The 72,089-nt window shown below is 37.4% G+C and overlaps 2 protein-coding genes across 2 annotated transcripts; both read left to right on the top strand.

Moving 5' to 3' along the window:
* The first annotated feature begins 15,091 nt into the window (after nt 1-15,091).
* On the top strand, nt 15,092-51,842 carry LOC149843213 (uncharacterized). The gene is made up of 3 exons (XM_089999652.1): nt 15,092-16,675; nt 49,608-50,616; nt 50,780-51,842. Exons 1-3 carry the CDS (start codon nt 16,598-16,600, stop codon nt 51,298-51,300), a joined length of 1,608 nt encoding a protein of 535 aa, XP_089855778.1. The 5' UTR covers nt 15,092-16,597; the 3' UTR covers nt 51,301-51,842.
* Nucleotides 51,843-53,520: 1,678 nt separating this feature from the next.
* LOC149843214 (cyclin-C1-1-like) lies at nt 53,521-63,564 on the top strand. The gene is made up of 9 exons (XM_089999653.1): nt 53,521-53,732; nt 53,903-54,009; nt 55,163-55,202; nt 55,407-55,451; nt 57,137-57,252; nt 57,361-57,475; nt 59,501-59,545; nt 61,774-61,921; nt 63,218-63,564. The coding sequence occupies exons 1-9, from the start codon at nt 53,701-53,703 to the stop codon at nt 63,326-63,328; spliced, it is 759 nt and encodes a 252-aa protein (XP_089855779.1). The 5' UTR covers nt 53,521-53,700; the 3' UTR covers nt 63,329-63,564.
* Nucleotides 63,565-72,089: the final 8,525 nt, after the last annotated feature.

Consider the following 72,089-nt stretch of genomic DNA (forward strand, 5'->3'; position numbering starts at 1 on the left):
TTATTTCATAAACTCACACACAATCATAATGTTGAATATTAACACAGTTCAAAGAATTCTTAGATTACTTTGGAGATTGCATGAGTCAGTTAATCGAGATTTTTTACTGCAAATATATTTGTATTTGCAGTAAAAAATACAAATGCATGTTTAAATATCATGCATAACTTAAATAACATAAAATGCATGCATGAGACATGCAAAAAGGCATGCTTCCATGATAATAAATACATTTAAAGCATGAAAAAATGACAAAAATATGCTCTTATAGGTAATACTCGAGGTCCCCATGCTAGAACTGTTCAAAAAGTACACCAAACATGTCTAAAATGGCTCTGAACTGATCAACTCAAGCCTAAAACCAGTCCTAAAACATTCAAACTAATCCAAAACATGTATAAAAGCCTATAAACCCCTAAAATTAAATGAAAAAATCCATGTTCCTTTATAGAATTATGAAAACAAGGTCTCTACATTTAGGAACCAATGAAAAACTGACAAAAACCGGTCAAAAAGGGCTCTAAACCGATCTTGAAACACCCCATATCGGTTACAGAACTGATTTAGTATTTTAAAAGGTTTAAACAATATATAGACCGTATTTCGGACCTGATCTGATCCAGTTTGGATCTAGATCCTAGGCCAAATCCATGATCCAAATTTGATCCAGATCCATACTCGATCATGACCGGGCCCCGGGTTAGATCCTAAGATACAAACCTGATCCAAAAAGGATTAGGGTCAAATTCAGATCCTTGACCCAATCCAAATCCAGACCCCATCCAAAAAAAGGATCTGGTTAAATCTAGATCCTCGATCTGATCCATCTCTATACCCAATCCAAATAGGATTCAGATCCTCGACCTGATCCAGATCCATACCTGATCCAAAAAGAACCCATGTCAGATCTAGATCCTCGACCCAATCCAACTCCAAACCTGATAAAAAAAGGATTCAGGTCAGATCTGGATCTTTGTCTAATCCGGATCAGGACAAACCCAAACCCTGAACCTCAAATTGTCCAGATCCAGATTGGGTCACTGGGATCGGGTCCCTCTGTGAGACGCATGTCAGGTTTCCACTGTAGCAATATACAGTGGAAACCCGACGACGTTTGGTTTTAAACTGAACTCCTTTATTTTACTCACAAACTCAAACCATGCCCCCTCGTTTCATCAACTTGTGGTCACTGTCGTTGATGGCGATTCACCGGTGGTGACTTCGTTAGCTACAATGCCCCCCCTTGTCGACGGTCTCCCTCTGCACTCCGTCGGCTTGCCACTGGCTAAACTTTAAAGACCCGTGCGGCATTGGGTGAACCTTGACCCAACAAGCCTTAATGAGTTCCAAAAGTGAAAGCAGCAGATCTTTTTGAAAGCAATAAATGCACAGACAATATTGCATGCAAACGCACAATTATAAGGAGACAACAATCACATAGAGTAGAGAGAGAATGAGAGAATAGAGGAGGAGAGAGGAACGTTAAAAAATAATCAATTCATTGAATGCGGGAAATATCCAATAGTGTCACACACCACAAACTCATTAAGGAAAATGCAAAATTACAGGTATGTAACTCTATACAAACATTACAAGGCCAAAAGGCCATTATGAGCCACACAGGGCTTTCGATAGTTTATTACAAGGCAAAAACTGTTTAAAAATTTTGGGCCTAACATTCTACCCCACCTAAGTTGTTGATGTCCTCGATGATAGGGCTCATGCTTCATACTCATCCACTGTTGAAGGAAATTGGTGGGTGTTCTTAACTTTCTCCCAACTGACTTATTATTTTGAAAATCATTTTCACTTGACCCTTTGATCTGTCATTGATAATTGCACAAATAATCCATGAGGTATTCTACTTCTTTGACATCAATTATGCAGAGAGGTGCTAGCACATGTGCTGGTTGGTTGCGGTTGTTGCCTTCTTCATCGGTATGGAATGACTATAGGTTATTAACACGAAAGACTTGATATGCTTAAAAGTGCTAAGGATCTTCAAGCTTGTATGCAAGGTTGCCTACTTGCTTGATGATAGGAAAGAGGCTTTCGTATTTGTAGACTAGTTCCTGATAGAGACCTTGAAAGATCCTGGTTCTCTTAGGGTACAACTTTACCAATACTTGGCCTTTGACTTTGAACTCTGCAGGGGCGGCATTTCTGATCTGTCCACTTCGCCATCGTCATGGCAGCTTTGTGCAGGAACACCTTAGTCAACTCTATTTGATCCTATCATTCTTAAACAAAATGATGGGAAAGTGGCGCCTTGCCCTTATAATTTGCTGCAATTGTGTGTGATGTTTGGGGCTATCTCCTCATTGCCAACTCAAAGAGACTATGGTCAGTTGATTCACACTTCTGTAGGTTGTGAAAAAACTAAGAGACGTCTAGAAGGTCTACCCAGTATTTCTGATTTGAGTCTACAAAGTGCCATAGATATTCTTCAAGGAGTGTGTCGGTTCTCTCCATTTGGCCATTCGTCTGAAGGTGGAAGCACGTTGAGAAGTGAAACTTCATCCCCAACAACCGAAACACTTCCTATCAGAACTTTTCTTTAAAGTGTGGGTCATGATCGCTGACGACGTTCTTCCTAATCCCCCAGTTGGTCACAACATGATTCACGAACAATCATGTGACTCACTCGGTTGTACTGTGGGCAGCATCGGCATAAAGATGACATACTTCAAAAATTGGTCGACCACCACAAATATTGAAATGTAGGTGTTCACCGTTGGTAGTCCCAAAATGAAGTTCATAGAGATGCTTTCGCATAGATGGATTGTAATAGGAAGAGGTTTTAGTAGTCTTGCGGGTTTCTAATTACCTGACTTATCCTACTGGAAAATTAGCCAGGTATGAATGTAACCTTCAATATCTTTCTGCATGAAAGGCCAATAGTAGGCCCGCTCTACTAAGGCGAGCGTTCGATGTTGCCATCGTGACACTCCTTGATCACCAATCTTTGCAATGATCTCCATCGTTGTACAAAAATGTGGCTGCCCTTAGTCACCAGGGGGCTGGCTTGCATCCAGAATCTTCTGGTTTTCCCTTGTTGAACTAGGGTCACCGGGTGTTGAGTTGATGGATCCGACTGGATGCCTTCCTGAATGCAATCGAGGGGGGCACTTTGAGGTTGAGCAAATGAAGCTTTCACTTCTTGTAAAGCCACTAACTTGGCCTTTCTGCTTAGTGTGTCGGCTACTACATTTGTCTTTTCAGGCTTATACTACAAGACCATGTCAAACTCTCCCAGGAACTGTTGCCATCTAGCCTGCTTAGGGCTAAGCTTCTTCTGCGTCTGAAAGTAACCAGTGGTTATATTGTTCGTCTTGACAACGAACTGAGGTCATAAGAGGTAGTGATGCCAAACCCGCAAGCGATGCATGACTATAGTCATTTCTTTCTCGTGCACGCAATACTATCGCTTCACATCCTTTAGTTTGTGGCTCTCAAAAGCAATGGGGTGCCCTTCTTGCATGAGCACTACACGAATTACAAAATCTGAAGCATCTATGTAGACCTCAAACATCTTCGTATGGTCATACAGCCTCAATATTGGATCATTGGTAACAACCCTCTTTAGTTCTTCAAAGGTTGCTTGGCATGTTTTCGACCAATCTCAACTTTGATCCTTCCGAATCAGATCTGTGAGAGGGACACATGCTAAAGAATACCTCTCAATGAACCAACGGTAGTAATTTGTGAGTCTTAAGAATGACCGCAACTCTCACACAGAGGAGGGAGGCTTCCACTCAATAATGGCCTGAACCTTCGGCTAGTCCATCTACAACATGTCGCGTCCAACATCATGGGCCAATAACTCAACTTCTGCTTGCCCGAATAGGCACTTCTCTCGTTTCACATATAAGTTGTTGTCTTTTAACAACTGAAACACAATGCGCAAGTGACCCGTGTGATCCTACAAGTTCTTGTTGTAAAGAATGTTGTCATCCAAGTAAACGACTACAAAGTCATCCAAATATGGGAAGAAGATTTTGTTCATGAGAGTTAAAAAGGTTGCAGGAATGTTCGTTTGATCGAACAACATAACCAAGAACTCGTATACATCATATCTCATCATGCATGTAGTCTTGGGTTCATCTCTTTCTATGATCTTGACCTGTCAATATCTCAGTCATAGGTCTAGCTTCGAAAACACTTGAGCGTTGGTCAGTTGATCGAACGGGTCAGCGATCAATGATAGAGGATACTTATTTTTTACTGTCACCATGTTCAGCGCTCGATAGTCCATGCCCAACCATTAGGACCATCATGTTTTTTCTGAAAAAATATGGGTGCGCTAAACGGTGACCTATCAATATCTTAGTTGCGGGTCTAGCTTCGAAAGCACTCGAGCGTTGGTTAGTTGATAGAACATGCCAGCGATCAGTAATAGAGAATACTTATTTTTTACTATCACCATGTTCAGCACTCGATAGTCTATGCCCAACCATTTGGACCCATCATGTTTCTTTTGAAAAAAGCATGGGTGCACCAAATGGTGACTTTAAGAGACAAATGATGCTTGAGGCCATCATCTCATTGAACTGTCTATGTAACTCTTTTAACTCTGGTGGAGCCATGCAGTATGGCGCCATAGTAGGGAGGTTCATGCTCAACAAAAGTTCAATCTCATGATCTACCTCCAATCGAGGAGGCAATCTCTTCGGGAGCTCATATGACATTACCTCCTTAAACTCCTCCAACACGGGGACAATTTCAGACAAGGTGTCTGCTTTCTTCACAAGTTCTGCTTCTTAGAGGGCTACCAGAAAGGTCTCATCTCCCTGCTTGATGCCTTTCTTCAATTGAAATGCAAAGATCGTCCGCATCTGCGATGTGCCAACAGGATGAGTATGGACCATACATGGGCATCGCTCATCTATAATAAATACCACATTCAAGTGAGGTGTGACAAAGGCTTTGTTTACCCGTAAAAACTCCATGCCGAGGATTACCTTAAAGTCATCGAGTGGGACTACCGAGAAACTGGTTGTGCCTCACCGAGGATTGGCTTCGCTTTCGAGTTTACAACTTTCATGCAACTCACCTTCTTCATAGACTTTAAGCCCAACCACTTTACCTCTTCTCGAGAGATGAAGTTGTGGGTGGTACCTGAATTGATCATGGCCTGTGTGACCATTCCGTTCACGATGATAACCATGTACATGAGTGCCTTGTTGGACGCAAACATGTCAACACTCAATTCCTTGTGCGTTGATACTTTTTATATAGTGCCCATCCTTGGTTGGTCCTCTGGTGGGTCTTCTATCTGAGTTGTATTCACAACCCTATCATCATTTCTGTTATTTTCATAGTAGTTAATGTTTTTGGCATATTATCTTTGATAATTTCAATTTTGGTTGTCTTGATGGTTCTTCCCTTGGGCATTTTGTCTGTTGTCCCAATTGTCATTATGTTTTTTATTCCCATATGTTATCTTCTTTAGTTATGTAACACCTACAATTTTGTTATAGTTTCAACTTTTAAATTCTTGTTAAAATCGATTAGGGTGGTTCAGAGGGGTCACACCCAACCCAATGAGGTGCCAGGTACGGTTAGGATGCCTCACAGAAGTTCATGGATGACACATGGCTATTTTGGATATTGGATGAGTTACGTTTGGATCCAATATGGATTTATATCTTATGTTTAGATATAGATCTTTAAATGGATTTTGGATTTGTATTTTTTTATTTAGTTCCTAGACCCAACTGAAATGAGAATTCGATACGGATTAGACTTTTGGATCTGGATTATTTTGAATTAAGACCCAAGTGAGATTCACTCTGGACTTTAGAGATTTCGTTAGAGCATCTTTTAAATCCTAAATGAACCTAGAGAGGGTGGGATACCCCCCTAGTAGATACATAACAAATTAGATTAATTAAGATTAAAATATAGTTAATTAAGTTAATTACTTAATTAATTAAGATATTAGTTAAAATATCTTTGAAATAGGACTCTTAGGAATCAGCCTATTTAGTGTTACATTAGGGTTGGACTTTAAGGAGGGGATGCCCCCCCCCCCTTTGGTGGACTTTCTAATAAAAAAAAAAGAGGTCTATCTCTTATTCTTATTATTTTCTATTTTTTTCCTTCTTCCTCTCCTTTCTTCCTTCCTTCTTGGAGCTTTTTCATCAGCCATTGAAGCTCCTCTAAGGTTCTAAGATGGAAGATGAAGGTCGATCTACGTTTGAGAACCCAATTAAGGTAGGATTCATCCCACACGTAGCATAAATTAAATGCAAATGAATAAATCGTGATTCTTACCTATTCTATGGGTTGATATATGGTGGATCAGTTCTAGAATAGGTTAGGAAAAGATTTTGAAAGTGTTTTTAATTCATTACCATGCTTTAAAACAGATCTACAAAATCGTTTTTGGTAAATCAATGATCGGGCGACTAAACCGGAAAATCAGATAACCCTAAACGCATAGTTTCGTGTTCCCATATAATTTTCGATTGTTAAATCTTTATTTTCAGCATGAATGGATGTATATTTGCTTTTTTACATGTGTTTATATTATGAATCATGTTTCTACAAATTTATTTTATATATTTTATGGTGTTTTCACATGCTAGCATCTTAAACTAGTTATTTTGTGCAAAAACCATGATTTATTTTGATAGCTTAGATTTTAAAGCATGTATAATGATCATATGACGTCTTTTTATGACTATAGATAATGTTTAGATATTATTCATTGATTGATGCATGATTAAAAATCGATATTCTATGTTTATGCTTGAGCTTTTTTGTTTTTCTCATGATTTATATTATATTTCTCATGTTGTCTTGATTTTCTTGACAGATCCATCGTAGTAAAATAATTAGAATCTCTCAAATTGGATCACCAATAGCCAAACCCTTTTATGGAGATATTTTAGATATCTGGTATATATCTCAAAAAAATATTGGGCCTTATTGGTAGTACGAAAGTGAGGGTTATGGCTGCTGCAACCCAAGACAAAAATTATGTCCTGCGTGCAAAGCGATTCTTGATAGTCGATTTTATAGAAAATTTAATAAGTCATTGATTTCGAGTTAATAATTGATTTTTGAATACATTCACATCATATGAATAATATTAGAAAAATATATTTCATTTTTCATAAATCTTAAAGGCTCGCACAAATTGTGAAAGATTCAAGATTTTGCAAAAAAACTGAATCTGAAATTGTCTCAGGCAAGGTCTGATTCAGAAAACCTAGAAAATTCATATGATAGAGTTTTTCGACACTGAAAGCTAACAAGCATACCTTCCATCAAAAAATTTGAGAGGACGAAATCTCTCTCGGATTGGGCCTAGTGATTGCTTCTTTGGGAAGCAAGATTCTGACAGGTTCTGTCAAGAACAGAAAAAAAAATTTTGGTTCATGAATTTTCACGGGCAAACAAAATCATTTTTTTGAGACTTACCAATTGGAATTGAAAGTTAATATCCTCTGACATGACGGTGAATTTTTATAGAGTTACATTTGTTCATTTTGATGGTTTGTCAGACCCGTGAACAACATGCAAATTCTGATATTATATATTTTTTTATTTTTAGATATCATCTTGACTTGTGAATTATGTTTCTAAAATCATGTGCTTGATTATTATATGAGTTGTTAATCATGTATATATTAATGTGGAATTTGTCATGAATATGTTATATTAATGCATGTAAATTATTTAGGCATGATGGCATATAAGACTGAATGTTAAACATGAGAATTAAGCATGATAATTTGACCAAGTGATATGCATGATTATGCGTGTGTTATTCTATGAAATTTATGGTTCAAGCTAAATTGAAATGAGTCTCACGCATCATGAAGTATGCTATGTGACATGTGATATGTTGTAAGTCATGTAAAACATGTATACATGGGGCTCGAATGCGAGTCAGGTTCGATATAACCCGTGGGGTGCTTGTGAGTATCTGGTTTGTCTTTAATAAACATGCTCAAATACACACACACTCCAACAGAACTCTTGGATACTCCTTAATGTGAGTACGTACCTTGAGATACTCTTGGGTACTCTTTAATGTAAGTGCATACCTTGAGATACTCTTGGGTGCTCCTTAAGTTAAATATGTACCTTGAGTTGGGTTCAAATGAGCTATGTTAGGACATTTCAATGACTGCAAGAGGTGTGGGTTCGTACCTTATGATGACATGGTTTGTTGAGTTGCCCATAGTGGAGCTTGGGGTTATTGAGCCAGGTGTTGAGTGCATCTAGTGTTGTAGTTGGACCCAATTTAAATAACACCTAATAACTTATTTATTCCAGTAGCCTACATTGGAGAGGGTAGGAGGTACATTCACTAACTGACACATTTTGAGGGCATCGATATCTTTTGGGCCCTCAGTCATCGGTGTAGGGGGATGAGGTTATTAATTTATCCTAGGTAGACAGTCAGGCTCTGTAGAGTAGGAATCGATTTCCTGGACTACTGTTAAGTTTCTCTCTCGGTTAAAGACTGCTTCAGTGGATGTTTGGTCTGACTCTTTGAAACGATGAGTTGATTAAAATACATAAGCATAATAAACCCACATATGATTGTTGAGTTAGGATTAGTTCCAAAGTATGTACCATTAAGGAAAGAAAAAAAAAACAATGCATTAGATTAGGTTCACAGTGGTTAAATGATTCATTGAATATTGACATAAATTTTTATACATGTCATGTGTAATTTCTAATTTCTGCATATGTTGGCATACATAAATCCTTTTGATTATTGTATTGATGACTAATGATTGTGCAAGTACTTCACTAGATGGTAAGAATAAATTATTGTGTAATTCTGTATGAAAAAATTATTAGTATTGTGATCTTTAACTGTGTTGGGTTTATATGTTATGACATACTATGATTTGACTGTATTGGGAAAGATGTATTATAAATTTGTATTCTTTTCATGCCTATGTGTAAGGTGTTTTTCTATTGGAACTGTGGCTAACACCCCTATATTTTAAATATTTTAGGTAACGAATAAGCTAAAGGGCGATGATAGGAGGCTCGGGGTGGCGTAAAGAGGGTCACATCTCTTTAGGCTTGTTAGAAGGACTAAATAATTTTATTTACTTTATTATTTGTTTTAGTCTTATGAACTTTGATATTTGAAAGACTCATATTTGATTTATTGCAATTTAATTAATGATTTGATTTAATTATTATAGTCATACAAGTGTGTGTTGGTAACTATAACTCGCCCAAGGTTTGAACCGAATAAAAAAAAGTGTTTCTGCTATGTTCTTAAAAATCGTGTAAAGAGATCTAAAAAAAAGAAAATTTCCTAAAATTTTCAGTTTAAAAAATTGGGGCATTACAAGTTGTCTTCCCTTGAACTTAGGTTTTCGCTAAAATTCTGAGAGTACTTCTGCAACTGCTAAGGTGCTAGCAAAATCCAGAGGTTTCTGCTTCTGCAACTCTTGCTCTGCCCAAGGTTGTAGTCTTATCATGAAATGGAGAAGGCGATGTCTCCTTCATATATATAATCTCAAACATGAGGGCTAAATAGGTCTTGACGTAGTCATGGATAGACCCAGTATACTTTAAACTCGTCATCTTATTGTACGCTAGATAATTGGCATCCATTAGAAGGAAATGACTTCTCAACTATCTTTTGAAGCCATCCCATGTATCAATGACGTGGAGTCATTTCTCTATGTCACTGTGTCTTCTTTGCCACTAGACAATGGTGTCATCACCCAACCACGGTATGGCAACTTGAATCTAGACTGCTTCATCCTCGATATAACTTGCTTAGAGGTGTTCCTCCATCTACCAAAGAAAATTTTCTACTTTCTTGGCATCGTGAGTGGCAATGAATTTATTGGGCTCAGGAACATTCAGACGGGTAGTTGACGTATCGATTGCACCATTACCACCTATCGTTGGTCGACGTTTCAGAGCTAGGATTGCGTACTCCAAAGTCTGGTTCTTCTGCTACATCCTAAACCCTTGATCCCTCACGTTGTACAACTCAACAACGATCGAGTCTATTATATCTTTAAGCAACACGACCCTTCTTTGAAGGTCTTTATTCACAGTCTTGAGCTTGTCATCAAGCTTTTGATAGCTGATAGAGGCTTTAAATACTATAGTCTTCATCTCCTGCATATCTCACATGAGTCTTTCCACCAATCTCTCTAGCTTGGTGGATTCTGCCAAAGGAGTTTTAACATGATTCCTCAGTGTTGGACATCTCAATCCCTTTTTTTTTCTTGCGCTTTGGCTTTGGTGGGATTACCACACCAGAATCTCTAAAATTTGTGATCAACGATTGTCGATTGGTCGAGCAAGACTTAACATACTTCACTTTGCCCAGGGTAAAGTAAGCTTTGATATCACTTGTCACGGGCTAAACTTCAAAAGCACGTGCGGCGTTGGGCGAACCTTGACCCAATAAGCCTTAGTGAGTTCTAAAAGCGAATACAATGGATCTTTTCGAAAACAATAAGTGCATAGGCAGTATTGCATGCAAACACACAATTACAAGGAGACAACAATTACATAAAACAAAGAGAAAGTAAAGAAAGAATGAGAGAATAGAGGAAGAGATAAGAACATTCAACAACAATCAATTCATTGAACATGAGAAATATACAACAATGCCACGCACTACAATCTTATTAAGAGAAATGCAAAACTATAAGTATATAACTCTATAGAAACATTACAAGGCCGAAACGTCGTTGTGAGCCATGTAGGGCTTTTAGTAGAATATTACAAGGCAAAAATTGCATAAAAAGTTTATGCCTAATAGGCTGTCGACTGACAATGACGGCCGATCGATGACGACCAACCACTGTCGTCTGCTGGCGGTTATAGTGAGTGTAGGTAGGGAGCTTTGGTTCCTTGTCACTACAGTGACACCTACCACCACCAACTGTTGCTAGCGACAACCTCCACTTGGTGGTGAGTGGTGGTGGTTGTAAAAAATGGTTTTTATTTTTACTTTTTTTACAGAAGGAGGTTTACATCCTCATCCCAGCAACCTCCATCACCTGCAGTCGCTACAGGTGGGTGACCACTGCAACTGACGGCGACGGTCAGTCAACAACGACCAACCACCATTAGCCACCATCGTCCACTGATGTATGCAACGATAGAGGGCTGCAAGACTGAAAAAAAAACATGAATTTTTTTGTTTATTTGTTTGTTATGTGAACTGACCCTCACCCTCTCATACACCAGCTAAGACGACCTTGATTGTTGGTGGCAACCACCATTGCCTATGCGGCAAGGCAAAAATGGTTGTTGATCCGCAGGTGATGGTGCATCGACCTTATTCTTCCTTGTCACCATCCGATATCTCAAAGACCGAACGAGAATCCGACAAGGAAAAAAGAAAACCAATTTTTTTTTCGATGGACATCCAAAAGAGCGCACCCACACACGCAGTGAATGCAAGGTGTGGGCCCATAACCCAATGTTGACATAAACCATAATGTAATAAACAAAACATATATTGGTAGCCGCCATAGTGAAAATGAACAAAAGGAGTGTTGACACAGGTGCTCATCGTTCTTCTCAACGCATCGACACCCACAATGAGCTCAAGCTATCAAGTCGATGGTTAGCAAGACCCTGATCCCAAATGAGAGAAAGAGAGCACCTTGGTTGCACTCATGAAGCAATCATGCCTCAATGTATATTGAGTGAAGAGTCGTGGGTTACATACATGACATTCATGTATCTGAATCCTTCATATGCCATACCCTTCACATTCACGTAAACCCCTCCCCACTAATGCCTTGTGTCAAGGTCACACAAGGTTGAACCCAATCCAAAATGTCAAACACAACTTGCAAGATTTGGATATAGGCCAATATTCCTTGATAGATAGATTGATATTCTCATTAATGCCTTCCTTTATGCATTGAACTAATATTACAAGAAACCTAAATAATTTATACCTCATGTTAAGATATAGAAAAGGAAAGCAGCTTGGACTTGGAACCCTCCTACTAATACTAGTGATTCCTCAAAAAAGTATGGATTGTCGCAAATTTAAGGCATACGCATGCTAGGCTAGTGGGGAAAACAAATGTTGTCATTATCGGTATCGGGCCCTGTATCGTTTGGCCAATGATTCAAGGTGAATCAACCGATACCGATACTTAAGTCAGCCAAAAAGTAATAAAAAAAACCATTACATGTCAATGAGAACGTGACACATGTTAAAGCCATTAAAAAAATATTATAAATAATTTTAACTATTTTTTACATTTATAAAAAAATTAGCCAATTCAAGAGTGATGCGTGTAGATTTTCTGCCGATACGATACGTGTCAGCCGATAACTGCCGACACTGGGAAAAACATTCGAAGTTTTTTTTTTCATAGGAGGGTAAAGATGCTAAAAGTAGTCTAGTTGGTTAAAGTTTTTCTTTTTTGGCCAAAAACCGAGTTAAATGTATATGAATGAGATGTTTAAATGTATGTGAATGAGATTCAAGGAATCGGGTGATTCTGATTCTGAGCTGAATCGGAAAATTTCTAACCAGCAAATGACGTGTCACAAAAATATTAAAAAAAATTAACCATGTTTTAAAAACAATGAGCCAAATTAGCTTGGTTTCATATAGTGATATGATTGATTTCTGACCCATGTAAAACAAATCAGTCGATTCAGGGCGATTCCTGACCCATATAATACAAATCAATCTATTCAGTTCAGACCGATTAGCAACGATACTGACAATATTGGGTCAAAGTCCAAGCTCTTATCATTAATTTGGCTAAATCCTGTTTTGATCACTTATTAGTTATTTACACAAACAAAACAACCGATTTTAAGATGAACGGTCATTATAGCATCATCAATCTACGCGTGCGTTGCAGGCGTGGATCTTAGTTACTGAGTGGAAAACACAAGTTTTTGATACAGAAACAGGCGATGAGGTGGAAAGCAGCAGGTCACTGTATGGTCCACATGGATAGCCAGATCATCCTACGAGCGGTTAGCGTCCAATCATAAATTGAAACGTGTACCATGCAGCTCGTGGTTTCAACAATGAAACCATTGGTGGGGTAACGCCACGTGGAACACACAAGAAAGTATGGTCGTGGAGAAGGCACGACGGCCATGTGCTCAAGAGTCAAGAGTGTTCCACAGTCTCCTCCTCTCTCAATCCAAGTAAAACAATTTCTTTCTTTCTTTTTTATCATCATATGCATCTGTCCACTGAACCGAGCTGTGGCTGCCAACTTGGGTCTCTCTCTCTCCATGTATATAATTTGAAGTTGAAAATAAAATCACATTATATTTAAATTTTAAAAAGAAAAGTACAAATACATTAATATAAACGTGTTGTACCCATCTATGAGCCCCTGATTGGATCAAATCAATATGCAACACAATGATCCAAATCCAAAGGCATAGCATATATATATATATAATCCCTACAATATGAGAACTGAATCATATATTTTTTTATTCTTTTCTCTTAAATATAACAGTAAGGATGAGTTGATACACCAAAGAGCTCATAGACGGTTCAAAATGTTTACTAGTAGCAAGAATGATTGAAAGTAGAGGAAAAGACCCACTTTTCCACGTCCAATTGGTTGCATCTCATGCGGCATATGATTCCAAACTATGGGGTTGGACAATGATATTTGGAATCACTTATCTAAGTGAGTAAAATGGACTCAAATGTGACTTCGAATTTCATTGTCTTGTTTTCTCGAGTTTGCTTGCATGCAAGAAATGTGAAATTAAAATCATCCTTCTTATAATTGTGAAAGAACCATTATCATTTGGGGGCCAAGCAAACGTGCCTTAAATCTCAATGCTTGTAGGAATTTAGCGTTTTGGTTAGACACCACCAACAGGATGTGAATGGGTCGGGGTTTGATTCAGACTCAAGTGGAATCAGGCTTGGATCAGATTTTCGAGTATGCAATCGGTTTCATACCTGGGTCTAATTGGGTTTACTATAAGAAAAACCATACCTGCCTCGGATAAAAACTACATGAACCAAACTGGGTGAAATCATATTTTTTTTTATCATTTTTACATTGAAAATTGCGGGTCTTAATCGAAACTCGGGTTGGGTCCGGGTTTGATATAAAATTTCTCAAACTATACCCAGGTCCATGTATTAATCGGACCTTTTGGGTTTAAACTCAGGTCTTAATCGGGTCTTATTATTTATCACCATACCCAGACCGTATAGTGTTTGGTTTGGGTCAGGTATGAGTAAACCAGACCGGTTGACACCCCTAAACCAAGTTGTCCAAGCTAATTAGCTACCCAAGTATATATATATATATATATATTTGCTACAATCTGTAGTACTTGCAAACAACCTAGCAAATGAGGCAGAATCTCCTTTTTTATTTGTTTTTATCTTCACATCTAACACCATAAACGTGATCTATAGGTTTTGTTTAGTGGAAACTGACTTTTGGATTATCATAATCTGACCTGTATATAGTTTTTTTTTTTCAGTGATAAAAAAATCAATGGCTAAGAATGCATAAATTTTTTTTTACTCATAAAAACATAATTTTTTTGTTGAAAAAACATATCCAAGAATTGATTCTTACTAATTTGAGCATGCCTACTATAAGGTTAGATTGTGCTTGCATCATGACAGGACAGAATCGGTCTGAATCAAATCGAAACGAATCGATCCTTTAAAAACAACTAAAAAAAAGAAGCAAACATCCATAAAACTTACATATAGCCCAATTCAGGCCCCTATAGACCGATTTTATAGAGGTTTTGAATCGGCCTCGGCCATTTATGACTGGAGAAGGGACCGATTCAATTCGATTCCGCTACCAATGTCTGTGTTCATGCCAAAGTTGTCAAATGATACGTTACTCAAGCACTCGGTTCGACTCGGATTGACTGTTGACAGGACCGGTTCCATCTTTCAACATCAGGGAAATGCAAAAGAATCCGAAACTTACTACTGTTCCAAGCATACCCTAAGAGAGAGAAAGTAGAGAGTGAGAGAGAAAGAGGCAGCAGTGGATTAAATTTTTCGCGTTCAACATCCGAAATAAAATCTCAAAATAAAAAAATCAACACCTTCCACAGCCACAATATAACCCCCACAGGAGTGGGTCTCAGAAGGGAAACCCCAAACCCTCCTTTTCTCTCTCTCTCTCTCTCTCTCTCTGAGATTTACACACGGAGTACAAATCCATAGTCACACACATACAGAGACTCCTCCAATTTGCTCCCAACAATCATAATTTTGTTCACTACTGATCTTGTCCACCTACAATCTCTCTCTCTCTCTCTCTCTCTTTCTTGTAGCGGCGGGCAATATAAAGAAGGAAAATAAGGGAACATATAAGCATCACAAGAACCAGAGAATAAGCCCTCTTTCTCTCTAATCACCGTTCTTCATCAATCACCATCACCATCATCGTTTTTTCCCATATATTCTGTTTCCCCCACTCTGGTGCGCTTGATCTCCTGTTTTCTCTTGTTAGTGATGCGTTTTTAATCAAACTTCCTCACTAACTCCCTCCCCACTTGGCCGTTCCCGCCACCGCTGCTCCGGCGACTCGTCTCCGATCTCTGGGACAGGGAAGCCCTCTCTGTCTTTGTGGTTCCTGGTTTCCCCTTCTGCCGGTTTTTGACTTAGGGGTTCTCTAGGGTTTCTAGGAATTGGGATTTTGAAGAGGCGGATGGTGGTATTTGAAGATTAGGGTTGGGATCAAAATCTTGTGGCGGAAACAGTAAAGAGGGAACAGATTCTAGCCTGTGTTTATTGGTTTCTGTAAATTGTTTTAGGTTTAGAGGTTTTTGAAGATATGAGATTGTTCTGAACGATAAACTTCGGTTGGGATCTTGGCTGAAGCCGGCACCCCGGAGGAGGTAATTTCGGGATCAGGGTTTTGGATGCTGTCACTCGATGACCCACTTATCTGAATCCTTGCTGTGGAACGGAAAATTCTGAATTGGGATATGGGAGAAGGCTGTACATTAGCATCGCCCGTGAAAGTTTTGGTTTGCACCAACTATATACGGTGATTCGATTCTGAAGTGGTTGCCTCCATCTCGAAGAAAAAAAAGTCTGTTTGAGATCAACACTGTGGTTAGAGCTTTGCGTGAGAAATGCTTGACCCGCGATTACTGAAGGTGGGTTTAGTTGGACATGAGCGGTCGATGGCTCTGCGAAGTGCAGAATTCGGAGAAAGGGATCGGGCTTTGGGGTACCACTGTTTTTTAGTACCCCTCTGGGGTTGTTTACATAAACAAATCAGCTCTAATAGAGTGTAGTCCTACAGTAGTAGGCTAGTAGCTTTCATTTGCCTGTGATTGATTCAGTTTTCTGATATTTGCTGATCGCTGCTGAATTAGTTTCTGCCACCGAGGTAGGCGTGCTGCAATTCAGTCAGTGTGTAGTTGGGTTGGAAGTGTTGCGGAAACGGGTTTCAGCTCTCAGGTGGAAGAGAGATAAAAAAATGGAGCTATTTTGAAGTTGGAAATGAAACTGGGGACATGGTGGATGAACAAGAGCACGAGCACAGGTCCGTTCCGGGTTCGGAACAGCATTTTTGGGAATTAACCGGATTTGTTTGCTCGGTGGAAGGAGAGTTCATTGCTGATCCAAGTATTGTGTGCAATGTCTCGTTGCTTTCCGTTCCCACCACCGGGATATGAAAAGAAAACTGGAACTGGCGATTTAGATTTGTTGCTAAAGGTTGGTTTCCGATTTCCTACTTTGCTTCATTTGGTTTAGAACTGTAGATTCTAAGTTAGCACAATTTCAATATGGTTGAAAAAACACTTTTCTATTGAATCTCTATATATGATTTTGGTCATTATTTTATATTAAAAACATTATTCTTTTGTGATATCTCACTATTACTGGCATTGATGCTGGTTTGTTTTGTTAAATGGTGCGCCTGATTTAACACACTATTGTTGTAAATTTCTCCTACATAGGCAGTGTTTTATGTTGTTTAGTTGAAAATGAGTTGTTGGTTACTTGGATCTTGTGTGGAGTTTGTTTCTTCAAACATTTCCTCACAGGATTTGTTTTGGCAGGCAGAGGCTTTTTGCTGGTGAACTGAATTATATGGTTGAGTTGGGCTAAACACCTGAGGACTAGAACAATATTAGCTGCAGATTCCACCTTGCATTTGAATGCATCCAGAATCATAATGTCATAAGTTTGTCCAACAAAGGCCTTGTGACAGTATATATAAACTGATATCTAGAGTCTCACTCAACAGGAAAGAACTACTAAACAAGTGTCAAATGTATTCGTCTTGTTATTCAAATTACTGTTTTGACACTCATGCGTCCATGTTTAGATGAATATGAATACAAAAGAACTGTTGTTCAACTCAAGCGGATCAGCAAGTGGAGAAGGCTAGGACAATCTTTTGAAACATGAGGTGCTTTTATAGAATGGTATAGTGGCTGAACCAATTGAGTTAACAGCCCGTCTATTCTTATTTACTGAGTTGACTTGAACTGATTACGAGGGATGAGCAACTTAGCAGCAGAGTAACTTCTGGGCGATAATTCTCTTGGTCTCTATTATACATTATCCATGCTTCTACAGATCTATATCCATAAACATAAAGTTTCTTATGTGCTGCTTTAACTAGGAAAGCAAGAGCAGACCAATATTGTAACTATTGGTCAACCTGCTCTCAGAAGGATGCAGAGGAACACGTGATAGTGGATGCCCAACTCGTGGACACTTCAAGATTTTTCCACTGTTGGTTCCTAGATACTAGTCTTGGGCTTCTAGTGCCAGCTTATATCATTCATGGCTATGTTAGCATAGATTATTGAGTAGGTTTTATATCCCTGTCAAAAAATGTGGCCAGGGCCATTTTGTAGACTCTAGTTATGGAGGCTATGCAAATACAGTTGCTCATCCTTCTGCTAATCATGATTCAGAAATAGGCGTGCACAATAAAATGTGCAATAGAGTTTTGTAGCTCATTGTGTAGATAAGCTGCTATTGGTTGGTATGTCTTTTGGAAATATATACAGGCAGCACATAATTGTTGAAACATAACAGAAGCTAATTTTCACATTGATGGGTGGTTGGTATCATCAATTTTACCAGTTATCTGAAGCCTAAGAAGGTTAAAAAATGCTATACCAAAAAAATTGGGTCACTCTTCTGGAAATGCTCCCTATGGTGAAATAGTATATTCATCACTTGAACTGGAAACTCTCTATTCTTCCCCCTGTAGGGGCAGCTTGGTTGGTGATGAATGAGAAACTGTCAATTAGCCAAGAAAGTCATCTAGTGGGTATCTGCATCCGCTGAATGAGAGCTGTGTTTGGTGTAATTGCCCCAATTTTCTATTCTCTAAAAGGTTAAACGACCAAGGCAAATGATCTGGCATAATGCATAAACCTTGGGATAAGGAAGAAAGTTCTAAAAACTTGTGAATATCTTCAACTAATGTCAACAATTTATGAAATTCAAAAACATGAACATTATCATAAAAAAGCGAGAAAAGAATATGGTAAAAAACTGCATCAAATACAACTGGAAAGCAAGAAAAGCTGGTTAAGTTGCATGTCCATCACTTCTATTCTTTGTAGGTTGCTCTGTTTCTTTACTCCCAGTTCACCACGTGGAGGATCATCATTCATTGATATACCGGTTTTTCCTAAATGGTATCATGATCATCTCCTTGATGAATCATCCTTTGAATCCTTGTTTGCTGGAGTAGCATCAGCTACATGCCTACATCTGTTACTTTTGCATCCTTGAAATATCAGCCATATTTCCTTCATTACATTGGAACGTGCACTATATCATGAGAGCAGCAAGTTGGTTATGCTTCTTCTGGACCCTTTCCTATATTTGTGCCACAAAAACAAATGTTAGACAATTGGGCTTTATAAGTAGTGATTTACAGTTTTTTTAGGCCAAAATCCTCTTGGTTATGTCGAGCCTGATACCATGCTTTATGTTGCATATATACATATACACACGCACACACACACACACACACACACACACACACGCACACACACACACACACGCACACACGCACACACACACACACACACATATATATATATATGATTTGTGTTGGGATTGTAAGCTATATAGAAATGGGGATGTCAAAATGTGTACACATACACACACACACACACATATATATCTGTGTGTGTACACATTTCCGCATCTCCATTTCTATATAGGTTAGCTTACAATCCCAAAACAAATCATAAATATCTTATCTCCTCTTGTGAGAATTAGAATTAAACAGATCCTTATGAACTTGTAGGTTCTCAGGTCCAATCACTCAAAGTCATAATCTTAAACTAGGTTTTTCATTATTCAACAATATTTGAAATGTTAGATGTTATTAAGACAAATGTACTATCAATCTTGGGCTGTATGAATGAACAGAGTGAGTCATTTCTTTCTTGTGAATGTGTGGTGTGGTAATATGGTAGATTAGGTGGGAACCTCTCCAGTTGCTGAAGTTTCAATTGTCAATGATTCATCCTTCTATGTGTTCCTGTAGTAGGGTGGATGTGTTGTGACAGTATGTTTAGCAGAAAGCTTGAAAATATTTTCCATATTAAATTTTAGATATGATTATGACAGCAGGTTTTTCTGCTGCTTCAATATCTTACACTAGCTTACATGGGATGATGCTAGTTATCATGTAGAAATTTGCTGTCCAGTAGATAATCTACTGGCTTTACATTGTACTGATCGATTATCTACCAAAACCAAAATGTTCTTCAGTGTGATTATGAGAACATATATACATGCTTGAATGCTGATGATTATGCTTGAAAGTAAGAGTTATGGTTTCTTGATCCAGGTGTTGGATTGAAGGAATAAATCTTGATTGCCGTCTGCTGCCACATGCAATGTCTAAAAGTTCCCAAAATGCTTTCATCTCTTCTGTTAAACCAAAGTAACCCTGAATTTTGTGCAACTGGCAGCCTAGGTTGGGTTTGTGTTCTTTCTTGGTCAAGATATCATGTAATCATGTCACTACTATTAAAGGAATATAGTTGTTGTTATGAAATATTTCTTAAATCCAAAAAGGAAAAAGAGATGACACTACATTTACATCTTGCTGAGAAAAAACAAGGGTAGCAAAACATGTAAAACTAAGAGGCACAACCTGGTGTTATTCAAAGTCCTCCTTCCACAGCCCGTGTCAATGGAACAAGGATATATGTGGGTCCTCCATTTACCAAACCATCCTCAATTTTGTATAGGTTCATACCAGAAATTGTGAATATGGTAGACATGACAAACCATTGGCAAGACTTTCAGTTTTACTTAAACAAAATGCTTAACCTTCGTGGGACCATTTACTGTTTGCTGGTGTTGGTAAAGTATGTTGGGCTTTATAATGGCCTTCCACTGTTCAGCAGGTTGTCAGTGGGCTGGCTTTGCCACAAATTTGGGCTTGGATCTGATCTATGTCACATGGATGCTCCATTTTGACTGCCGTTCTGTATCCGCTTGTGTACTAGTTACATTGAAAACTTTATAAAAATGGCTGTACCTCTGTATCTTCAGCCGTATCCATGTGACATAGGATCTGATTAAGGCCTACCAGCTCGGAAAGTAATTGGGCTAGACTTGTTCTCATGTGTGTGCATATCTGCAGCTTGGGGATGGGCAGGCTTGGCCTGGAATTTGGGCTTGGGTCTGATTAAGATCTAGGACCAGATCCAAAACTAATTGGTCTAGACTCGTTCTCATGTGTGTGCATGCATACCTGTTCATGTTTTACTTCTGGATGGGTCTTGACCTGATTGTTTTGTTGGGCTTAATACTGGCACAAGCCTGACAAGATTCAGGCCAAAGTTTGACCTTGTCCTTTTTCCAGTTTGATGGGCCCCAAGGGTTAATCAAGCATGAGTTGAACTGTCCTGATGGCTGTCATTGGGTTTCACCAAAGCCCATCTATTTTAGGCTTTTTGTTAGATTGAATATTGAACCAAGGACTAACTTCTGTATAATGTTTCTTTGGAAGAAAAAAAAATCGTCGACAGTTGTTATTCTTTTGTGCATTTGCATGGAAAAGTTGAAGAACATATGTACATCATGTTATGTGGACTTCATTTTAGTTCCACTAATGATTTATGATGCTATGAGGTTTCTGCTAGATCACTTTTAAAAGGTAGTGGAAGGGCTCTTCTTCTTTAAATGATTTCTAGATGGGAAGTTTCAGCTGGATAGAAAATATCATGCTGGGAGTACCTTAACATCTAGATCCTATCCAGCTTTTCTTATTGCACATAGGCGTCATATATATATATATATATATATATATATATATATATATATATATATATATATATATATATATATGTCTTTTCAGGAGACCTGTGATTGGATATTGATCTTATTCTATGACTGACCAACTTTTTCTAATCATGTGGCAATTCCCAATGTGAACTTTGTAAGGAAATAGGCGGAAGTGTAACCCAAGAATGCGTAAGCATTCACAAAGTCCAATAATGGACAAGCACTACGACAACCAAACAAGAAGTCCACAAAGGAACAATATAAAAGCCTAAAAAGACTACACAATCATGAAAAATATAATGAAATATTTATTGAGATGAGCCTTGAAAAATGCATACAAATACAAGGGGGAATGACCCCTATTTATACAACAAATGGAGTAAAAGGGAGAGCCATTGGGGGCTCCCCATAGAAACGTTGGGGGTCCCAACGACACTATGTGGGACTCCCAATGCGTATTCAAGAAAGGGGATTAAAAAAAATAAAATAAAAATAAAATAAAAATAAAATAAAAATAAAAAAAATAAAATAACCTAATTAATAAATAGTTGTTTCTATAAACAACTATGTAAAAAAACAAAAATGCCCCTATCGAGTATTTTACACACACACATATATATATATATATGTATTTATATATATTTTTAACACTCTCTCTCAAACTTCACGGGAAAAGTTATCCCGAAAGTTCGGAAATACAAAAAGAATCTTGGGAAGAAGTCAAATTCTTCAAGGAAAATTTTCATCTTTATGACATCTCAGAAAATTCTTACAAATATAAGTCTTCAAAACGCCTTTCTTGGTGATTATCCTCAAGCACCTTCATTGGTTATCTCCATGATGTATCGAAGGCATCACATCTTAAAGATCCTGTATAGAAAGAACAAACCAAAAGAAGGCTCCAAGTGCACAAGAAAAATATTCTAGCCTAAGAGTTGCAAATTTTTTAACAACAATATATTGTAAAGCAAGAATAAAATGGTTTAAACAGAATAGTAATAACTTTTCGAATAATTAGATATTAAGAAAGACAAGAGGAGCATCCCTCAAAAATGAAATTAAATTATAATCAACTTATTTTTTAAGGAACCATAACATTGATCATAAAAAGATTTGATTATTTAAAGGACATATGATTCATTAAGAAGAGATAGACAATTATGCATAAAATGATAAAAATTATCTTAAATGAAATGGTAGTCTTCTAAAAAGCATACAAATCTCTCAAAAGAGTGTAATAAAATGGTGGTCTTCCATAAATGCACGAAGAACTCATAAAAAAAGTGTCTATTGGAGACACTATAAGCATCACCCTTGAAAGGATATAAATGGAAGAACACTTGAAAAATAAATAATATTTTATTCATACACAAAATGCTTAAGAAGCATTTATCATGCACCATGTGAAAATGTCTTCAAGACTAAAGCTATGTGCTCAAAGGCACTATATTCTCAATAGACTAAACTGCGCACAAAGGCAAGATAAACACTCTCAAAGGAGTACACATGCACAACGACATGAAAAATAAAGAACAAGTTTATTGAATGAGTAAGAGAACTTTTACAAAATGGATTAGAAAGAGCTAATTAACTTCATGCTAATACACATATATGCATCATATGGTTAAAGCATGTTCAAAACACATGAAACAATAATGAAGAGACAACTAATTTTATCAATAAAAGATGAGTTAATTAAATTTATGCATACCACAATGTGAGCACGATAATCAATTAGAAACATAACTCACACATCTTGGAGTGGTTTTAATTATAGAGGTCCAAATATACATGTATATATATATATATATTATCAATGAAATGTGTGAACTTTTATCAATAAATATTTTTTCATACAAGGAAAAAACAAGTAGTAAAGATTTAAAAAATTCATTATAGAATTAAAAAATCCTACATGATAAAGGGAATGCAAATCAAAACCAATTTGTGGAAGATGAAAAATTTAAAAAGTCCCATAAATATGAAATTTTGTAAATCTCAACAATAGTTATCCACCAACAATTACCTCATTAGACCTGCAAAACCCACAAATCAAGTGTATAAGCGACTAGAACAAGAACATAGATACAATGCCACTAAAGGGCCAAAGACACACACGAAGTGTAATAAGATGAGATCAACGATCGAATCTTCAAATCATACACACAAAAAACCTCTCATAAAAACCATGAATGGTTCATAAACAATATCCACAAGAACCACTAGGGTTCATACAATATACCTGAAAAAAAGGTATGCAAAGCAAAATAGAAAAATAGCCTTTTATTCAAATGGGAAAAAAAACACCCTTAAAATTCATACTTTACAAGGGGGAACAAACCCCATATTTATACTACACAAAAGGAGCTTTTAGAGGGAGTCGTTGGGCTCCCAATGGCTCCAAATAGAGTCGTTGGGAGTCCAACGACTCTCTTAATACAATGCTTTTTGACTTTGGTCAAAAAGCAGTGATGTCTAAAAAGGTCCAAAAACAAAAAATAATGTCTAACCTAATTAGATTCTAACCTAACCTAACTAGAATACATAATTAGACTAAAAGACAAAAAAGATTACATATTTTAACACTCCCCCTCAAACTTACAGTTGGATAACAAAAAGTTTGTTTAAGAGAAAGTGAAATCGAGGAGCAACGAGAGGCTTGGTAAAAAAATCTGCAAATTGGTATTATGAGGAACATAAGGAAGATCAATGGTGTTATGAAGAAATTTCTCTCATACGTAGTGACAATCCATCTAAATATGCTTGGTGCGTTCGTGGAATGTTCGATTGTTGGCAATATAAATAGAACATTTGTTGTCACAACATAGTTTTGTTGCTCCTGTGCTTTCAACACCCATATCATGAAGCAAGTGCCTTAGTCAGACTAATTCCATAGTGGTTGTAGCCATTGCCTTGTATTCAACTTCGGTTGACGAGAGTGAGACTTTTTGTTGCTTCTTGCACCTCCATGAAATCAATGATTCTTCTAAAAACACACAAAAGTCAGTAGTTGAGTGTTTATCATTGAGATCACCTCCCCAATCTGCATCAGTACAAACAATTACTTCTAAGGAGGAAGAAGTATACAAAAAAAGTCCTCTAAAAATAGAGTTTTTAATGTATCGAACAATACGTAAAACAACTCCCATATGTAGGAGCATGCTGAAATTAACTTGCTGTGTGGACCAGAGTTGCCAGTTGAGGAAGCGGGAGCAGGAAGCAAAAGCGGGAAGCGAGGCACTTCTAAAATTTTAGGAAGCGGGAAGCGCGGGACGACTTAGGAGCAAACCAGGAAGCATTTCAGAAGCGACCTAAGAAGCGAAGAAGGAAGCAACATAGGATTCGAGTGAGAAGCGAATAAGAATCGAAAGGGAAGCGAAAATATAATTATATATTTTTATTTTATCAAAAAATAAGATTTATGCCATTATTGACAAAATAAAACATGTATCCAAGACAATAAATAATATAAATTACAATTATCTAACAAATGCATCATATTGCAACTATCAAGCATTTAAAAAATAATACATCAAGAGAATATCATAATTCACATTCTTGTTGCAACCATTTAACAAATGCATGCAAACACTAAATAATGCATTAAGAAAATAAATAAATTTGATTAAAAAGCGTACCTCTTTCAATGAAAGAATTAAATGACTTGTTATTTGATGTTGTGATTGTTGTAAATTTTGTGATCTCTGCAACATAGAAAATGAAAAATCAATAAACTCAAAGATTACATAGAGATATAGTTAAAATTTTAAGCTATAAAGTTCTAAACTGTAAATTATAAGCTATACAGTTCTAAACTATAAACTTAAAATTAACATAATCCACTACTTCACTTCATCATGCAAGGTTCAAAATAAAAGTACGTATCAAACCAACAAAATATTACAAGACCATGACAAAAAAAGTAACATAAAAGTTTCTAAGTTGGATTATTCCAACTACATCATCAAAAGAGTAATTAAGAATTCAAGAGTTCATTAATTTGTCATCTTTCTCTTTCCCTACAAGTCAGAAATAGATCGAGAACTTTCTGCATCATCACGTGCTTGTCCTCCATGACCATGCCTTCTGCTCCTTCTTTTATTTTCTATAATGAATATGTTAAAAAATTAAAATGTTCAAAAACTATAATTTAAAATATAAAAAATACATATATAAAAAAAAGTAAAAATAAAAAACACAAGATCAACATACGTTGTCTAGGTCTCCTGCTAAAGAAACGATCAATCCGACTTTGAGGAATTGATGGTCGCTCTTGTATATCTGCAGTTCTACTAACTTTGTAGGATTGATTTGTATTCTCTTCAACTTCATTTGTACGTATGATTATTGGAGGTAATAGAGCTCTTGGTTATGAATCTTTGGTTTGGATTTGGAAATAATGCTTGATTGTTGTGCACTATCATTCAAATCTCTCCAATGCATGTCCTCTAATCTCAACATATTTTCTTCTACAATAGTAAGTTCTGGATTGATATCCCATTTTCGACTAGGTCCTTCTTTGTAGCGATTGTTGCACTTTTTTATAACAAGAATATAAAATATGAATGCTAATAAACAATCAATGATATAAAAAGAGAAAAAAATACCAAAATAAAAGTACAACACAGTTTAATTATACCTGTCAATCAATCGAAGATTGAAATGAATATACACCAAGGTATCAACACGATCTTCATTGAGCCTATTTCTTTTAACATTGTGAATATAACTGTAGGTGCTCCACACTCTTTCTGAAGAAGATGTGCTAATAGGTTGAGATAAAACCTTAATGGCTAATGCTCTCAATTCAGGTGTATCACCACCATAAAAATGCCACCAATTAAGCACTGACATTGTAGGATTCAATGCATCTATTCTTGCTGCATTTCAGCTAAATCTTCCACTTCTTGATGCCAAAGCCTCAGGTTACCTATAAAGTGTAGAGAGCTCTTCATTTCCAGCAGATATGACTTCAAGTGCGAGCATTGCACCATCTAAGATATCATTATCCTTTTCTGTAAAAAAAATGTTTAATAACTATAAAAAAATGCAAATAAAATAATAAAATAATTAAATCATTAAACTTTAAACTTTATTAAATAGATAGAATAAAATTTTTACTAGGAGAAACTCGTTTGACCCCTCCTATTGTTGGGATCTTGAGATACTCCGACTTGTAATATTTTGAAGCATGTGGGCTAGACTATGGAGAGACACGTGAAAAGATACTGTCATTCAGTATAAGGTCTGGATCTCAAGATCCAGACCCAATTCCTTTCATTTTAAACACATGCTCATTAGTGTTTCATTAATGACATGCTGTAATTTTATCATAACATGTAATGGGTATTTTCGTACCCTAGCTATTGTATCTGTGTGTATTTAATCAGAGAAGCAAAACTAAATACCCTGATTAGGGATTTTTGCTGCAACCACATTCTCTCTCCCCATGCTGTGCTGTTGCTTGTAGATGAAGAAATGAACCCATGATTTCTATCATGGTATCAGAGCAGCAGGTTCAATATTGAAGATCGGTTCCTTCTATGACTGATTTGTCTCCTTCTAAGGTACCTGTTTTCTCATTTTTCCTATCGATTTCTCTTGTATTCAAATCTGCAGTCCGGACTGAAATCTCTTCTTCGTACTCTCCTCTTTCTTTTTTGCTCTTTTGAAATACATCATTAATCTGCTTATTGTCTTCTTCAAGTACCTCCCTTTGATTCCCCTTTTTTTTATTTAAGCCAACGTGTTTCTCTTATTTCCAAAATCCAAAACTGAAATTTGGTCACGTTGGCATATTTCCTCCTCCTTTCATTCCCTCTTGTTCTTCTGTCATATCTACGTCAGATCAGATTGAGATCTGCATGCCCAAATCTGTCTTGTTCATCTTCAAATTCATTTTCATCTCTGTTTTGCCTCTTTTCTCATTATTCTAAAAAGAAAACACGTTATTTTCAAAATAACGTACCTACTACTGATTGAATTTTATTCAGAACAAATTCTTTACTGCGCAGTCCCGTTTTTCTGTCTCGTGTTCATCAGTTAAAAAAAAAAAACTAGTCTGGTCTTTAGATTTCTCTGATATTAAAATTTATGTTCTGAACTATACTAGAATTCAATTGTGGTTGGGTCTTTGTCGTAAGGCCTTTTCTTATTTCTTATTCCTTCTCTTGGTTGGATCATATTCCTTCTTGTTTTTGGCTTCAAAAGAATATGGACTCATTCCCTCATTCTCAGCCTGGTCTTTCCTCAAATTTTCTCAGCCAACTCGTGTCTGAGAAACTGAACAATTCCAATTTCCTAACTTGGAAAAGACAAATCATACCATTCATAAGAAGTCAGGACCTTTCTGGACATCTAGATGGTTCTGTTCCTGTTCCTCCAGAATTCATACCACAAGAAGAAAAGAATGGTGAGGGAGATCTTTCTATTATCTATGTTAGATATCCTGAGTATGTATCCTGGATGAAGCGAGATCAGGCGTTGGTTGCCTATATCACTTCTACATTGTCACAGGAAGTGCTTGTGGCAATTCCAGATGACTGCTCAGTAATGCAATTATGGCATCGACTGGTTCAGACATATTCTCAAGTTTCTCAGGCCAGAGTATTATTTTTAAAGAAAGAGTTTCAAATGCTAAGGAAGGACTCCATGACTATTATGGAGTATTTGAACAAAATGAAGACTATTACAGATCAATTGGCCATTGTGGGATGCCCTGTTAGTGACAAAGATATGGTGCAACAAACTTTGAGTGGGTTGGGGTCGGACTATCATATGATGGTTACTCATTGTGTTTGCCAGATTTACCTACATTTGAAGATCTTCGTGCCAAGCTTTTACAGTATGATATGACGTTGAAAGGATTTTCTGAAAATACTCATGCACATGTTGGAGCACACAATGTTCTTGCCACAAGAGTTGCTTATGGGTGAGGATGTGGTAGGTATGATTTTCGAGACAAAGGGGGTCAGGAAAGAAATGGACAAGGAAGTCGTGGAATACTGCCTACACCCAATGTTCCTCCCAATGGGCAAAGGCAAAGGACAATACCTACCTGCTTTCTCTGCAACAAAAAGGGACACATAAAGGCAAATTGCTGGTTTAACCCGCAAAATAGAGGAAAGCAATTAGAGACAAGAAAGGGAATGGATACATTGAAGAATAGTGGAGAAGTCAAAGAGTTGCTATTATCTGCCTTGGCTGAATTGAATATCAAACAGAATAATCAAGGTACTTGGTATGTTGATTCGGGTGCAACCACTCATGTCACTGGTGATGCTGGTAAACTCCTAAATCTTGTTACTTATGTTGGTAGAAATAGTATAGTCACTGGAGATGGGTCTCACCACCATATTTCGCACATTGGAAATTCTGTAATCCCCATGTCCAACTATTCTCTTGCTCTTTCAAATGTCATTCATGCTCCTAATATCAAGAAAAATATTGTTTCTGTTTCTAAACTTGTAGATGACATTAATGCTTCAGTTGAGTTTACTCCTTTTTCTGTTTGTGAAGCACCTTCAAACGAGGGAAACGTTCGCTGAAGGAAAACGTCAAGGAAATATGTACGTGTTCCAAGAGAATCCTTCCTCTCGTGTTCAACCAGTTGATTCCATCTTGAAGCTCACATCATCATCTTCAGTTTCTCCTGAGAGTGTTTTTAATCTTTCTGAATGTATTGAGTCAAATCTTTGGCATGGTCGTCTGGGTCATTGTAGTAGTCGCTTTATTGATAAGCTTGTTTCAAGTAGTCTTATTCCCAAGCCAAGTCTAGACTTAAGTGTCGATAATAAAAAGTGTTCTAGTTGTCTTCAGTGTAAGAGTCATGTTCTTCCTTTTCATTCCATTAATAAAAGAGCTTCAAAACCATTTGAAATTATATGTTCTGATGTTTGGGGCCCGACTCCAGTTCCTTCCATGTCTGGCACTAGATATTATCTCATATTTGTTGACAGCTATTCTCGATATACATGGATCTTCTTTATGAAAAGCTATGTCACATGGGTGCGGGTGCGACACGGGTGCGGCGCAATTTTAAAAATTTTGGACACGGGGACTCGGCTATATATATATATATATATTTAAAATATATATATATATATATATATATCCAGTGTGTGCATATGTCTATATAAATTTTGGACTCGGCTCGTGACTCTTCCAAGTTGTCTCAGATCCTGAACTAACTGAGTTAAAATAGTAGTATAACTGTGTTAGAACCAAACTAGGCTGAGTTTATCATTGACTCAGCCGAGTCTTAGCTACCATGGGAATAAAACATCATCAAGGTATTAATTAAAAGCATTAACTAAAAGCATGTTCTGGTAAATGCATTAAATATCTTTTGCTAAAATTCATAACATTAATTAAAAGCATTAAAAACTTTTAATTTTTCAAAGCTAGATTTGAAAAAGAGAGAGAGAGAGAGAGATCTCGGTGGATGAGAAAGTGTTGCTACTCGTGGATGAGAATTTATTAGCTTTTATAAGAGAGAGAACTTGGTGGATGAAAAGTGTTGGTACTCGTGGATGAGAATTTATTAGCTTTTAAGATTGAGAGAGAGAATTAAATGATAATATTTAAGAATAATTTTTTTTCTGGGCCTAATGTTTAAGACTCATGCTATATATATATATATATATATTTTTAAAAAATATATAAAAAGATCTTTTTTTTTTTATTTTTTTTATACTAAAAATGGACATTTTTGGACTCGGTCAACGTTGACCGAGTCCAAAATTAAGACAGACTCGGCCTGGACTCATTGACCGAGTCCGACTCGGCGTTGACCGAGTCCAGGCCGTGTCCGAGGCCGCACCCGTGTCCGCACCCGTGTCGGGGCGTGTCGACTCGGGTGCGGCACCTCCCTAGCCGAGTCCGTGTGACATAGATGAAAAGTAAATCTGAAACCTTCAAGTTATTTCAGAATTTTCATTCTTTTGTTCAAAACCAATTCTCTCAGAATATTATTTGTTTCCAATGTGATGGAGGGGGTGAATTCTCTTCAAATGACTTTATAAATTTCCTCCAGACAAATGGAATAAGTAGACAGATGTCTTGCCCTCATACACCTCAACAAAATGGGATTGCTGAACGGAAGCATCGCCATATTGTCGAGAGTGCAATAAGCATGATGCATGATAGTAACCTTCCAGTTACCTTCTAGGCAGAGACTTTTCACACAGCGGTCTATGCCATAAATCGATTGCCTATGAACATCTTAGAGAACAAATCACCCTATTTCTCTTTGCATGGTGTGCATCCAAATTATCACGATTTGCGTGTATTCGGGTGTGTATGTTATGTTCATGTTGACAGTTCAATGCGGCACAAGTTTCAGGATAAGGCCTTAAAGTGCAGATTTGTGGGGTATGCTGATGATTACAAAGGCTACAGATGCTATGATCCCGTGAGCAAGCGCATCAAAATATCCAGAAATGTTGTGTTTGACGAATCAAATTTTGGTCATAATGCTAGCACTCCTCCTGAAATTGAAGTTTATCACCCTTGGTTGAACTCAGATCTCTTTTCTAGTATTGATAATGTATGTTCTTCTGAATGTAATCAAAGAGACGAGGGAAACGTATCTACTGCTGCGCAAAGAACTCAAGAAAGTATAACGTCTGAATCACTATTGCCCCCCGAAAGGTATAAAGGCATTATTTACTCTCGAAGTGAGAAGGAGATACCTCCCAACTTTAATCAGGAGCATAATTCTCCTTATGTTTCCACTCAATCACCTGCTCACAGAAGGTCTACCCGACTTCGGCATCCTATTGATAGGTGGGTCAGTTATGAGAACTTCACGATGGATTTTCAACTTTTCTTAACCTCTTTGGGCAAGGAAGATCAACCAACAACATTTTATCAAGCAATAAATTCTAAGAGATGGATTGAAGCTATGAACGACGAAATGGAGGCTCTTCATGAGTGTGACACTTGGGATATTGTTCCCAGACCACATAATCGGAATGTAGTTGGGTCAAAATGAGTCTATAAGATAAAGTATAAGCCAGATGGTACTATCGAGCGATATAAGGCAAGGCTGGTTGCCAAAGGATTCACACAGGAGCAAGGACAAGACTATGATGAGACCTTTAGTCCAGTTGTGAAAATGTGAACTATCCGCATCATACTATCATTGGCTGTTGAGCACCAGTGGACTCTCAACCAATTAGATGTGAAGAATGCGTTTCTACATGGAACTCTGAAGGAAGAAGTATACATGGAGCAGCCCACTGGGTATGCAGAAGGGAACTCTAAAGAATACGTGTGCAGGTTAAAGAGAGCTATATATGGTCTGAAGCAGGCATCTCGATCTTGGTTTGACAGTTTCTCTCTTGAAGTAGAAAAATATGGGTTTAGTCGGTCTCTTCTTGACCATTCTCTTTTCATATTCAAACGCAAAGATATAGTTACCCTGTTATTGATATATGTTGATGACATTATCATTACAGGTAACTCTAATGAACATATTGAACAGGTTAAAGAACTTTTGAATCATAGATTGAAGATGAAGGATCTTGGTAAACTGCGATACTTTCTTGGAGTAGAAGTTGACAGGACTCCTGAAGGCATGACACTTACTCAACATAAGTATACCATTGATGTTCTTAGCAAGGCAGGTATGACAGATTGCAAGCCCCTCAGCACACCCAGTGTACTTCATCAGAAACTCAGTTGCCAAGATGGAGATTTGTATGAGGATCCTACAGGATATCGCAGGATAGTAGGAATGCTTCAATATCTTACCTTCACTCGGCCGAACATTGTCTATTCTGTCAATCAGGTATCTCAGTTCATGCATGAACCACATATTGAGCATATGGAAGCCGTTAAACGCATTCTTCGATATTTGAAGGGTACTATTGGAGATGGTCTTCTGTACAAAAAGAGTATGCCTGGTCATCACATGCATGAACTCCTTACTTACACAGATGCAGATTGGGCAGGAGATCCAGATGAACGTAGGTCTGTCTCAGGATACTGCGTTTTCATTGGGCTAAATCTTGTCTCCTGGAGCAGTAGAAAACAAAAAGCCATAGCCAGGTCGAGCACAGAAGCTGAATATAGATCAATGGCAACTGCTACAGCCGAAGTAACATGGACCAGACACCTGTTGACAGAAGTAGGAGAATCGATTTCTAAAAGTATTCTCTTGTGTCACAATCAAAGTGCTATCAACATGTCATTCAATCCTATCTACCACAGTCGTGCCAAACATATTGAAATTGATCAACATTTTGTAAGACAAAAGGTTGAAGAGAAGGAAATTGAACCAGAATACGTGCGAACTGCTGATCAAGTTGCTGACTTGTTTACAAAAGGAATTATCAAGGACAAATTTTGGATGTTAAAAGGCAAGTTGTTCATGGTCCAAAACCATGTACAACTTGAGGGTGGGTGAAAAGATACTGTCATTCAGTATAAGGTCTGGATCTCAAGATCTAGACCCAATTCCTTTCATTTTAAACACATGCTCATTAGTGTTTCATTAATGACATGCTGTAATTTTATCATAACATGTAATGGGTATTTTCGCACCCTAGCTATTGTATCTGTGTGTATTTAATCAGAGAAGCAAAACTAAATACCCTGATTAGGGATTTTTGCTGCAGCCACGTTCTCTCTCCCCATGTTGTGCTGTTGCTTGTAGATGAAGAAATGAACCCATGATTTCTATCAACACATTCATTCTATCCCATCTATTTGAGACAATCTTATGAATCTTTTCATATAAATTTGGTTGTCCTTTTAGATTGTCTTTGATTTCTCTCAACATGTTGTCCATGCCTTCATACACTTCACCAATTATACGTCTTTCCTGATCACAAAATTTAATCATCTTATATATGGGTTTTGTAATCGATAATGCTAAACGTACAGTCTCCCAATATTCTTCATCAAGAACAGTTGTTTTTGTTGTAACAACCCTTTTTTTTTCATAATTTGATCCGTGCATGATTGCTTCCACTCGTTCCATCTATCTGAAATTACTGTGAGCCTCAAGCTCTCTCTCACATCAAGCAAGCGCTTCAAAGTAGTATAATGTGAAGCAAACCTTGTTCTTGCAGTCTTTATTAGCTCTAATTTTTCATTGCTTCTAAAGATTGCTAGTGCTTTTGAATGATTTGTGATGTACTTTAGAATTTCTTTACTCTGCAAATATATTTCTCCCAACCAATGAAACTCATGTGCCAAATCCTTAAAGATCAAATTAAGTGTGTGCACAACACAAGGTGACCAAAAAATATACTTATACGTTTGTTTTAATTCTTCACCGGCTAACTTGCAATTTGCTGAATTGTCTGTAATCACGTGCACTACATTAGAAGGCTCCACAAGTTTAAATCCCATCTTAAAAAACTTGGCAATGTTTGCAGTTGACTGTTGCACATTAGAAAAATCGCTTGCATATAAAAACATCGAGCCAAAACAGTTTGATGCAAGTATATTTATCAAGTGTTTGTTCTTAATATTGGTCCAACCGGCTGAGACAATGAAAACTCCAAACTCCTTAAACTTTTCTCGAAATTCATTTAACTCCTTATAAACACACTCTTTCTCACTGTCAAGCAACGTTATTTGCGCTTTTTCATATGATGGGGGTTTATATCCAAGCACTTTACTAACTGCATATATCATCTCTTCCCAATATGGCGATCGAAGCACGTTGAAAGGTATGCCATTTGCACAGAAAAATCTGATAATTTTATGATCTATATCATCTCTTTTTATCTTTTTAAAGGTATCACAAATATCAACTGTTTTCTGGCTTCCACTAGATGATGTAGTCATACTAATAGGCGTCTTCGGTTTATCAATTCTTGATCTCCTCAACTCAAATGTACTTGATGAAACATCCACTCATCGAACTTGCCTCTTAATTTTCCTTGCCAATTCTGCATTTTTTGCAACTATAAGACAAAAGTCCATCTCTACACTTTGTCCCTTTGGGGATCCCATGAGATGTGCAAAAACTCGAGTAATAAATATTTTTTGCAGTGCCTGCACATAAAAACCTGGGTTCCACCTTGCTTTCCTTGCCCACTCTTCTTTTGTTTCAATACATGGCACCATAGCACTGTTGTTTTATGCATGCTAGGCGGTTCATCAGCTTGGTCATCTTCACAATAGTGGTCATCCAAGTTATATTCTTCTTCATCTTCCTCGTCAAAACAATTTTATTTTCTGTCCTCAAACTGATATGGACAATCAGAAGACCTCTTGCCCTTTCTTGCATTGTCATTCCCAACACCACTAGATGATTTGTGCTCCAAATTGCAAAAATAATCATCATTGTCATCATAATTTTCATGATCGTAGTTTGTGATGGTCATTAGTGAAGCAAAGAAGAGGCAAATATACCTGCATCATAAAAGTATAAGAATCAGTCTAAAACACTTAAAAAAAGCTATTATTAACAACAAAGGATAGAGAGTGAAGAACACAAATCATTACTCTCATAATTTACCAGTTACTAAAACAAAAAAATAAACATCATTTAAGGAGGTGAAAGATCTATGATTCTATAATATACTATGATAAAGCAGACAAAATTAAAAAAAGAAAGAAAAAAAAGAAAGGAATGATAAGTTCAATCATGCTTGATAATACATTTTTGTAAAATGTATAAAGATTTTGGACGATTGATTTTTTAAAAGTTTTAAAATCCTGCTCATGTCTCAGAATTCAACATTTCAAGAGCTGATCCCTATAAAATCAAGAATACATATCACATTTATACTATCAGAATTTTAAAATAAAATAAAATAAAATAAACATGAAAAACTCATTGCCCTGTTAAGGCTTTGAAACTGCTTCACAACCTGTTGGCCTGTTAAGGCTTTGAAACCACTTCATGAAGTGGTACAGTCTACAGTACCCGAGACACAAACAAAAGACAAATAAAGAGGAGTAAAAGCAATAGACATAACTCATTTGACCATAAATAAGAAATAACATGTTTATACATTCATAACATGCATATACTAGTCAACAAAGAATAGAAAAAAAATATCATGTTCTCAAATTTCAAAAATTGTATACGAGAACACATGCTCGAAAAGGATCATTTACATGAATATGTTATCATTCCAAAAAGTCATAGATCAATGCTATCCGTAAACCAAGAGCATATTAGGTTAAAAAACAAATACAAGAACACTCTGTCTTATTGTTTCTCTCTCAAACAATACGAAAATGAAGAGGAAAAAAAGGAGGCGACTTACCAAAATCGCTTTCCATGGTCTACATGAGCCTCCTCCCTCACGCTCACTCTGTCTCACCAAGAATGTGGGGAAGAGGGCTACTCACCTGCCTGACTCACCTGGATCAGGTGGGCTCAATCCCACATGACCGACTACTGCTGGTAGGCCAGCAGTGCCATTAGCACGGTGGGAACGAGCTTCACTAACAGGGCTGCAAGGGGAGGGGTGGAGAGGAAGGAGCTCACGACGAGCTCCACTAGCAATTGAAGGGTGGAGGTGGAAAAAAAGCGGAGCGTGACTGGGAGAGAAGATGCACGCTCACAACCGTGAACGGTGAATCTGCATTTCGTGGGCAAGAGAAGGGAGGAGAGAAGAGATGGAGGGAAAATGGATACGCATAGCTGAATATCCTCATCGTCGGTCTGTGGAGGTCGCCGGACGTCGGAAAAGGTCGCCGGAAGCTCTGAAGGTCGTTGGTCGGTGGCCCAAATCCTGAGAGAGAGAGGCAGGAAGAGAGACTCGGAAGAGGTGTGAAAAAACCCCTAAAGCCCTTTTTTAAGTTTTGTTTTCACGATTTTTTTAAAATTTCCATTTTGCCCTTAATAAAAAAACCTTCTTTTAAGAAAAAGGGCAAAATAGTAACATAGGTTATCCGTACCCCTTTAAAGGGGTACACGCTTCTTGATATAAGAGTGCGCTTTTCCGTGCATTTCGGAAGCATCGCGTTTCGTGCTTCTGAAGCGCGTATCGGGGAAGCACGCTTTTGTTAAAATCTTCTCTTGAACCTGCGTTGAGAGAAAGAAAAGATAGGAGAAAGATAACTACGGCTGTGACCTAAAATTGTGCATTTATTTACATTACAGAGGTATGGATCTGGGTCTGGTGTATCCAGACCCGATTAATAAAAAGGGTTACATGGCTCGGTACATGGTTCGGCTCGGTACATGGCTCGGGTCCTCTTGTACATAATCTTTACATGGATCAGGTCGGGTCGAATCCTTTGCACCTTTTTCACCCCCCCTCAAGTTGATCATGGTTTTGGACCATGAACAACTTGCTTTTAAGCATCCAAAAACGATCCTTTGTTAACCCTTTGGTAAATATGTCTGCAACTTGTCTTTCAGTACTGACAAACTCAGACTCAATCTCTTTTTCTTCAACCTTCTGTCTCACAAAGTGTTGGTCGATCTCAATGTGCTTGGCACGATTGTGATGTACTGGATTGAATGACATGTTGATAGCACTTTGGTTGTCACATAACAAGGTAGTGTGAGAGATCTTTTCTCCTACTTCAGTTAGTAGATGTCTGATCCATGTGACTTCGGCAGTAGCAGCAGCCATGGATCTATACTCAGCCTCAGTGCTTGATCCAGCAATAACCTTTTGTTTTCTACTGCTCCAAGGGACTAAATTTCTTCCAATGAAGGCACAATATCCTGATGTAGATCTTCGTTCGTCAGGATCTCCTGCCCAGTCTGCATCACAATATACAGTAAGTTCGTGTTCATCTTTGCCATATGACTGTGGTAAATATATCAATCCATCCCCAACAGTCCCTTTCAGATATCTAAGGATTCTCTTGACCGCTTCCATATGTACAGTACATGGCACATGCATAAATTGAGACACTTGATTGACTGAATAAACAATATCAGGTCTAGTGAATGTGAGGTATTGTAACATTCCTATTATGCTTCGATACCTGGTGGGGTCATCACATAGATCTCCATCATGAGCGCTAAGTTTTTGATGAAGCACACTCGGAGTTCCTAAAGGTTTTCAGTCTTTCATGCCTGCCTTGCTGAGAACATCGACGGTGTACTTGTGCTGAGTGAGTGTCAAGCCATGATTCTGGTTATCAACTTCTACACCAAGGAAATAACGTAGAACTCCAAGATCTTTCATTTTGAACCTCTGACCTAGTAAGTCTTTTACTTCTTAGATGTGGCCCGCAAAGTTTCCTGTGCTGATAATATTATCGACATAAATTAATAATAGAGTGGTCACAAGCTGACTTTTAAAAATAAATAATGAGTGGTCCAGCATGGAACATGAAAATCCATGTTTCTGAATCTCTAGCGAGAAGCTATCAAACCAAGAGCGAGATGCTTGCTTCAGACCGTAGATAGCTCTTTTTAACCTACACACATGGGTTTTACAATTTTGTTCTTGATATCCAGGGGGTTGCTCCATGTATACTTCCTCCAAATCCCCATGCAAGAATGCATTTTTTATATCAAGCTGGCTCAACTTCATCCATGTTCAACAGCCAGAGAAATGATAATTCGAATCGTTCTCATTCTTACAACTGGACTAAAGGTCTTATCATAGTCTTGCCCTGCTTCTTGAGTGAATCCTTTTGCCACAAGCCTTGCCTTATATCGTTCAATGGTTCCATCTTGCTTGTACTCTATTTTGTAGACCCATTTGCATCCGACAACATTTTTGTCAGGTGGTCTGGGAACAACTTCTCAGGTTCCACATTCATGCAAGGCTTGCATTTCATCATTCATGACTTCTACCCATTTCGTAGAAGCGACTTCTGCCTGATAATATATAATGGGCTCATCTTCCTTATTGATAGCAGTTAAAAACAGTTGAAGATCCAAGGAGAAGTTGTTATAGCTAACCCACCTGTCAATAGGATGTCGTATGCGGTTTGATTTTCTGACCTCAAGAGTATGAGAAGGAGTAGGATTGACGACTGAGACATGATCTGAATGGCTTGATGTTGTCAGTCTTTGTCTAGAATAGACAATGTCTTTGTATCTGCCCGGTACTTCCTCTGCATTCTGTGATCCCGACGTCCCAGTGTTCTCAAACATCTCTTCTTCTTGCTGCACGCAATCTGAGGAACATACTTCATTGGAGCCAACAAAAAGTTCTGAGCTCAGCCAAGGATAGTAAACTTCAGTTGACACATTCGTTGCGTTAACTCCGTGATCAAAATTTTGTTCATCAAAGACAACATTTCTTGAGATTCTGATGCGTTTGTTGGTGGAATCATAACACCTATATTCTTTGTAACAAATCTACACTTTTGGGCCTTGTCCTGAAACTTGTTTCTCAGGAACTGATCAATATGCACATAGCAGACATATCAAAAAACACGCAGATCATAATAACTAGGATGAACTCCAAAAAGACAGTGATAAGGAGACTTATTTTTCAGAATAACCATAGACAGTCTATTTATCGCATGCACGGCAGAACCTAAAACTTCTGTCCATAGGTTGATGAGAAGATTGCTGTCACGAAGCATACTCATGACACTTTCAACGATATGCCTATGTTTTCGTTCAACAATTCCATTTTGTTGAGGAGTGTGAGGACATGACACCCTTCTTCCTATTCCGTTATTTTGAAGAAAAGAAATAAAATCATGGGATGAGAATTCTCTACCTCCATCACATTGGAAAAATTGAATGGACTCAGGAAATTGATTTTTGACAAAGGAAAGAAAGTTTTGAAATAAAGAGAAGACTTTCGACTTATTTTTTATGAAATATATCCAAGTGTATTGAGAATAATTATCAACAAAGATTAGATAGTATCTGCTCCCAGATCCAGAGGCAATTGGGGCGGGTCCCCACACATTAGAACAGATTATCTCAAAAGGTTTTGAAGCTCTCTTATTAATATAATGAAAAGGCAATACATGACTCTTGCATGAAAGACAACTGGAACACTTGTGACTGCTCTCATCCCCATTGAGACTTTCTTTTGGAATGAGATTATTAGAGACAAGTTTCTCAATAAAATGACTCCCACAATGTGCTAATCGACTATGCCATAAGAATGTCTTATTACATTCAGAAATACTAAAAACATTAGCAGAAGAGGATGAACACGACTCTAATGAAGGCTTCGAATTCAGATGAACAGGGCGAACAACATGACATGGAGCTTCTTCAAAGACATACATATTGCCTCGTCTCTTTCCTTCAGTGAATGTTTCCCTCGTGCGTAGGTTCTTGACCTGCACCGAGAAGGGAGTGAATTCAACTGAAGCATTATTATCATCAATAAGTTCGGAGACAAACACAATATTTTTCTTAATGTCAGGAGCATGAAGAACGCCAGAAAGAGTAAGAGTGGAATATGACATGAGAATGACAATTTTTCCAACATGAGAAGCAGGATGGTGGGATCCATCTCCAGTGACAATCTTACTTTTTCCAAAATAAGGAATAGGGTTAGAAATCTTACCTGCATCACCTGTCACATGAGTCGCTGCCCCTGAGTCGACAAACCAAGTGCCTTCATCACTCTGCTTCAATTTCAACTCTGACAAGTCAGATATCAACAGATCTTTAATCTCTCCACTGTCTCTGGTATTTGAGAACTTCCTTTTGGTTTATGTCTGTGGACCCTTTCCTTTATTCTCTGGATTATGCCAACAATTCGCCTTGATATGCCCCATTTTATTACAAAGGAAGCAAGTAGGGATGGATCTTGATCCCTGCGCATGAGCTAACATATTTGGAGTGGGAAGCAGACCACGCCCACCGTGTCCACTTCGCCCTTGTCCTCCTCGTCCTCGTCCTCTACCATAAGTCACTTCTGTGGCAAAAACTTCTTGAGAATTTGTGTGAATGTGAGATTCTTCAGAGAATCCTTTGAGAGTCATCTCATACTGAATCAATTTTGCTCGCAACTCATCAAAGGTAGGAAGGGCAGGCAGACACAATAGTGAAGTGACAATCATATTGTAGTCGAATCTCAATCCACTCAGAGTCTGTTGCACCATATCACTGTCACTCACCGCACATCCTATAACTGCAAGTTGGTCTGTGATAGTCTTCATCTTGTTCAGATATTCCATGATGGTCATGGAATCTTTTCTCAGCATCTGAAATTCCCTCTAGAGAAAAACCATTTTCGCCTGCGAAACTTGTGAATATGTTTGGACCAATTTCTCCCAAAGTTGCAAAGCGGTACAATTGTTGGGAATTGCAACAAGGACCTCTTGGGACAGGGTAGAAGTGATATATGCAACCACTGGTTGATCTTTCCTTTCCTAGTTGAGGTACCTTACATTTTTGACATACACAATTGAACTTACTCCTTTGTCATCTTTTTCTTCTCTCGTAACAAATTCGATTGGGACGGGAGTGGTTCCATCCAGATGACCTAAGAGACCTTGACTCCTTATAAAAGGGATGATTTGTCTTTTCCAAATCAAGAAGTTTGAGGTGGTTAACTTTTCAGAAACAAGTTGATTGAGAAAACTTGAAGAAAGATTGGATGGAGAAGAATGAAGATCCATGAAGAAAAGAATTTTAACAAGGAAAGGAATTTTTTTTTACCAGAGTATTCACGAAGTGCTCAGCCTGCAGCCAGAGAGGTTTGCTGATCGCCCCCCCCCCCCCCCCCCCCCCTTTTTTTTTTTTGACGTCTGAGTAACCTCAATGATTGGCGACCAGAGGCTGTCAGAAGAAAAACTGAATTTTCTCTTCTACCTTCTGTAAGGTTTGATATTTAAGCAATGGGATTTTTTACAGACTGTATTTTCAATGTGAATCCCACCTGTGGCAGCCAGAAGGAATATCTCACGAGAAAGGACAAATAAAACAAAAAAAAAGGATGAGAATCGAATCAAATGAATTTTTTTGTCACACAGCAGGCTGAACAACAAAAGAAGTTTAGAATCTCAGATTTAATATCTCAGATCTGACTAAACTTCACGATCAAAATTTGATATCCAGTCCAAGTGAAAAGAAGGGATACACAACAACAACAACAACAACTACGCCTTCATCCCAAAACAATTGGGGTCGGCGATATGGACCAACAAAGAAAATCATTTTGAGTCTTCCACGCGAATCCTTCTCCTCCAATCATTTCTATCCAATGCCATGTCCTCGGTGAGGTTCAAAGCATTCATATCCTTTCCTATCATTTCCCTCCAAGTCTTCCTAGGCCTATCCCGACCTCTTTTAACTAATATATTTTTCCATTTCTCCATCCTTCTAACTGGAGCATCATTAGGCCTTCGCCGAATATGTCCAAACCACCGTAAACGATTCTCTCTCATCTTATTTTCAATGGGTGCAACGCCTACCTTCTTACATATCTCCTCGTTCCGAATCTTATCTCTTCCGGTAACTTTGGTGTGGACAATATGCGCAATGTCAGGTCTTGTAATAGAGAGATAAGACAGTGCCCCCGACAAGTTGTCTGTAAGGTATAGGATTTTCAAGTGGCTCTTTCTTATCATTCTTCATTTTGATGTTCACCACTTTAAGAGTGTCAACCTGTTTTTCATTTGAGATACCAGACTTGTCAACAATATTTAGGGCAAATTTAGACTGAGTTAACAAATAGCCTCTAAAAGAACAAACAACTTCTATACCAAGGAAAAATTTTAAGAAACCCAAATCACTCATTTCAAAATGTGTTTTGAGAATTTTTTTGATGTTGTCAACTCCCTACTTGATCATGTCGTCGACATAGAGAAGAATAATGATAATACCTGTATTAGAATTCTTAACAAACAAAGCTGTGTTAGTAAGACAAGATTGAAACCTAAAGTCAACCATAACTTGACTAAATTTATCATACCAAGCTTTTGGAGCTTTTTTAAGCTCATATAAAGCTTTATTTAATCGAAGAGCTTTTCCTTTTGGAATATTGATGTCACGTGGTGGTTTCATATATACTTTTTTATTTAGATTTCCATTAAGAAATGCATTTTTAACATCCATTTGATATGTATGCCATTTCTTTGATGATGTTAGGGCTATCAGGATCCTAACTGTGGTCATTCTAGCAACAGGGGCAAAGGTCTCTTCCTAGTCTATTTCATATTCTTGGGAATGACCTTTGACAACTAATCAGGCTTTAAATCTTTAAAAAGTGTCGTCACTCTTGGTTTTAACTTTATACACCAATCGATAACCTATAAGCTTTTTACCTAATGGAAGATCTTGAATAATCCAAGTATTTGCTTTTTTCAAAGCTCTTAATTCAGCTGTCATTGCTTCGACCCATTCAGATTGTTCTTTGGCTGCATCATAGTTAGAAGGTTCTACATAGGAGTATATTAAAGCAATATAGGCTTGATATTTTGGTGAAAAAGACTCATATGACACAAATTTTTCGAGAACTTTAGACACTCTAGATGACTTCCTAGTAGACACTTGTTCCTGTCCTTTAGTATATTTTTTGAGAGCACATGGTTTCTCGAAATCACCTCGCCTAGAATATTGAATACAATCTGGATGATCATTAAATGATTCTGTATTTGTCGTATCAAGTTGCTCTTCTTGACTCTTATCTATATCATCTTCATCAATTTTTGGAACTAGGTCCAACAGAAAAGAATATTCATCTATTTCCTTAGAATTCACACTTTCAAAAAAACTTTCTTTTTCCAATGACACATTCCTTAAAACGTATAATTTTTGGTTTTGAGATCAAAACATCTATAGCCTTTTTGATGACTTGCATATCCTAAAAAGGCACACGGAATAACACGAGAGAAAAGTTTATCATTTTTGTTTGAGAAAACAAAACATTTGCACCCAAACACTCTTAATCTAGAGTAATCTGGGATTTGTTTAAAAAGTTTTTCAACAGGAGATATATATTGTTTAATGAAGAAGATGACATCCTGTCAATAAGGTAAACTGCAGTTAGAGTGACATCCTGTAAAGTTGTTGTTTCGATAATATATCTTTGCTTTCTTTCTGCTAAAGCGTTTTGTTGAGGGGTATAAGGGCATGATTTTTTATGCATAAATACTATGTAAGTTCAAATAATCCTTAAATTCTTTTGACAAAAATTCTCCCCCTGAATCAGTGCGAAAAATTGAAATATCATTCTTAAATTGATTTCTAACTAGATTATGAAATAATTGAAAGTGTGAAAAAACTTCAGATTTATGTTTAAGAAAATAGATCCAAGTATGTCTTTTGAAATCATCTACAAAAATTACATAATAAGTAAAGCCACCTTCTGAAATCATAAGTGTGGGTCCTCATACAACCGAATGTATCAACTCAAGTGGTTGTGAAGAGACAAACGTTCTTTCTTGAAAAGGTAATCTTTTCATTTTTTCAAGAATACATTTTTCACATGTAAAAGTTTCAAAATTATAAAAAATTTTCATCTTTGGAAAAAACTGGAGCTTGGATACACTAGAATGTCCAGTTCTCTTGTGCCATAAATCTAAGTCAACTTTTTGAACATTACAACACAATGTATTCTTAGGTATGTCCAAAAAGTCCATGTAGTACAAGCTCCCTTCTCTATGACCTTCCCCAGTCAACTTCCCTGACTGGTGATCCTGCACTCAATATCCACGAGATGAGAAAGAAACATTACTTCTATGGTCCGATAATTGTGAAACAGATAAAATATTTAGGTTAAGTTTAAGAATATATCTAATTTGTGGAATGCAAAACCTTTTTGAGGTTTGAGAATCTTTTTCAAAATTTCCTATTCCTTTAATTTCAAGAGATGTTCCATCAGTGGTAAACACATTTGACCCACTTGAATTATGACATTCAGATAACATATCAATGTTTGGTGCCATATGAAAAGAAGCATCGGAATCAAGAAGCCAAAGAAATTTACCTTGATCGGAGATGCCCACGGAAGAGACGGTGACTCCAATGGATGGAGAAGCTCCTTTGAGCAATGGTTGAAGTGCTTCCACCAATTGTGTTAGGGACATACTTTCGATGGATGGTTCCCTAGATTCTTGAGGAGGTCCAACAGAGGCAACCTTCATTTCATATGGTTTCTTTAATTTTAGACAATAAGTTTTCACGTGTCCTGGTTCTCGACAATAGTAACAAATTACTTTCCTTTTTTCAAACTCATTTCCATGCTTCTCATCATTCGTCCTCCCATAATTTGGAGGTTTGTATGTGCGAACATGGTTTTCCGACGTAGATACGGCTAAAACCGAGTCATCATCACTCTTGATGATTCTATTTTTGAACTTACTCTCCTCCATGCTCAATTCTTCTACAGTGTCTTCTATTGAGGGAACCTCATGAAGATGAATGAATTTGGTCGATTCAAATTCCGATCTTAGTCCATTAATAAATTAAAAAAAGTGCTCCGCATTTATTTGATTTTGACGGAGTTCTATGTCTTATGGGCAATGCCACTTTGGTTTGAGAAGAGCTAACTCTTCCCATAATTCGGACAAGCTATTGTAGTACTCTCTAATGCTTTTATCCCCTTAAAACCATATTCCGAACTTGATTTTGTAGATTGCACACATGTGCAATGTCTTTAAGAGAATACATTATCTTAAGATAGTCCCAAGCATCATTAACATGTTCAAATTTTTCATGACTTGAACACTTCTTGATATCTACGCTACTTATGAGCTAAGATATAATCTTGGCATGTTCCATTCTCCATTCCTTCCACTTTTTCTCGTGAGTGGTAATGACTTTAGTTTTTTCTACCTCCGTAAGAGGTATTTTTTTCACCTTCAATCTTTGTAAGAATTAGCTTAGGTTCCAAATCGATCCCATCAATTAATCCCCACAATTTTTTTTTTATATAAGGTGCTTCATAATTGAAGCCCATGTAACATAGTTTGAATCATTGAATTTAGTGGGTTTAATGATGACATTATCATTGTCATCCATTTTATAAGGTTTGGATAAAGAAATAATAAAGAGGAGAAAGAAGGTGAGTAAAAAGAGAATTAGAGAAGAGAGAATATGTACTCCACTACTACGAATGCTCCTCCAAGATTTTGCACAATCACAATTTCACATATACTTAGAAGAAGAACGTCACTTTTTTTCCAAACTTGAGTGACACACTTCCCAATGCACCAAAAAAATAGCTTGATCACAACCGAGCTTTGATATCATGTAAGAAGATGAGATCAACGATCGAATTTTCAAATCATACACACAAAAGACCTCTCATAAGAACCATGAATGGTTCATAAACAATATCCACGAGAACCACTAGGGTTCATGCAATATACCCGAAAAAGGGTATGCAAAGTAAAATAGAAAAATAACCTTTTATTCAAATGGGAAAATACCCTTAAAATTCATACTTTACAAGGGGGAACAAACCCCATATTTATACTACACAAAAGGAGCTTTTAGAGGGAGTCGTTGGGCTCCCAATGGCTCCAAATAGAGTCGTTGGGAGTCCAACGACTCTCTTAATACAATGCTTTTTGACTTTGGTCAAAAAGCAGTGATGTCTAAAAAGGTCCAAAAACAAAAAATAATGTCTAACCTAATTAGATTCTAACCTAACCTAACTAGAATACATAACTAGACTAAAAGACAAAAAAAATTACATATGAGATTACATATTTTAACACGAAGGTGTGTATAAACACCTCTTGTCTACATATAATGACCCTTAAAACTAGTGTACGAGTGACTAGAACAAGAGCATAATGCTAACAAAAGGCTAAAAATCACATATGAAGGTGTGAATAAACAACTCTTGTCTACATATAATGACACTAAAAATTAAGTGTATCGGCTACTAGAACAAGAGTACAAAGCCAACAATGGGCTAAAAATCACACACGAAGGTGTGAATAAACATTTCTTATCTACATATAATGACACTTAAAAACAAGTGTATCAACGATTAAAACAAGAGTACAAAGCCAACAATAGGCTAAACACACATGAAGGTGTGACCAAACATTTCTTGTCTACATATGATGACACTTAAATAAGAGGCATAAAAAGGAGAAGACACCCGAGGTAAGAAAGCTTGTAATGGAAACATTAATGCAATTTAAAAAATATCAATTTAGATCACTTTTCGAAACACCATGGTTTCAAAAATTAGATATCCATCACAGATACATAATTAAAAACATCCATAAAAATAATGGCAAAAAACAAATGAGTGGTTCAATCCACTCGCAATCAGAGATCATGTAACTGTCAGTTAGAGTCAAACTACAAGTTGACAATTTAAAATGACATAAAACGATGTGCACACAACTCACCCCAACAAACATCTCTGATTCAACAATAATAAGGCCAAGAAGATATATGCATCATATAAAAGTCTGTGATGGACGACACAAATGTCATAGGAGGCAATAAATACTCACGGAAATCATTTTCCAAATAGGTGAGTTCATAAAAGGAACCGATATGAAAAGACAATTTCAAATAAAAAAACCCAATAATGGTAGATGACCAATCTTAGAAAAAGTACAATCATATACATAACAATATGTCTCATGACAACCTTTTGAATAAACAAGAATCATGCTTAACATAATCAATTCTTAAAGATGAAGTCATAAATTCACCGATCAAGGAATAGATGCACTAGGGCACGTTACATACAAAAGATTTAATAATTTTTAAAGAGAAGACAATGACATATTGTCTTAAAAAGAAGTCTGTTAAAAACAAAAGTCTACTATGAGACAAACAAAACATGTAATATTAAGGAAATAATACATATAAAGTTTTTAGGAGAACATTTTACAATCCTAAAAGTAAGCATAATTACTACCAATCATGCAAATAATCTAATAACTCATAGTTATATAGAAGCTATGAAATTATACCAATCATTATTCATAATGCAATCTATTTTGTGTGACTATGACACATTTTTAGAGAAAAACGAGTTAACATTATAAAATGTATTCAAAGCATCCAATGCAAGGTTTATTTTCTATATAAAAGGCGAATAGAGATGAACACAATTATCGAAGATCATTCTCAAACATAATCAATCGAGAATGTTTTTCAAAGAATTGGTTTTGTATAATAAGGAAAACATCTTAAAGTTAACCATTGTAATGAGATATGCAGAAATACAAATTACAAAGGATAACACAAGAGGATTTAATAAAGAACCAAATATCACAAGCACATAAAGTGCAAAATACACAAAAACCCACCAAGAGTTAAATGCCAAAAAGCAAAAGAAGAATATTATTGAAGGGAAAAAGTGAGAGAACTATTGAAATCATATAATTATGCAAAAATATCCACGATATTACCAAAGAGTTAAGGAAAACATGATGACATAAGATGTACATCATACAAGTTTCTAAAATTTTCATAAAATTCATATAATATACCTAAAAATCATATTTTAACATATGCCTAGAACTATCAATTTCGATAAAAATCAAATGCATACAACAAAGGAATTAGCCATATGAGAAGCATAATATTTAAGATTTTTAAAGGAAAATCATCTATTCTTATAAAATATAATTTTTATGATGATATGCAAAATTAAAACAAATATTTTATGGAAATATGCTTACGTACGAGATTTAACAATTACTTAAAAAAACCTATTCATTTTTAACATATTTAACAAGAGGCTACTGTTTAAAATAGAGATACATATACGTAAATGAGATACATAAAGACACAATACATGAGATAAGTAATACAAAAGACACTTTAAGAAAATATGAGATACATATCGGATAAGAACTTTTCTTCAATCCAAGCCACATAATTTTGAGTGACACGTTTTTCAAGACAACCATCGCAACACACGATCTATTCTCCTTGAGATCAAGCTTTGATACCATGTAAGGAAATAGGTGGAAGTGTAACCCAAGAATGCGCAAGCATTCACAAAGTCCAATAATGGACAAACACTACGGCAACCAAACAAGAAGTTCACAAAGGGACAATATAAAAGCCTAAAAAAACTACACAAGCATGAAAAATATAATGGAATATTTATTGAGATGAGCCTTGAAAAAGGCATACAAATACAAGGGGGAATGACCCCTATTTATACAACAACTAGAGCAAAAGGGAGTCATTGGGGGCTCCTCGTAGAGACGTTGGGAGCCCCCAACGACCCTATGTGGGACTCCCAATGTGTGTTCAAAAAGGGGGATTAAAAAAAAATTACAAAAAATAAAAAAGATAAAATAACCTATTTAATAAATAGTTGTTTCTATAAACAACTATGTAAAAAGACAAAAATACCCCTATCAGGTATTTTACACACACACACACACATATATATATATGTATGTATGTATTTATATATATTTTTAACAAACTTTTAGTGTGATCTCTGTTTGATTGTGGTCTCCTCTGTGTTATAAACTTTATCCAGTATGTCTGTCATAGCTCTTTTGAAGAAATCCAATGCATAAAAGGTGAGACATGGAGGGAGTGGATACTTGATCTCGGCATTATTATATGGCGATGTTTTCCCTTCTGGTGGAACACTGAGGTGGTGTTTGGATGTATTTATAATAACTCTATTTTATTTGTATTTAATTTTAAATGTTTTTATGATTGGGTTCTTTTGTTTATATTTTTTAACAAGTTCTTTTAAATAAAAATAAAAACAAACTTCTGTAAACAGGGGGTGAGCTTAGGGGAAGGGAAAGTTGACTTCAGGGCTGTTGTCCCCTTCCCCTTCCTGGCAAGTGAGTGCACTCTTGGGAGCTAAAGAGGTGGAACAAGTAACTACTGGATTCGGTCTTAATCTGCAAATAGCGTGTCTAATTTTCTGTGGATCTGCCTTCACCTGGAAGCTGGTATTCCACCATTAGTCAGCCAGGGTTCTATAAACTATTTCTATTTATTACTTCTAAAGAATAAATATACATGCTGCAAAAAGGTGCCTGAGTGCAGATGATATGAACTTGATAAATTATCTTGACTTTCTTGACTACATGGGTTCATTAGCTGAGATGTATAATATAGGAAATTGAGCAAGTGCTGACATTGTTGAAGAGGTACTTTTGCATGCACATGTTGCTTGACAAGCAAAATCTATATGTTGGCATAGAGAGCTGGGCTTTCTCTGTTGACTTTTGCGAGCTTCAATCATATGCTTGCTGGGAATTGATATAGACAACAAAGACTTTAGAACTTAATCTGTTTAAAAATGGTGAATGCAGTGCTGCAGCAAAGATGCATATCTTGTTTTCACCTGCTCTCATGTAACTTTGTTATCTTTTGTCTCTGTAACAAGGGGCCTCTCTCTCTCCCTCTCTCTCTCTCTCTCAGCGCAGTTGGGCCAAATTTAAACTTCAGTTGTTTTGCGTGAGGCTGTGGCAAAAATGTTTAATATCATGCTTTCTTGATTGCTCATAAGCAGTTATATTTTGATATTCAACTGCCCTTATTTATGTTCATAACCTACTGTTTCATTATGTGAAGAAACCTTGCTGAATACAATTTCAGGAAAAACACAAGGAGCGAAAGCACAAGAAAGAAAAGAAAGAGAAAGAAAAAAGAGAGAGTAAAGAGAAGAGAGAGGACGGAAGTAGGGAAAAGCACAGAGATAAGGATCGGAAGGAAAGACATAAAGACAAGAAGAAAGATAAGGATAGGGAAAAGGACAAACATAGGACAACTAATGATCAGAGAAATGAAGAAAGAAAAACAGATGATACTGTTGGGCAGATTGTGGAAAGAAACCAGGCAACAGAGGATAAAAAATTTGCAGATGACTTCATCAGGAGGATCAGTGATGATGGAAGAAATGCAGAAAGTAGAGATGTTGGGAACTTCAATGGCATGGATGAAAGGCGAATTGAGGGCACAGATAGGGAAAAGAACATTGAGGTTAAAGAGAAGAATAAAAAAAGATGGATTGAGGAGACTGATAGGTCAAAGGGCTTTGAGGTTAAAGAGAAGAATAAAGGATGGATTGAGGGGACTGATAGGCAAAAGGGCATTGAGGTTAAAGACAAGAACAAAGAGCGACAAACTGAGGGAATTGATAGGCCAAGGGAGGACCTTGAAGGTAAAGACAAGTGCAAGGAAAGACAAATTCAGGGGATTGATAGGCCAAAGGAGGATGTTAAGGGTAAAGACAAGAACAAAGAAAGGCGAGTTGAGGGGATTGATAGGCCAAAGGACATTGAGGTTAAACAGAAGAGCAACCAAAAGGAAAGTGACATCCAAAAGAAAGGAAGACACAAAGATGGAGATCAAGCCCAATACGAGAAGAAAAGTAAATCAAAAGACAAGAACAAGGATAAAGAGAAGGAAAAAGAGAAAGAGAAAGTAAAGCAGGGCATTGATCATAAGCAGATAGGGCAAAAGCTAGGAGAAAGTGGCAATAAATCATTGTCAGGTACTTTCAGTGTTGCAGCAGCATACCATGCAAAGTACACTGCTAATAGTGCGGGTGTTGATCCAAATGCCAGAAAGAGAAAGGACTTGGAAATAAATGGGGTTTTGCATGGTGAGTTCTGTTTCCATTTGAGTTGTAATGCTTGCTTTTGAATATTTGTTTGTATGAACCATGCATGTCAAGCTGCTTTGTCCTGGATATTTGTTTTCTAACATTGATTAACTTCTCGGTGCTTTTGTTTGAATAATTTTTTAATTGCAATGCATGTTTACAGACGGACTGCGACCTACTAAACTTCTGAGACCAGCTTCTGGCACCACTTTGCCATTGGAAAATGGTTGTAGATCACAGACTCTTCATATTTCTGTTCAGTGCATTCCTGGCAGACAGGGATGTCCTGATAGCAGAAAGCAGGAAACTGTTGTTGACAGCAGTGTTTGCTCTCCCTCACCATACAATAAAGAACACAAAATCAATGGCAAAATAGAATCTCGGCTGCCTACTGTTAACCTGAAGCCTTCTCCATCTGCTACTGCCACAGACACCAGCATGGCCAGTGCAGAATCTAATAGACCGCCTCACCCCGATTCTCAATATCTAAGTCAAATTCTTACTGTGCCCAAAATGGCCGAATGGTCCGACATTGATGACCAAGAATGGCTGTTCAACATCAATAATTTCCTGACTAAGCCAAGTTTCCAATCAGAGATTGATGGGGCGCCACAAGTATGGGCAGAGGCATTGCACATTGAGGCAGCTGACATGCATGCTTTGCCATATGTGATTCCATATTGATGCTTGAGGAGGTTTTGCCTTATCCAATGGTGAGCCAGAGGTAACCCCTCAAAGGTATGGTGAGATGACAGGCTATGTTTTCGCTCAATTGCATTTTGATGGTTCTGTTCTTTCATGTGTTGATGCCAACCTGTTGCAGTAAGTATGCTTTAGGCTTTGCCCACAGTTGTTGGCATGAGATCAGAGCATTCATTTGCTTGCTTGGCCTGGTAGGTTTGTGCATCTTGCAGAGCTTGGATGAGTTCCCCATTTGGTACCTCATTGATGGAAATGGATTTGAATATAAAGGCCTATTTATGTTGCAAAGCTGTTACGTGCACAGGCTACAATAATGAACTGACCTTGGAAATTTCAGGAGCAAGCTAGCTTGTAACTCTCCTTATTCTTTTTAATCCAATGTTCTGATTTGGAAACTGAAGTGGTCATGATGCATACCACACAATTTTGATTTGTAACATAGAAGTCGGTACATAAGATGTACAATATGAAAAAAAAGGAAATGGCATTGATTTATGGTTTTCTTTGAATGTTTTTTTCTCTAATCACTTTCTTGTATTTGTGATTATCACAATCAGCTCTCCCTCTTTGTGTGTGTGTGTGTGTGCGCCCGCATGCGTACTTGCATTCTATCGCCAATTGGGTTGGGTCCCTTGAGTCCTTAACTACTGAAGTCCTTGTCAGTGGCAAGAAAAGCTTGCAGTTGGGTGTCATGCTGCTCATGCATGTACGCAATCATGTGCATGTGTGAGCGCTTCTCGCTCCTCTCTGCTTGCAGCGATGGCTAAGAAATCTCTCTCTCTCAGATCCCCCCCGCCTCCTGATAGTCTTCCAGAGATAATAAATTCTGAAATTTGGCGGATTCATAACTTAGCAGTCATGAATTCATAGTTCACTTCATTTAGATTTCACATTTACCTAACAAACCTTAAATTCAAATGCACCCCTTCCATATGGTTGGAATCCATTCCAGATGCCATCAAATTCCAACCAAGTGCTATTCTACTTTATTCTTATTGGCACCCTTCCCCGGTAGGAAACTTGTTCCCCATGGAAGAAGCTGGGAAAAAAACTAGTTAGTGTTGGAGTTAGAGAAAAGTCTGGAGCATAGTAACAAATATCTTTTTATATTGGAAATAACAAAATTTTAGTGTGATATTTTCAATGCCCGATAATATGACCAAAATATTATCAAAAAATAACCAATTTTGGAAATAATATGTTTTTGATGCAATATTAATTCGTTGAAAACAACTTTTTTGCAAGTTTTGAATTATTTGCATTTTGCTATATTTTTTTAATATATTTTAAATCTTGTAAATATGTTATTTTATGACGAAAAATCAGAGTTTGGAAAATATTGCAAGAATTTTCCAAGAATAAGATTTGTTGAGTAGGATCCGGAGCTATAAACGGGTCCTGCAGTCAGGTAGGACCCGGACCATGGGGTCCAGTTATGACTTCTTTGCTTTCAGGTGGTCGAGGGGCTATACATCCCACCAAGTCCAAGAATCCAGTTCTAACCCAACACCATTTGCATATAGACCAAAATTCAACATGATTTGTTAAAGATATCGGATTTGGGCTCAACCTTTTTACACTGAACCTACTATATACCCAAACCCAATGACCCATATGACCCTGAATAAATAGTGTACCCGAAACTGAACAAGAAACTTATTCATATTCGTTTTGGATTTGGGTTTCCATTTCTATGTCTGATTGAAAATTGGATCTCATGGAATCCAACCCAGACAGACTCAATCACACATCGAAGACATTGTTTGGATTGCCTCGAAATTCAAATTTCATGCACCTCAGAAGTCCTGTACTTGACTGGAATCCATATCTGAAATTTCTTTCTCAGTGTTGTAACTGCCAATCGGCCGATTCGTGTAGTATCGGCCCAAAATCGATTCGCAACACACTGATTCGACCTTCTGCCGGTTCTTAATATTTTAGTATTCGTAAAATGCTTTAATATTCTAATAATTTAACAATATTTCTTAATTTTTTAATATGTTTATATTAAAAAAATAAAAACGGCCAATTCATCTCGATTCGCTTCAGAATCTGAATCGTTTTGAAAATCAATTCTGGTCCGATACCGATACTGAATATTATTCTTTCCAGCAAGTGCCCGAAAAATGGACAAATTTCAGGTTTCTAAATTCCCAACCAAACTGCCAGGAATTCAAATCATGGACTTTGTAAATCGAACACTGAGGTCAGATAACCAAGTTCAGGAATTCAATAGGTTAGGGAATCCAATCTTAGTGGAATCCCCAAGTCTATATTATCCAAACACTTGTCAATGAAGGCGTATTTGCTTCCTTGACGCAGAGAGAGAGAGAGAGAGAGAGAGAGAGAGAGAGAGAGAGAGAGAGAGAGAGAGAGAAAAGAATGGCGGCGAATTTCTGGACATCGTCTCACAGGTAAACCATCTTCTTCGTTTAAATCTTTCTTGAGTTTTCTTCTGCACTTGATTGCCTCCCGTGGAATTCTGAATCTGTTCCACTATCTGATCGTTTTTCCTCGTTCCCCATCAATTCCCCTCGCCCCCCCCTCCCCCGCCCCAATCTCTTGGGTTGTTGGGTGGTGATAGTAAGCAACTTATGGAGCAAGAAGACGTGGATGTGGTGCACCCATTTGATAAGGAGAAGGGTTTAACCCTCGAGGAATTCAAGCTTATCAAGATGCACATGTCTTCCCGTGAGATCTCTCTCTCTCTCTCTATACAACTAGTGATTCATATTTGTCTCCTTGTTTCGTTTCCAATTTGTCTTGACAATCTTTAGTTAATGTGTAATTTAATGGAATTCCTTTTCTTTATTGTTGTTTTGTGGGGGTTTCTTCCTTTTTTTTTTTTTTTTGTCTCAGTCTTCTATCTCGTGGGCGACCTTATATGAAAGATAATGTGTAAGCAACTTGTTAAAACTGTAGAGCGTGTGGAATTGGGTTTCAAAAGATGGGCTTCATTGAGGATTTGAATTGGCAGTTCTGGCTTGAATCCAATTGCAGGAAATTGGCATGGCTGGTGGGTTTTGATAATTTGGTTTGCTTCTATATGTTTGTGGTGGTCTTGGTCTTGGTCTTGGTCTTGGTGTGGTGATTTATATAGGAGTCTCTTTTTCTTCTTCTTCTTTATTGAGGTCGCAGAGCACATGGAGTCTGTATAGGATAACTATGAGATGAACATTCCTCACTTGGTTCTTTTGTTTTCTTTCATATCATGGACATCAACATTGGTAGTTCTTTAAAAATGTCGCCCCAATTTCAGTTTTCTAATGGAAAAAAAGGGGAAAAAACCCTGAGGCTTTCAAACTGGTAGAATCAAGGAATGCTCCTGCTTTGTAATAGATCCCGTGAATCCCATGAATCCCATGAAATACAATATGTGTATGTGCATTACTTTTTAACATGCTTCTTTGTTTTGGCTGGTTTATGGTGTGATATGCATGCAGTTGTAGGGCATGCAAATATCATAAGCATGTTTTATATAACTCTTGCCCTATGCAAAATGTATTGATTATACATTTTCCGAGTAAGAGATAAAACAATGAACTGATGATTAGCCATATATATGTAAATTATTTTAAGCTCCCATCTTGTTGGGAGAATGAATTGCTTTCGGGTTCATGGGATTGTTAATCCGAGTTAGAGAGAAAGCATGAACATTATAGAAGAATCTGCTACTAAGTTCCAAATTTCTATGTTTTTGTTTTCAGAAAGTACAACTCATTTATTCCCATTACATGTTTCTTGTTTTAATCTTTCTAGTTTTAGACATGTGAAACTACTCTCATGATTTTTCTAACAGGTCTTTGCTTTTGTTATTAATATTATGGAACCTTCTTTTTCCCAGATATTTCAAGGCTTGGGGAACGAGTTAAAGTGCAACAAAGGTTTGAACTTTTGCTTTTGGTGTTTGTCCAGCTATTTAAGTATTTGATAAACCTAGTTCTGGTATGCAAATGTGCAGATGTAAGCAGCAAGTTTTTTTTTTTTGACTTGTTCTTTTCCAGCCAAATTATCTTATTCTTGCTCTTGTTACTCTGAGCATTTATTGATTATATAAATGGTTTTTGAAATTTCATTTTTCCTTTCAGGGTGGTAGCTACTGCAATTACTTATTTTAGACGTGTTTATACAAGGTAACTAGTAGTACTTATTTTCCAATGACAAGAAATATTTTTTTCAAATTGCTGCATTAAGTAGAATTGATTATTTTCCTATGTGAAAAATGTGTACATTGAGGGTGTACCCTGAAGTTGCCTAGGTGAGAAGTGCATTTGGGCAGTCTATCTTGTGGACCTTGTCTGGATACCTGCTGCTAAGAGATTATTTGGGTACCTTTGGGGATTGGAAAATCTTCCCAAACATTTTTTATATGCAGCAGGACTTAATTTGTGACTGAATGAGTACATGATCTAGATATGACTTCTGTGGTTCCTGTCCACAACCTGATCGTGTGGTTTGCAGGTCACGTCATAAATCAAATCCATTAGCAGTGTGCTATGGTTGTAAAGGCTCTAAAGTTTCTACAAATTAATACCAGCATTTTTTGTGTGGAAAGTGACCTATTTTGGGCCTGAAGTTGCAGCTGTGCATCTATATCAAGAACTCTTTCATAATGCCACTAAGCATGTGCTTATTGCCTTCTTCAGTTGTGCCCTCAAAATGTGTTCTTTGTACATGATTAATTTGCTTGGTTAAGTAGTTGTTTATACATGTTTCCCTCATCTTCAATTCCTTGAACTCGCATCACACATTTCCTCATCTTGAACCAAAGTTTTCCTTTCAAGTCACTTACTTACCCATCTCTACGAATGTCTTGTTTTCATGCTTCACATGTCTTTGGGAATCATGATCTAGAGGTTTGGTATATCCACTATGTGAACTGGGTTTTGCTCTTGATGGACCTGTAATTTATTCTGATGCAACCATCCTTAAATTGACATGGTTTTGGATGTCTGGCATTTTTAACATTATTATGCAATCTTGCTTAGCACTGAGGTGCAGTCTTTAACCAAGATATCTCCATCAGATTTGGCATGTATGTACTTTTGTGTTTGGGATGTACGTGCTTTTAATAAGGTCCACGACTCAAATGGGCATAAGTGGGAGGCATTTCATATTGTTTTGAGGAAAATTTGGTCGTTGTATTATGCTTCTTAAAGAAGTGAGGAGCTTAGAGGCTTCTCAAGGAAGCTAGATCCATGGCAGTCTACAAATAATGGTCCTTATTTTATATCTTTGAGAAATATACTCATTCGAGAGCTCTTCTTGAGATCTCTTGGCCTCTTTGATCCTCTAGAGTGGATTTGGGCCCTAGTTTAAGGAAACTTAGCCAGAGAGTAGGCTTATTTACTTAGGCTTCCTAAGTAATTGAGATTTCATCTCACTATCAACTCATCCATCTCTCCATTCTACCCTCCTAGATATGGATCCAAACCTATTTCCCCTGTCTTCTACTTTGCTTCTGTCATTTCCCACCATTTTCCCTTCATTTCCTTCTAATTCTATCTAAAACCTAGGTTAACAAGTTAGAGGCTTGTACCTATAGTCATATTACCCTAGCATATACACTAATGGTTGACCTTCAATCTTATCCATCCAAAATTGATTAGAATCAAATCTTCCATATTACAAAAGGTCCCCTATGCCGGATTGATTATTCTTATTACCTGTAAAGGGAGAAGAAAACAAGCGGTAATGACATGTTCATTGCCTTCTATAAATACTGAATGTATTTGATTATTGTTTTATTATGTGATTTTTGTTCCTTTCTCTTTTCTCATTGTTGGTGAATCTATGCCATTTTTCTTTTAATTTTCAGAAAGAGCATGACAGAATATGATCCACGTCTAGTGGCACCTACCTGCTTGTATCTTGCAGCAAAAGCAGAAGAGAGCACAGTACAGGCTAAGCTTATTGTATTTTATTTGAGAAAATGTACACATTTTTTGTCTCTGTTAACCTAACTAAATTCCTAGGATAAGTTTTGTTTTTCTGAACCACCCTCAAGTTGCTGTGCATAAAATGCATGTGTTGCTCATGCAGGTGTGGATGAAAAATATATCTTTGAAATTAAAGATATTCTTGAAATGGAAATGAAGCTTCTAGAAGCACTTGACTACTATTTAGTTATTTATCATCCGTATCGCTCACTGCTTCAGTAAGTGTTATTTTTGTTCTGTCGTACTATTGTTGGTGTTCAAGATTCTTTGCATATTCTCTGTAAATTGCTATTTTTATGACATTGAATCTTACAGGGTTCATATTTTTATTGGCATATTTCTACCTGATAAATTGTTAAAAGTCTTGGTTGACAAAAAAATTTCTCTTGTTCAAACTATGGACAACATTTTGGTGGAGTTATTCTAGGCAAGTATGTGTATAAAGAGTCAAAGGATAATGGATTGAATTGATACTGCACTACAGTTTGCTGTATTGATAAGCTTCTGTTTTGCTTGACCGTTTCAAAAGATTCCCGAAGAGTTATTCTAAGTGCAAATGGTCCAAAAAAATAACACATGGAATCAGTGTTGCATTGATGTATGCCACAAGGACCTAATTAATAGGCACAAATGAATATCCAAGGACTCAAAGGCTGATAAGCAATGCCAATTGGACATGTCATGTAAGATAAACGATGATTGAAATACTAGATCACTGACTTTCTTGCTTGGTTGCCTTTTACATGCAATCCTTTGAAGAACCGGGAAGCAGGATGCATAATGCTAATGGAAGGATTTTAAGGCTTCAAAAACACCTATAGTTTTTCTTTTCTTTTTTCCTAATACAGTGGAATGCACTTGTCATATAGGTTCTGATATATAACACATCCCATTTTTTCTGTCAGGAAAGTTTAACTTCGATCTGATTGAATTTGAAATGGTTCATATCTCTCATGAACTTGAGGTTTATTAAAATCAGGTGAAGTTTGTGGACAATTGTCATGTAATTGCGATTAGTTGATCCTAGATTCCTCAGCTCTGTGAAGTTCAAAACTTTCAAAAGCTTTAATGATGCATCTCAGTCAATAACGTTCATGTGTCTTGCCTCACATATAAGAAGTTAATACTACCAGGAAAAGGTGAAAAAACAACAATACTCAATGTGAATAAGTAATTTGCCAATAGGAGGTAGCAGTTTACAACTGAGAGTTTGTGAAACGGTTAGATCCTGTCATTAGTGATGGATGAGAACATTAAAAGCTATGCATTTTGCAATAGTATCCTTGACTTCAGGGACTGTCATGTGTTTATCATGTATACTGTATGCTTTTTTTTTTTATCATGTTTCGTTTGCATACCATGTTCCCTTTCTGTGAGGCAGAACATTTAACTTGCCGTAGCAGAGACTGGCCCTGATTCATATAACTTGTACAGGTGAAGTCAGCTGAATGATTGAGGCCTTCTAAACAGTGAGTGTTGGTTATGGCAAGTCTAATGTGACTAGTGAACTTGTTTTCTGGTCAAGTCTAGTTGGACCATGTTCAAGTTAATTCATACTTTTAATCATTGATTAGATTAAAATAGTAAAAAGAAGTTTATTCCCATAAGAACGAAAAACAAAAGAAAGATGTTTAGAGATATGTTTCCATATACTGATTTTGGATGAGTGCTATATGAAAGTCATATGGCCTGGGAGAATTTTTCAGTTACATGTCAGCCACTCATATTGTGATCCTTTAGAGTATTTCTTCCAATGTCTTCATTTTCTTCAATACATACTCATTCTACACAAACAAGAGATAGGTGTTAATTTTAAATTCTCTTCTCTGGCTAATGGTTTCAAAGTTGGTGTCTTCCAGCTTAGAAGGGTCTGAAGAATTATTAGTTCTGCATGATTATGCAGTAAAATCTCTGCTTTTGGCAGAAATAACAAGTATACATGTTTTTGTGGCAGTTGTGCTTGATGGGATTCTTTTTTTTTGTCCTTTGGTGGTTGAAGTTTGATCTATCCAAAGTAGCACCACATGATAGATGTATAATATATTCTGGGATTTTTATTGACTCGTGGAATTCAAATTGTACTTGTTTTTTGTGTTTCTGAATTAAGTTAATATTCTAGTCATGCACTAGTTTCCCACATATGTTTATGTTACTCTTGTGTTCTCTTTATTCAGGCATTTTATCTGCCCCTTTCTTGTTTCGTCATCTTTCACTGATGCAAAAAATTTGTTTACTTTGCACAGGCTATTGCAGGATGCTGGTATGGCAGATTTGACTATCCCAACGTGGTAAGGGTTTTATTGCCTCTTTCCTCCAGTTTTGCAACAAATTTCAACTTGAAATTGTCAGCTTCTAGTCTTGCTATTAGATCTCGAGTGTTTGTATTCTATTATTTCATTAACATATCATACATGAAGTTGCAATTTTCAATACCCCATCAGTCAAGATTGAGCCTTAGTTTTGGGTAGGTAAAAAAAAACAAGTGGTGCTAGAAGATGGGTTAAAGAAAAATACATGTAATAAAAGAGAACTTCAACTAAATGAGATAGTTGAATGGTTAGGACGCACAATCAACTGAGGGGCCTCGGGTTTGAATGGCAAGAGGGTTATCCCCTAGCTTGCCTATCCCCAAAAAAGAAAAGCACTTCAACAGCTTTAACTAGCAAAATAAAAGATAACATGTTACTTTCAAGTTTCAACAATAGTCGAGTTACAGACCACTATTCTTCAGGATGTTATAATGCCATTGAAATTCAAAGCATGGTCTATTGTTTTAGCATTTGAGATCCACAATATTTTAGAAAAAGAATTTCATGGATAGCTTGACTATTAAATTGCTGGTTCCTATGTCAGAAGATCTCAATTTGTTACGTGAGTGACATGACACATAGGTGCAGGTGCAGGTACGGCGATACGACACTTTAAAAAAGACTTGGGTGTGGGAGGATCTCTCTCTCTCTCTCTCTCTCTATATATATATATATATATATATATATATATATAAATCTCGGACAGACCTGGCTCTATATACCCAAACTGATTCAAACCTGGGTTTACTTTGACCCAGGTTTGAATCCGACTGAGTCAAAGCAAACCCAACAGACTCAGGTCCAATTCAGACCTAGGTCTGCTTTGACGCAAGACTGAGTCTGACTTGGGTCAGAATAGGTCCAGATTCAATTCAGATCTGGGTTGCTTTGACCCAAGTCTGAATCAGACTTGGGTCTAAACAGATCCGACTGATTTGGGTCAGCTTTGACACAGGTCTGATTCAGACCTATGTTGAAACTGATCCGGATCTGGTCTGAACCAGGTCTGAATAATTCAGACCTGACTTTACCCAGGTCTTATTATAACACCTGGTGGTGCTAGGTGTTATGAAAGACATTAGAAAAAAGAAAAAAGAAAAAACATGAGAGAAAGAGAGAAAGAGATCTGGATCCGAATTTGGCCCAGGTTTGAATGAACCCTAATAAGACTTGGGTCCATTCAGACGTTATCATAACACCTGGTTTGCGCCAGGTGTTATGAAAGACTTTCTAGTCTTCAACATGAGAGAGAGAGAGAGAGAGAGAGAGAGAGAGAGAGAGAGAGAGAGAGAGAGAGAGAGAGAGAGAGAGAGAGAGGACAAAACGGCGTGTGGGTAAGCAACCCCCCCCCCCCCCCCCTCTCTCTGACGTGTTTGCTGCACTGGGTGCGGCACCCACACCCACACCCATACCCACGTCACGTCGCATCGACACGGGTGCGAGGGCCCTTTCGCCGAGTCCCTATGACATAGCGTGAGTCTCAAAGGTAAATGAAATATTTAATTTGTGAGCTTCACATTCCAAATGAGAAGACCTAAATTCCAGCAAACTTTTTCAGTAAAGCATTGTATCTTCCTATTTTTTGTCCATCCATGATTAACTTAGCAGAATGATTCTCTTTTTTCTAATTGTTGTTTCTTTGGTTTGTCTTCAATTCTTGATGGAAAATGATTCCTTCACCCGGGTTGTGTATTTGGAAAATAATCCTAACAACAGTTTGCTTCCACTGAGTTATCAAAGTTTTCTCTCCAACATCTCCTTGACCCCCCTTGTTAACTTCAGATATAGCTGTAAGAATGGCATGGTAAGAACTTGAGTTTTTGAGTTCTAATCTAAATTGATCAATTCCTACTTGTTCTTCATATGATAGTGCAATTGAATGGAGAATCAATTAATGAAACAAAGATATGGTGGTATTGCTGAGAGCCATTGGATTAGGTGGAAATTTTTAGGCAAGTAACTCTTAATTTTGGGCAGCAAAGCATGGAAATGTTGGCTACATTATGAAGCCAGTAATACTGTCAGTACCAACATGATAGTTGTCTTTATGGGTTTGTAATCTTCATCAGCATGAGTTTGGATGTAAATTGCAAAATTTTGATTATCTGTGCTGAAAAGGAAGTTTACAGTTATTTTTGCAGACATTTGTGTTTTGAGGGAAGATGTGGTCCATGTGGAAATGATAACTCAATGAATGAATGATGCAGGTCCATTGTCAATGACACCTATAAGATGGATCTCATTCTTATTCATCCTCCGTATGTGATTGCCTTAGCCTGCATATACATTGCAAGTGTACTGAAAGAGAGAGACACAAATGCATGGTTTGAGGAGCTTCGTGTCGATATGAACATGGTATGAATTTATTACATACTATCTGAGCTGTTGCACTTAATTGCTTGTATCTGAGGTTTTCTCAGCTTTGGCCATGATATTTTCTTGCTTGGTCCTCTAATGTCATATTATATTTAAAGATATATAAAATACATGTTAATTGTATCTTTTGAATTTTGGTAACCTTGGGATGCCTTCCAAACTATACAGGATACATGTCAATTCTATCTTAAAGACGTCTTCCAATTGAGCTCTGATGATCAGCTCTGAGTTTAAGCTTGTGTGGAATCAGAGTGGGAGATCCTTTTCCTTTATGTCAGGCATTGATAAAAATAGCATCAGGCCAATGTCTACTTTGGGAAGAACGAATAACTGATGATATTTTTTTGAGAGGCTATGGTACCAATAACTTGGAATTCTAGTCTGCTAATTCTTTTCACATACTGGAAATCTAGGTTTTGAACTTGGTATCTGGGTGGGATTTAAGGTGGATTTTTGGATTACGGTTGGATGGTTGTATCTCAAGAGCCAGTGAAGATCATTAGAGCATGCTATTGGAACTAAACAGATGATTTTGGCTAAAGTCGTATTCGTCCTGCACCTAGTTGAAATGTGCTATTGGCTAAGGCCTTGGTGGTTTCACAGTTCACACTCTTGGACAGCATCTAACCCCAGGTAACGTTTAGAAGAGAGATGTTACTTGATAAGAGGAGTGTTCATGTCTTAGGTTATCTTCAGAAACAGTGGCTTGCCACAAGTGGAGTTTGGAAGGAGAGGAATTCCCTTTTTAACTTTTTCTTTGTTTCATTTTAAATGAAGAACCATCTCAGGACAGAGGAAATGTGAGCTATGTGTAAGATATAGGTCTCAAAGTGAACCAAGATAGGTTAGATGGGCCAATTAGGCTTTGGCCTGTCTTGGTCCAAGCAGGCCTGACACACTGGCTTGCTGCAGTCATGTTAAAGTTGGTGTGATGTTAGTATTAAAATCTGTTATATCTTCATATACCTTGAATCATACATGATAGTATTAAATTCAGTGTATTTATTTGATTGATTATCCTATATTTTGATAAGTTGTGCTGCTTTAAGAATTTATTTATGAACTTTGGTAACTTTGTTAGGACAACTGTTTTTTTATTCATTTGGCATAAGAAGCTTTTTCATTTTTTATATTGATCTTTAAGTGATATGTTTGAATGTGCTCAATCAATTTGACATAATAGTCATACTGAACTTTACTGTTTGTTTATTTGCTGGTTTGATTCTTAGCTTGTTAATTAGTGAGATTCTAATTTTTGCTTGTTTTTTTTCACAGATTAAGAATATTGCGATGGAAATATTGGATTTTTATGATACACATAATAAACCAACTCCTGAAGACAGAATGAATGCAGCTCTCAGCAAAGTAGCTGTAAAGACCCAATGAGCACTTCATCCACCACCACTATAGTTTACTTTCATCTTGTGTACAGTGAAGTTAAGAGAGGAAGTTGCGATTTTGTCGGCCGAAAATCTTGTTCCCTGGTGGAAAAACAAGTTGTACTGATGCTCGATAAAGATTTTCCATATCCTTTTATGACAAAACGGACGGTGGTATCAAACATACCTTGTCGATTGCTTCTTAGTTATTACATTGGATTAATGGAATTCACGCATTGTTCATGTGCATGGCACTACAATTAATTCATAGAATAATTTGCGTCTAAGCTGGGCTCGAATGAGACGTCTAGATGGTTAGGTCTCACTATCATGATTCATGACCAAGGGATGTTCGAATCCTCATATGTTAGCGTCCATCATTAATAAAAATGGAGATCTCAGGACTGTTATTGATTATAGACCTTTAAAAGATCATGCCCCATGGATGACTTCCCTTTGCCCCAAAGAGCCGTGATCTTAGATCGAACCACAGGATACAAACAAGCAAGGTTCAGGCACTGGACATATGTATTATTGGTGGGCCAAATTTTAGAGATGACATACCAATCTATTTTACAGTATCCGGGGTCATGCCCTGATCCTGGGGGCAGTTTCTCTGTATATATATATATATATATATATATATATATATATATATATATATATATATAGTTTCTCTCTCTCTCTCTATATATCTATATCTATATAAATATAAATATAAATATAAATATAAATATAAATATAAATATAAATAAATTATATATATATATATATATATAAAGTGGAATAGACAAATACTGTAGTGCAACTCCTTAATTGAGTATTTTTTTTGTAAAATAACATGCATTTGTTTTTCTGGTAGCATGGAGCTTTTTATTTTTTATTGCCTTTTATACATAATCTACCAATCCTATAAGATTAACAGTGCTAACGTGAATCTCATGCTCGGGGGTCCCAAAAAGCACCACATATTTAAGCCTGTATGTCTCGTATCCCCATGTTTGGCAGCATTAATTAGCATTGGAGTTTGATGCGATTGCAAAGACTTAAGTACCCTCTCTTCCATTGGTGTAAAAAAAATAACGATTCTAGAGAATGAGTGATTGTAAAGACTTAAGTGCCCCGGAGATGATTATTTAAAACCCAGTCTCTGCACTGCAGGATTATCCGAGAAAGAAATCTCTCCTAGAGGAGGCCATGAACATCAACCTTCTCACACTCTCTCTCCCTTCTCTTTCTGTTTCTGTGTACATCCAGCAGAATATCCTACATTGCTCCATCAAGCACCGACTGACCTGCACATTGACTGTTGTGGAGTCTGATTCAGAGTTTTTATCCTTACAGGAGGAGGGTTTGGGAGCTCCTCCCAGCGTGGGTAGCATCATTCAACTAAATGAGTTGTGGAGCCTGATTCAGAGTTTTTACCCTTACAGAAGGGGGTCTGAGGGCTCCTCCCAACGTGGGTAGCATCATTCAACTTGATGAGTTGTGGAGCTTGATTCAGAGTTTTTGCCCTTATAGGAGGAGGGTTTGGGGGCTCCTCCCAGCGTGGATAACATCGTTCAACTTGATTCGTTGTGGAGCATGATTCCGAGTTTTTGCCCTTACAGGAGGGGGATTTGGGGGCTCCTCCCAGCGTGGGTAGCATCGTTCAACTTGATGAGTTGTGGAGCCTGATTCAGAGTTTTTGCCCTTATAGGAGGAGGGTTTGAGGGCTCCTCCCAGCGTGGATAACATCGTTCAACTTGATTCGTTGTGGAGCCTGATTCATAGTTTTTGCCCTTACAAGAGGGGGGTTTGGGGGCTCCTCCCAGCATGAGTAGCATCGTTCAACTTGATAAGTTGTGGAACCTGATTTATAGTTTTTGCCCTTACAGGAGGGGGTTTGGGGGCTCCTCCCAGTGTGGGTAGCATCATTCAACTTGATGAGTTGTGGAGTCTGATTTAGAGTTTTTGCCCTTACAGGAGGGGGGTTCGGGGGCTCCCCCTGGCAGCTCCCCCCAAACCAATTTTTTTGGGGCCTTGTAGTGTTATTCAGTAAGCAAATCGCTGTAAATCGCTACCCGAATTAGGATCAACTTATCATGGCCATATCTCCCTAACCGGAGGTCATATTTCAAATCCGTAAAAAGTGGTGTATTCGTTATTGAGTCTAGTTTATTTCTCTAAATTTTCAGCGATTTCTATGATCATTTCATTCCCCATTTTAACTAAAAACTAGACCCCTATTATTCTGTGTTGTGCAACTCAAAAACACTACAAATCGCTATAATGATTTGTGGAAGACACTACAAATCGTTGTTTGGAGACCGGATAACACTATAAATCGCTGTGGGGCTTATTGGAGACCCCAAAACACTACAAATCGTTGTAGGAAGGCCCGTCAATATTACAAATTGCTGTTGGAAGACCGGATAACACTATAAATCGTTGTTGGGCTCATTGGAGACCTGAAAACACTACAAATCGCTGTAGAAATGCCCGACAATACTATAAATCGCTGTTGAAAGATCGGATAACACTATAAATCACCGTGGGACTTATTGGAGACCCGAAAATACTACAAATCGCTGTAGGAAGGCTCGACAATACTACAAATCGCTGTTGGAAGACCGAACAATACTATAAATCGCTGTGGGGCTCGTTGGAGACCCGACAACACTAAAAATCGTTGTAGGGGAGTCATTGAAAAAATCGTGAGAAAGAAACAGAAAAAGAAAAATAGAAAAATTGTGGAAAAGAAAACGCTTTATTGCTCTTTTTCGATAGTTAAAAGAAGGAAAGAAAATAAAAAAATTATACAAGGCCCCCCAAAAATTTAAATCAGGCTCCACAACTCATCAAGTTGAATGATGCTACCCACGCTGGGAGGAGCCCCCAAACCCCCTCCTGTAAGGGCAAAAACTATTAATCAGGCTCCACAACTCATCAAGTTGAACGATGCTACAGTCAGTGTGCAGGTCAGTTGGTGTTTGATGGAGCAATGTAGGATCGTCTGCTGGATGTGCATAGAAGTAGAAAGAGAAGGGAGATAAAGTGAGAGGGTTGATGTTCATGGCCTTCTCCAGGGGAAACTCTTTGCCTCCCTTGATTTCTTCTCTAGAGAGAGAGAGAGAGAGAGAGAGAGAGAGAGAGAGAGAGAGAGAGAGGTTTTACAATGTTTTACAGAGAATGAACAAGAAGATGACGATGAAAAATTCAAACATACATTTTTGATGGCTCAGGTTCGTTTCGCCGAATGACCATCGGATCGCCGGCTCACCATCGGATCGTCGGCTCATCATCGTTTCGCCGGATCACCATCGGCGAAATGATTAAGGTTCGTTTCGCTGTGTAGACTTTAAAGAGTCAACATCATCCTCGACTTTCTGGATGGAGGACATGTTTGTCCTTTTTTTGAACCGTTTGTTTTTTCTTTTTTGAATGAAGGGCATTTTTGTCATTTTCTCAAACCGACGTTTTATGAAAAGAATAGCAAGAAAGAGTACTTAAGTCTTTGCAACCACACCAGACTCCAATGCTAAGCGATGTCAACATACATGAGAATACGAGCCGCATGTGCTTGTATACGTGGTGCTCATTTAGACTCCCCCGAACACAAACGTGGGATTCAGTGAATCATCGGGGGAGAACATACACCACCCTCTCGCATAAGACTGATTCAACTTACTTTTCTAAAAATTTAAAAAATGGTTAAAAATGTTTATATATATATATATATATATTATTCCAATAATTTTGTAACACGTGTCATTTTCTGGTTAAAAGTTAGCCGATTCAGCTCAGCTGATTCACCTGAATACAATATTGACAACATTGCACCAGCCAGTAGACTGGCATCAACCCCCCTATGTACGCTAATCGTTTTTTGTGTACATTCTTTCTCTCAGTGATACACCAGTAGGGGTCTGTCTAACCCTAGCTTGCCTATCGAAAAAAAATTAACATCTCCATTACATTTGGCATATGGAATTCCCTCTAGGCCCTGTTCGAAAACTATCCCCAAGTGGAAGTGGGGAATGCCTAACACCAAAGTTGTTTGGGATGGATGCAGTTGTAGTTGTAGGAAATAATGAAATTGGAGTGGTATTTGATGACCACAGTTCCGCGTTTTACTTCCCACCAAGATGAGGTGGTAGTTACCAAATACTACTGGGCCCTAATGGAAACGGAGTTTCTTCTTCTTTGAGAGAGAGAGAGAGAGAGAGAGAGAGAGAGAGAGAGAGAGAGAGAGCATCACCATTGTCATCTGCCATGATGCTATCATCACACCAACCAGCAACTGTTAATGAAGGTGGCCATGATGCCGCTAAATGTTTACCCAAACATAGTATACACAATAAACACAGATGCTGGTGGTTGTGCTGATGTGGTAGCTATAGATGTGCAATTGAGATGGTGGGGGTGAATATGATCTTGATGTTGATGGAAGCGGTTGTAGCGCTAGGAGTATGATGAAAATGATGGCGAAGGCATCAGATCAAACCCTGCTGGCGCACCGGTGTCCGTAGCTTTTAGATGTGGGTCACGTAAGGCAGGGTGGTCGTGGGCTCCACCCTAGGTTTTCCAACCTCGCCTTGGCCGGGTTCCTCGTCATGAAAAAAAGAATATAGTGATCGAAGTGGTGGAAATCGTGGTGAACCGGGGGTGGTCACAAGATATAACTATTAATATAAGATACCATGACCAGATATAAAAATCTATGTTGTAATCAAAGCTACAAATTTTTTTCCACAGGATACGAGCCCATTGTCATTAGTCTCTTATCACCACAAAATCTCTGCCATCACAAAGGAACCTGCACACAAGGTGATAAGACTCTCCTTTATATACAGAAGCAGAATCACCATTTTCAGAATCAGCATCAACTTTAAATTAGTCTTCCCCTTCTGCCGATGCCCAACCTTTTTCTGTTTCAGCTTTCATATGTGTACAGGCAATAAAACAAGGGTCAAGAAGAAGCCCAACTTAATCAAACGGTTCATTTTTGCATTGGTTGTGAAAATGCATACATATGGTGAATGGTGATCCACGACAGCGATAAAAAGACACCCCCACACACTACAAACAGACCAAAATACAAGTCTCAGCCAAAAAAGCTCTGTCAACTATCAAGGCAATAAGGCAAAGAATATGAGGCAAATTTTTTTTACAGAATCACACATTTCAGTGACTTAAAGTACCATCCTACCGAGTCATCGCCGGGTCAACTACTAGGGATCAACCGAGTCATGATTCATTAATCCGATTCATATTAGAGTGAACCACAAACAAAGATTGGTGGCCAAGGAAAAGGAGCCAAAACTTCTACCTTGTTGCCTTTTAGCTTCTGATTTTACGAAAAACTCCAACCATTCATCTGTCAAGACAAACACTGGTTCCCCATCCTGTTCATCTTCTGCTTCATCCCCCAACTCCTGCAACCTAAATAACCAATACCCATCAAAGATATTTTCTCAAAAAGAAAGTTCAAAGAAAGAGAACCCAAAATCTCAGAATCAATGGCAATATCCACTTACCCATTTTGGGCATCATCAGGATCTCTATTCCCAGAGTCTTCCACTTCTACGCCATGGTTTTGATGATGTTGGTCTATGTATGGAGAGTGTAAGGGGCATGGAGGTTACGGCATGGATGGTAGGGCACCCTATGGCACAAAGCAAGGCAACTATGATGATGGTGGTGGTGGTGAAAACGAGGGAAGGGATGAAGGGGTACAAGGAGAATGAGAATGGTGGGGTTGAGGGAGAGGAGAAGAGGGAGGTTGGTGTGATGGATTGGGTGAGTTTGTGGAGGGAAACACTGTGGGGGAGATGTAGGAACATGGGTGGAAGTGAGGGTTGTGAAGTGGGAGATGGTAGTGTGGGATGAGATTGGGAGAAAGGTTGGGGAGTGGGGGGTTGCAGAGCTGGTGGGTGGAAGGTTTGGAGTTGGTTTGGGATGATAGGTTGATGGTTATAGAGGAGAGGGTGTTGTGTGTTCTCCCCGAAACACAAATTGCGTGTTCCGGTGTGTACGGAGGAATATTTTGGGACCCACGATAATTCATATGCCAATGTTGTTCACGGTGACTTTATAATAAAATAACATATAAAAAAGGTAGATATGATTTTGACTGGAATATTCTCCCGTAAGATAGATATGCGTTGGACGAAAATGTCCTCCCGCTCCCCGTAAATAGATTTGCACGTTCCACCTTTGTTTTTAGCTTGCGTTACAACACGTGGCCGTCTTCTCGTTATTGCCTTGTGTTAGATAGAAAACTTTTTGGGGTTCGTTCTTACCTCGTGGAGATAACTATAAATCGAACGACTGGTTCGATCATTGGTGGGCGTCATAGGGGATTTGTCAACCATCTCTTTTTACAGTCTTCTCTTCTTCTTCGTTTTCGTTAGGCAGTATGGAAAAAAACAATGACGCACAAACATTCCAACAAGTGCCATTAAGGTCACATCGTGAGTATCTTTCCATGTCATCATGCTATTGTTGAAGAACGTATGTCGTCGTGAGTGTTATTAAGGTGTTTTGTTATTGCAGGTAGATTTTATCATTTCAACGGTTGAAAACTTGAAGACATTTGTAAGACGTTGGGACCTGTTGACAAGAATGCTTGGTTACAGATACGAGCAAGGGCCTCTACCCCATCCGGTATCGTCCATTCACTTAGTATATTCAATGTAATGCAAATCACGGTTGTAGTAACATGTATATCGATTTGTGAGATATTGTTTTGTTTATTAATATCGATTTGTAATATATTATGCTAAAATGCCGTATATCGATTTGTAATATATTATATATTTTCTATTATCGATTTGTGAGATATTATTTTTGTAACGCCCCCAAATATTTAACTTGAAAATTTTGGAATAATTTTTTTTTTCTAAACAACAACGGAAAAGCTTTATTAAATCCTTAGTCAGTTTATTTGGGCGGGTTACAAGTAATAATACAAACTCAAGGCATTAACTAAAATAAACTCTTGCATTGAAATACTACAAGTTTTTAAATTATAGCTTAATGATTTACTATAAATCATAATCCTCAAGACATCCAAAGAAGATATGGTCACATGAAACTATCCGCAACGACGACCACAATTGCTCGCCTTTCAGTTTCTTGAAAATATTAATTTAGAAGGAGCCAAACTACCATGTCTGAGTAAGAAGCATAATATGCATATGAATGTGCTTAGTGTCATGTGTACAAATATATGTGCGACATGTTTAGATAGAACTAATAACCATTTATCAAGTGATATATGTACAGGTCACTAAGTTCAAGTATTTCATGATATAATCCATTAACATCAAAGCACGATACAATATATGTATGAACTATAGTTATATAAGTAATAACAACTTTGAAAATAATGTGGATGCACACCTGACTTAAGTAAAGCATTTCATGTAAAGTTTGTATAAAGCACAAACACCAATATTCAATACATCATTAATAAGTTATCATATTTTTCTTGTAAAGAAAAACCGATTTGAGGCATGCACCACAAGAATCACAACTTATTCAAACAATTGCAATATCAAGCCGTATGCAACTACTTGAAGATTTTTCTTAATGCACTAACTTTATGTTTCATCTTATTAATTACCCTGTGGGTACGCATATGCATTCCACATCGTAGCAGACCGAGACCACACGAGGGTCTATTATTTTATGACCTATGTGACTAGCCGTATAGAGGTCTAAAGGGAACGATTCATGACCGAGATAGTACTCCCCAATGGCTAGAACACGAATTAGGATGCACCCTATACTTCTGTAGAAGACTTAGATCTACCACCTAGGACGAATTGGTAGTCCTAGCCCCCTAACTTCGAGGACTGGGGACCGGGTGAGACGCCTAGCTCTCACAAAAACTAGAATGTCCCACAGAGTTTGTACCATCTACCCCCTCCAAGGTAGACCATGGGTCTAGTAACATACACCATCTTTCAGGTGTACCCAGAGCCATGGAAAACCAGTAACATATACCATTGTCAGGTATACCCAATATCTCGGGAAACCAGTAACATATACCATCTTTCAGGTATACCCATAATCCCTTAATTATTTTATATATGCATATTATTTTTTTTTGTTTGGGTTTGGTAACATACACCATCTTTGAGGTATACCCAGAACTTTGGAAAATCCAGTAACATATACCATCTTTCAGGTATACCCAGAATCCCAAAATGTATTAATTTAGCTCTTATTTTTGGTACTAGGGTATACTTATTGTACCCTACTGGTGATGCCACAACATGGCATAACCCAACTCCAACAATTCATAAATACTCGTATGATACTTTTAGAGTTCTGTGGAACTGCCAGCTACTTTATAAGCTTTCACATGAACATGGCATGAAATGTCCTTTATTATGCAAGCTTTTCAGAACACACATAGATCAACCAACACGTAAGCATGTCGTAACATGAAATCATAATTATATGCCATTCACCTAGCATCATAGGTGCCCATATGGCATCACAAGGATTTGACATGCTCAATTTTTGTTTGTATCATCGTGCCTTTGTAGTTTTTCTTTTATTTGTGCCATTATAACAAAAATATATATATTTAACCACAACCAATACATGCATAGTAACCTTCCTATGGCAATTACATATGTAAACCATGTTAATCATGAATATGTCATGGATATCTCGTTCATATGCTACATTCATGGATGCATAACTTTCTTTTCATAAGCATATGATAATTTCATTATGTTGTTTCAACAGGTGCACTAAAGTGAGCCATGTGC

The sequence above is a fragment of the Nuphar pumila genome, chromosome 3, assembly GCF_984573655.1.
Source record: "Nuphar pumila chromosome 3, dmNupPumi1.hap1.1, whole genome shotgun sequence".
In the NCBI taxonomy this organism is placed as follows: domain Eukaryota; kingdom Viridiplantae; phylum Streptophyta; class Magnoliopsida; order Nymphaeales; family Nymphaeaceae; genus Nuphar; species Nuphar pumila.

Coding starts and splice junctions, on each gene's coding strand:
- LOC149843213 (XM_089999652.1), top strand. CDS start 16,598: ATGTCTCGTTGCTTTCCGTTCCCACCACCGGGATATGAAAAGAAAACT. Junction 16,676..49,607: donor ATTTAGATTTGTTGCTAAAG/GTTGGTTTCCGA, acceptor ATACAATTTCAG/GAAAAACACAAGGAGCGAAA. Junction 50,617..50,779: donor AATAAATGGGGTTTTGCATG/GTGAGTTCTGTT, acceptor GCATGTTTACAG/ACGGACTGCGACCTACTAAA.
- LOC149843214 (XM_089999653.1), top strand. CDS start 53,701: ATGGCGGCGAATTTCTGGACATCGTCTCACAG. Junction 53,733..53,902: donor TTCTGGACATCGTCTCACAG/GTAAACCATCTT, acceptor GGGTGGTGATAG/TAAGCAACTTATGGAGCAAG. Junction 61,922..63,217: donor TTCGTGTCGATATGAACATG/GTATGAATTTAT, acceptor TTTTTTTCACAG/ATTAAGAATATTGCGATGGA.